At 44.4% G+C, this 72089-nt stretch overlaps 1 protein-coding gene across 1 annotated transcript; it reads left to right on the forward strand.

Annotated features, from left to right (window-relative positions):
- The first annotated feature begins 31872 nt into the window (after positions 1-31872).
- On the forward strand, positions 31873-51800 carry CGA (glycoprotein hormones, alpha polypeptide). Its single transcript, XM_063919672.1, has 3 exons — positions 31873-31972; positions 33755-33942; positions 51669-51800. The coding sequence occupies exons 1-3, from the start codon at positions 31873-31875 to the stop codon at positions 51744-51746; spliced, it is 366 nt and encodes a 121-aa protein (XP_063775742.1). The 3' UTR covers positions 51747-51800.
- Positions 51801-72089: the final 20289 nt, after the last annotated feature.

A 72089-nucleotide genomic window follows, 5' to 3' on the forward strand; every position in this document is an offset into this window, starting at 1 on the left:
GGTCATGTTGGAGGGTATGGTGTACTGTTGTGTAGGCATTTTTCAGGTGGGTCTCTGCAGCACTGTAAGCAGGAGCTGAATATCACATGAATACATGACAAAGCCATACCTCCCAACATGACCCTCTCCAGGAGGGACAAAATGCTCTGCTCCTGGACTTCCCTCTTAATCTATGATTGCCATCACCTGTGCTGAAACACCTTTCTAATCCATTAAACCAGGCATTCCCAACTATGGTCCTCAAGGCACACTAAAGGGCCCTACACATATCGCGATGCGCCGCCGAGGTGCCCGACGGCCGATACGGCCGATGAGTGACCCGGCGGCGGGGGGGGGGGGGGGCAGTGACGGGGGGAGTGAAGTTTCTTCACTCCCCCCGTCACGCGGCTGCATTGAAGTGCAGGCAAATATGGACGAGATCGTCCATATTGGCCTGCATGCACAGCCGACGGGAGACCAGCGATGAACGAGCGCGGGGACGCGCATCGTTCATCGCTGGAGTCTCCACACTGAAAGATATGAACGAGTTCTCGTTCATTTATGAACGAGATCGTTCATATCTTTCAGAAAATCGGCCAGTGTGTAGGGCCTATAACAGTGCAGGTTTTAGTGATATCCATGCTTCAGCACAGGTGACTTAATTAGTTGCTCAGTTATTTTGATTTAACCATCTGTGCTGCAGCCTGGATATCACTAAAACTTGCACTGTTAGTGTGCCTTGAGGACCGTGGTTGGGAATGCCTGCATTAACCTGTTCAACACAGGTGAGGGCAATCATAAAATTAAGAGACAAGTCCAGAAGCAGAGCATTGTGTCCCTCCTGGAGAGGGTCATGTTGGGCGGTATGTCAAAGCTGAAATACAGGTGCAGGTTAAACATTGCTGCTAAACAGGTGATAGAAATTAGGAGCATGAGTCGGGAAAAGTGCAAGAGGTGCAGTAACTAAGTGACGTCACTTCTCGTGAGTTTAACCCCAAAAATTAAACTGCCAATAATATTAAAAGTAAATCACACTGTATTTTGTTTTTAATATCATTGCTGTTTCAAATTTTGAGCTCAACCCCATGAAAAGTGGCTTGCAAAAGTTGCCACTTAGTAAATTTACCCCCAAGTCTTGGACAGGAATAGTTTAGGTTGACGTATGAAAATAACCCACTTCTGTATGTCATGATGTAAACATAGGACCCTATACAAGTTAGATCGCTAATCTTTTTAAAAAGTTTCTACGATCAAATAATTGCCGCCCAGAAATAGAGAAAGAACGTCCATTGCTGAAATTGCAAACGCATCGCAATGCGGGATGTAATCACATAACCATACACAAATACCGGAACATGGAAGAGTTTTTGCATCTGCGCCAGGCAAGGTTGTCCACAATTCAGCATATGCAAGAGGTTTTACAAACACACCTACAAAACGCCATGTTTCCTCCCCTAAACGCTGGCTTCCTGTCAATCAAAATTTGATTGCATCGAAGCACACTACATTTGCGGAAATAATTGCTAATGGTGGGGGTGCGCACACGCAATTCAAATGCTGTGCAGGCGCAGTTGTTCAATAATCAGCCAGATTGCATTTCTCAGTTTTTGCGATCCAACCTGAATATGGGGGGTCATTCCGAGTTGTTCGCTAGCTGTTTTCGTTCGCAGCGCAGCGTTTAGGCAAAAAAGCGGCACTTCTGCTCATGCGTATGCGGCACAATGCGCATGCGCGACGTACTTTCACAGCAGCCGATGCTTTTTCACACAAGGTCTAGCGAAGCTTTTCAGTCGCACTGCTGCCCGCAGAGTAATTGACAGGAAAGGGGCGTTTCTGGGAGGTAACTGACCATTTTCAGGGAGTGTGTTGAAAAACGCAGGCGTGTCAGATACAAACGCAGGCGCGCCTGGGAAAACGCAGGCGTGGCTGGCCGAACGCAGGGCATGTTCGTGACGTGAATAGTCTGAAGTGATCGCAAGCTAGGAGTATGTCTGAAGCTACTCTGAAACTGCTAAAAAATATTTTGGTACCGCTCTGCGATCCTTTCGTTTGCACTTCTGCTAAGCTAAGATACACTCCCAGAGGGCGGCGGCTTAGCATTTGCACGGCTGCTAAAAGCAGCTAGCGAGCGAACAACTCAGAATGAGGGCAATGGTCCTTAGTCCGGAAATTAGTCAAAGTCAGAAATAGGAAAATTCAGGGTAGTCTAAACAAGCCTAACAGGTGCACAGGAGATCACATAGCCAGACGTTCTGAAATCTGATTGCAGACTCAATAGTCTGGCAGCCAGTCGTATAAGGGACACTCTTATGAAGTTGCAGAATACTACCACCATCGGGTGTGGTTCATCAAATCGACAGTGTCTAGGTCGACAATGTTTAGGTCGACCACTATAGGTCGACAGTCACTAGGTCGACATGGATGAAAGGTCGACAGGGTTTCTAGGTCGACATGTGCTAGGTCGACAGGTCTAAAGGTTGACATGAGGATTTTTTTTTTTGGTGTCGTTTTCTTCGTAGAGTGACCGGGATCCCAAATTCGCTCGCCATGCTTCGGGCATGGTGCCTTCGCTCCGCTACCGCTTCGCTCGGCACACTTTACCGTTCCAATCATAGTCCACGTGGATCGTTAAGTATGAAAAAATTCAAAAAAAGAATTTTTTTTTGAAAAACTCATGTCGACCTTTAGACCTGTCGACCTAGCACATGTCGACATAGAAACCCTGTCGACCTTCCATCCATGTCAACCTAGTGACTGTCGACCTATAGTGGTCGACCTAAACATTGTCGACCTAGACACTGTCGATCTTCAGACCGGATCCCACCACCATCACCCACCTCCCCACAATCGTTCTGCGGCTTACCCTTTCCTGTCATTTATAGTTACACACAACCTGTCATTTAAAAATCATAAAAATTTATCTTACTTTTAAACCTTTTAAATCACTGCACACTATAGACAGAAAAATAAAGCACAAGTGTTTCTCCATTTGTGCCTATAAATTTAATAATTAAAAGGCGTAATTTAAAATCTGAAGATCATAGCATATATGTGCTGTAACATACAATGTGCAATTTCCATAATTTCTAAATATGCATGAACAGTGTAATAGTAGCGTAGTAGATGGTCATTAAATCTGTATAATAAATCAAGAATTTTATTTATGTTTTTACAGTGGGCCTTTATAATTAGATTTCATGATATACATTAGATTTTTAACACAGACTGACAGGCACACAGTTCACCATCATTTTTCATGTCAGATTTGTATATGGCATTTTTATTACACTTTTATGGAGTTTTTTTTCCTTTGATAAATTTGAAGGTTTGAAAATCGGCCAAAAACCAGTTGAAAATCTGCAATTTTACAAAACGGCAGCTGGATCAATCTCTCTCAGGAAGTTTCAGGAACAAATACACTTTAACATAAAACAAAATGTGGACAGAGGATTCAAAAATTAATTCTCAATTTGTTCTTGTTGATGTTAACTTGATACCACCGTACGGTAAGAGGTGCATTTAATTAATTTTAAAAACATGGAACGATTAAGTGGATACAAAAGTAATTACATCAATAGGTTTCTGTGCAGCCAACAGACGGTGAGTTGATCCCTGGCTTATCTGTAAATGTTACGTTATACATGCAACTGGTATAAAAGGGGAAATTCAAAACATCAGCAGCTACAGAAGTTCAATCTGACATCAAGATATCATTGAACCACGCTCTTATTCCCTGTACCAGACGATAAAGGTAACAACTGTATATTGCTTTTTTGGAAGGGTTATGCATTAGATATAGATGATAATGATGTAAAAAATTTGTTTCAGTATATAATAATTAGGTAGGTTTGCCATTCTAAAATGTCGATAAATATTTATGTATTATCTGAGACAAAACTAGGATTTTTGTCTCCTGGGTAAGGCAGTCATTTGCGACCCTCCCCTCCTGATTTGACATTTTTTAGTCTACAGACACCAGCACAGCAGCAGTAGAGCAAATATTGGGTGTCTGGTACAGGGTATCAAACACACATAACACCCCAGGGACACTGACCTGTTTAGTAGACAGGGAGACTGAAGGAAAGGAAGGTGAGGAGGGGACTCCTACTGCAGATGAGCTGACACAGGGCCAGATTAAGGGGGACTCGGGGCACTTAAGACAAGGGGACCCACCCCACTCCTCCAGACCTCCACATCTAGTCAGCACCACCCCCACTTTCATCCTGCCCGCCCCCACTATGGGACTGCACAGTGCAAGTACAGCAATGTGTTCTGGGACTACTCTAGGCTTTTCTATAATGGGTGCAGTGCACACAGGCCCCTGGGTCCATGGGGGACCACACCACATACCCTGAAACAATATGTTATACTTTCCCCTACGGAGTTTGACAGCCATTTCCAAGTGATTTGCGCATGCGTTCTGGAGATGTCCCTGGGAACAGGGTGCATTATGCCAGAGTTCACTTGCTGCTGGAAAGGAGGGGGCCCACAATGGAGGCACATGGGTCCCCTCATCTATTAAAACGCCCCTGCCTCTGTGTGTGTGTGTGTGTGTGTGTGTGTGTGGTGGGGGGTTGGGGGGGAGGGGGGTGAACTTGATTGTGTATATTACATATAAACCAATGGTGTATATTAGATTTCAAGTAATGGGTTAACAATGCCTGGCATTACAGCACCACATAATTGAGAGACAGCTATTTTTTAAGTTTTCTTGCAATGGAACGAAGACAACTTATACAACTTAATAACAGACATAGAAAAATAAAATCTATCATCTATCTTGTCACATAGCAATAGCAGCAGTCTCTGTAGTGTTACTTACACACTTGGACAGGACTCTGTAGGGCTCTGTTTGTGTCTCCGTCCAGCCCCGAATGCTCTCATTAGATAACAGGTTGCATCGGACCCAGACACCCAGGCAGGGAGGAGGTGAAGCTGAAATCCTGGGTCACTGGGATCCCTGGGTCCCACCCCTCTCCTATTGCTCTTCTGGTTGGGAAGCTCTGTCAGCTGCTCATGATACCTGATACTACTGTGACTCTGCACACTCGCCTGCTCGCATTCTGGCTACCTGTTTCTTCCTACTACTGCTGCACAAGAGGGAGACCCGGCAATGTCAGTATGCTCCAGCCAGGGGGCCCAACTGAAAGAGGGGGGCCCAGGGTACAGTGTCCCTTGTGCCTCCCGCTTAATCTAGCTCTAAGGTGAGATGATGCAGGGCAGACTGGAGACAGACACCCACTCCCAGTCACAGTTTGCAGGAGGCTGGCTCACTCACGGGGAGAAGGGGAAAGCAAGGGAAGAGAGGAGGAGCAGCAGAGGAAGGCAGCTCTGAATGACCAGGACTCAGGAGATCTCTCTCGTCCTTCTACACAAGTGCTGCTGCTGGCTCAGTCCTGTCTCTTTGGGGGTGATTCCGAGTTGATCGTAGCCCTTGCAGGGCTACGATCATGACCATAGACATGCGGGGGGATGCCCAGCACAGGGCTATCCCACCCCGCATGTCAGTGCCAGCCCCCCATCCCCCGCAGGTGTAGCTTTAGCGTGCTGGCCGGGAGCTACTCGTCGCGCCCCGGCCCGCAGCAGCTGCGTGTGACTCCGCCGTTCCGCCCCCTCCCCCGCCCAGCGACCGCCTCTGCCTGTCAATCTGCCCATCTGGCATGCACCAACGCACTGAGGCGCCGGCGCATGCACAGTTCTGACCCGATCGCACCGTTGCGATAAACTGCAGCGTGCGATCGGGTCAGAATGACCCCCTTTGTCTCACCCAGCGGTGACTCACTCTGCTGTGGGAGGGACTAATGCAGATCTCCGGCACACTGTGCACACAGCAGCACGTGGAAGGGAGCTGGAGGGAGGGGATGACAGGGGGGTCTTCTCTACACCCCCCATACCTGACACGGGGCATGTTGCCCCCCCCCCCCCCCCCCCCCGGTATTGTTTATGTTTGATTTTGATGTCAGTGGAAGGATAGACAGGCAGGTTAAATCCAATGTTTCCTTAAAATTATTGTACTGTGGATTTATCTAGGTTGGATGCTGATCTGCTGCCATGCATTTCATGAGAACTAGGGATGAATTGCTAAATGTATTCATGTGTTATCAGTTGATAACCATACAAGGGAAATACGTCATTCATAACCAGGGTACTGTATATAACTTGATTTTCATGCACATAAGTATTAGACGGTAGGACCTACCACTGGTACTTAATCTTAAGGGATGTGAATTGCCAAATTATAATTAGCAGCAATTACTTGACTTCATCAAACAATGCATTTTAAATAAAAAGTTAATTGTGCCAGGCATGCTCATTCTAAGCCAAACGTTATACAACTGATTTATGATAACTGAAGTGAGATACATAGTTTCACTTTGATAATACAAATATATTTCTTTTTCATCCACTAGGGGTCACTGGAGTACTCTTAGGATATGGACGGTTCCGCAGGAAACAAGGCACTGAATAAATTAAATTTGGAACTACTTCCCCCCTCCATATCCCAGAGTACCTCAGTGTTTTTTCGGTGCTCACAGAGCAACAAGGCTGTGTGGAGATATCCACACTTATTTGGATTTTTGGATTTTTTCTTCTTTTTATCTTTTCCACATCCCTTCCCCCCTTCCAATAGGTGTGGGTACGGGATAGTGGAAGCTGCTACAAGCAGCTGTGGTGTGTCGGGCCTCTCTAAAAAGAGCTCCCTCACAGACCACGTGCAGGACTACCTGCAGGAAAGGCTGGACGGATCTTACAGAAGAAGCCCCGTCACAGCCCCTCACCACAGGGTCCAGGTATGTTGGGGACGGGGCGGTCAGCTCACGCTGCTGCCCCGCTGTGTGGGGACACTGTGTGTTTAGGGCTGGATGACGATACTCTCGCCGCTTCTTGTAAGCAGGCTCCCTATATGCCCCTCCACAGTGCATGCCCACCCCCACACCACACTCACCCGGCATTTCCTCCTTCCCACCCTGACAGCAATGGTGCGAGCGCCGGCCGCCGCGTCCAGCCGGCCGCCGCCGCTTCCAGCGCCCGCCGCCTCTTCCAGCGCCCGCCGCCTCTTCCAGCGCCCGCTACCTGGTGACCGCTGAGATGCCTCCCACCGCTTCCGGAGCCGCGCCGGCCACGATCTCCATGCATGGGCCGCTGCAGCATGCTCCCCAGCTCCCGCGACCGCTTCCCGGCTTCCTCTCCAGCTACGTATGTAAGCCCGGCTCCGTGTAAAAAGAGCGATACACGGAGCACGGGGGAGGGGGGGGAAGCCCACAGCAAGGGGAGAAGTGTGCTATTAGCAGCAGCAGCGCTGCATGTGTATTAGAATAGGCTTTTAAGCCTTGTTTAACAGGATTCACTTATAATGTTTCATGGCCCTCATTCCGAGTTGATCGGTCGCAAGGCGAATTTAGCAGAGTTACACACGCTAAGCCGCCGCCTACTGGGAGTGAATCTTAGCTTCTTAAAATTGCGACCGATGTATGCGCAATATTGCGTTTACTAACTACTTAGCAGTTTCAGAGTAGCTCCAGACTTACTCTGCCTGTGCGATCATTTCAGTGCTTGTCGTTCCTGGTTGACGTCACAAACACACCCAGCGTTCGCCCAGGCACTCCCACCGTTTCTCCGGCCACTCCTGCGTTTTTTCCGGAAACGGTAGCGTTTTCAGCCACACGCCCCTGAAACGCCGTGTTTCCGCCCAGTAACACCCATTTCCTGTCAATCACATTACGATCGCCGGAGCGAAGAAAAAGCCGTGAGTAAAAATACTATCTTCATAGTAAAGTTACTTGGCGCAGTCGCAGTGCGAACATTGCGCATGCGTACTAAGCGGATTTTCACTGCGATGCGATGAAAAATACAGAGCGAACAACTCGGAATGAGGGCCCATGTGCAGACTGGTTAGCTGTCTTTTACTAACAAGATAAGCCTATCATAGGTTTGAATCCAATGCAAGCATGTTTTTATTACACTAAAGGTTTGAATACAACATAAGAATGTTTTTATTTAAATCTCTTGGATAAGTTATAAGTCTGCACTTTGTGTTATACTGTTAGCATGAGGGACATATTTAACCATGCTTCCTGTTTTTTCCTGTTGTGTTTCCAGAATTCCCTGTACCACATCTCTACTCCATTGAAGGCGCAGGGTTGTAGGGGGATTTTGGGGATCAGGTTTCATATTGCTGGCGGGCACTGCACTTGGCCAGATATATATATATAGAGACACCTTAGTGCTATTTACTGAGTCGGGCAGGTTGTCTGGTTTGTATTTTGTATGGTTTGTCTGCATAAGAGTAAAACACCAGCTAAAACTAAAAAGCAGTTTCACTGCAGGGTCTGTAACAGGATCTACCACATGTACAGTATGTTATGTGAATTTAGCTACAAATACAATTTCCACTCCGGTCGCAAAACCAGTTTCATCCCCGGACCCTCAGTGGGCTATGCTTGCAGATGTTCTGGCTGGATTGCAATCAGGAATGGCCGCCACTCGGCAAGAGCGGGAGGCGGCAAGATCAGAGTCTAGGGTGAGACCACTAGAACTACCGGAGGGGTCTCAGCCTTACCTAAAGTCCAAATCCTCTTTGGGGAGAAGGGATAATTTTCATTTGTCTTATAATTTACAATGTCTGCTAGGTTGTTTTTTGACGATTCTATGCCAGACCTCACTGCGCAGGATAAGGGTGAGCAGGGCGAGGTAGACCAGCAGTCCCCAGTAGCCTAAGGGATAAGGCACTGGCTTCCTAAGCCAGGGATTGTGGGTTCAGGTCCCATCTGGGGTGCCATTAGATGGTGACGATCTTGACAGCCCGGGCATTGATAATCTCATCAGAGCAGCGCGTCAGTCTCTGAAGTTTACCGAAACTGAGGAGTCTCTGACAAATGATGAGGTCATCTTTTTTTTTATACGACAGAGAACTCCAATGTATTTTCCTGTTTCGGAATCTCTTAATAAGATGTTGCTAGAAACACGAAAGAAAACAGCTACATGGGAGAATCCGCTATTGGTGGATTCATCTAGGTCTAAACGTACAAAGAAATTAACCATACCAGTACCAACTGCTACTATGCTTAAGGACCCTTCGGACCGTAAAATAGAATCTATGCTAAAGTCCAGGTATATAGCAGCAGGCGTGTTGCTTAAGACCTGGGTTGGTTGGCATTTGGGTAACTAAGGCGCTAAGGGTATGGATAACAGAACTCAGGTCTGCCTTATACTTCTCGCTGATCAAATCGGGGAAGCTGCGGACTATCTATGTACAGCCGCTACTGACGTCTGTCAGCTCACTTCTCGCCTTTCATCATCGCTGGTTACAGCACGACGAGCGCTCTGGCTGCGTTCTTGGCAGGCGGAGGTTAAAAAAGTTATAGAGGCGTTACCTTACGTTGGCGAGAAGTTGTTTGTTCCTGAATTGGACAAATGGATTTCTGAGGCAACGGGAGGAAAGTCTGTTTTCTTAGCATTGCCTTTAACAGTTCCTAGAAGGAGATATCCTGGACCTGCGTTCAAATCCTTTAGACCTCAGTACTTTTGCGGGTGTGGCAGAGGAAACGGCCACACCTGGTAGACGAGGTCGGGGACGTGGTTTCCAACAAATCAACACCACTCGACAGGATGCTAAGATCACCGGCAAGCCAGTGACATGACGGGCTCCTAGCCCATCTCGGATCTCCAATTGTGGGAGCACGCCTTCAGACAGTTGGCGTGGTTTCAGACGTCCACAGATGAATGGATCCGCAATTTAGTGTAAAAGGTTACAAAATAGAGTACGACTGTCTCCCGCTTTCCGGTCCCTGTACGCCAACAGGGTCACGGTTATTATTCCAGTCTGTTTGTAGTACCCAAGCTGGATGGCTCGGTCAGGCCAATATTGAACTTAAAGAGTCTCAATCAGTACGTCACTTACTACAGATTCAGGATGGAATCTCTGCGTTCAGTAATTGCAGGTCTAGAGCCACAGGAATTAATGATTGCGCTAGATCTCAAGGAGGCGTACTTACACATTCCGATTTGGCCACCTCATCAGAGGTTCTTGCGATTTGCAATTCGGCAGAACCATTACCAGTTTCAGGCTTTACCGTTGGGCCTCTCGTCAGCGCCTCGGGTATTCACCAAGGTGATGTCTGTGATGATAGCTCATCTCAGATCCCTAGGAGTGATAATAGTTCCGTACTGGGACGATTTGCTCATCAAAGCTCCGTCTCAACAAATGCTCCTTCAACAGGCGTTGCTAACATACAATGTACTGGTTCACCACGGTTGGATTGTCAACTTCAAGAAAACACATCTAATTCCGTCTCAACGACTTCAATTCCTAGGTATGATTCTCAATACGGTAAATCAAAGAATTTACCTACCAGCATTTGTGCATTAGTCTCTTAGGCACAATGGTGGCGGCTTTCAAAGCGCTTCAGTTCGGAAGATTTCACTCGCGTCCTTTTCAACTGGATGTGCTCGCACAGTGATCGGGCTCGCATCTGCAGATTCACCGCAGGGTGAGGTTGTCGCCACGGGCCAGAGTGTCTTCTACTCTGGTGGCTCAAAGTATAGAATCTAACCACAGGGAAATGGTTCTGCGCCTAGACGGCAGACGCGAGTCTCAGAGGTTGGGGAGCTGTAGTTCAAAATTATCAGCTCCAGGGTCTCTGGGCGGATTACGAAACATTGCTGACTATAAATGTCCTGGAACTCCGGGCAATTTACAATGCACTACGACAAGCAGTACACATGCTTCAGTCTCAGACTGTTCAGGTGCAGTCAGACAATGCGACGGCGGTTGCATACATCAACAAATAAGGAGGAACGAAAAGCCGCATGGCAATGCGGGTAGTAGCTCGAATCCTCAATTGGGCCGAGTATCACCAAGTGATATTGTCGGCAGTATCCGGGAGTGGACAACTGGAGGTGGATTATCTCAACCGTCGGAATTTTCATCCAGGAGAATGGGCATTAAATCCAGAAGTGTTTCACATGCTGGTCCAGAAGTGGGGTTACCCGCAGGTGGACCTGATGGCATCTCGCCACAATCATCAAACGCCCCAGTACATATCCAGAACGAGAGATCCAAAGGCAGTGGCGGTGGATGCTCTCACAATCACGTGGCAATACAGTCTCGTGTATCTGTTTCCACCGTTTCCGCTGCTCCCTCTGTTGGTAAAACGGATCAAAAGAGAGTCCGTCACAATCATACTAGTGGCGCCTCATTGGCCTCGAAGAGCTTGGTTTTCGGATCTCCGCGGTCTACTCGCAGATGATCCTTGGCCGCTCCCACTACGTCCGGACCTGTTACAACAGGGTCCGTTCCTTTAACCCGATTTAGCGGGGCTGCGTTTGACGGGGTGGCTGTTGAGACAGCCCTCTTAAAAAGAGAGGGCATTCCAGAATCGGTTATACCAACCATGTTACGAGCTAGGAAGCCGGTTACGGGCAGCTCATTATTACAGAATTTGGCGTGCCTATATAGGTTGGTGTGAAGCTCAGAAGTCTCCGACATCATCTTTCAAGTTATCCCGTCTTTTGTTATTTCTACAGATGGGGTTAGATGGAGGTCTGCGTTTATCCACACTAAAAGTGCAGGTATCTGCGTTGTCAATTTATTTTCAAAGAAGATTGGCTCTATTGCCGTCGGTACACACCTTTATGCAGGGTGTCTTCAGAGTACAGCCTCCATTCACTCCACCTACTGCGCCATGGGACTTGAATCTGGTTTTAGATTTCTTACAGTCTTTTTATTTCGAACCCTTACAACAAGTGGATATTAAGTTTCTCACTTGGAAAACAATTTTTCTCCTAGCCTTGGCTTCGGCAAGGCGTGTTTCAGATTTGGGTGCCTTGTCATGCAAGCCACTGTACTTAGTGTTTCATGATGATAGAGCGGAACTTCGGACGAATCCCGCTTTCCTACCAAAAGTAGTGTCCTCTTTTCACATCAATCAACCAATAGTAGTTCCTGTGTTAACAGGAGATTCTAGAACCTTGGAGGAGGTACGCACACTACGCGTTTATGTATCCCGAACGTCTACAGTTCGTAAGACGGATACGTTGTTTATCCTCTATGATTCGGCCAAGATGGGTTGGCCAGCTTCTAAGCAGACCTTATCCAGATGGATAAAACTGACCATACGTCAGGCTTACCTTCATGCTAGGTTACAGCCGCCCACATCAGTAACAGCTCATTCCACACGTTCTGTGGGAACGTCATGGGCAGCTGGTCGTGGAGCTTCTACGACACAGCTTTGCCGTGCGGCTATGTGGTCTTCAGTGCACACGTTGGTGCGCTTTTACAAGTTTGATACTTTTGCGGCATCAGCATCTAGCTTTGGCCGTCTAGTGTTACACGTGCCAAACAGCTCTCCCGCCCACGGGGGAAACTTTGGTATGTCCCAAGAGTACTCCAGTGACCCCTAGTGGATGAAAAAGAAAATAGGATTTTGGTACTTACCAGGTAAATCCTTTTCTTTGAATCCATAGGGGGCACTGGACTCCCACCCAGAGCAGTTTTACCTGGTTGTGGTAGGTTCAGGGAATCTTATGGTAACACACTCTCACCGACTGCTTCAAATTAGCAAGTTCTATCGGGTCGGTGTCAACTGTTAGTTGTCAGTAACGTTATGTGTCAACTTTATTGTTGTCCGTTTTGTTATATGTATCTCTCCATTGTCAACCTCTATAGCTCCTGTTCGGCTCAGTAAAAAAAACACTGACGTACTCTGGGATATGGAGGGGGGAAGTAGTTCCAAATTTAATTTATTCAGTGCCTTGTTTCCTGCGGAATCGTCCATATCCAAGAGTACTCCAGTGCCCCCTATGGATTCAAAGAAAAGGATTTACCTGGTAAGTACCAAAATCCTATTTTCACCCAGTAAACTTTGAATTTCCAATAACCAAATATGCCAATAACTTTTTTAAGTCTCTCTCTTATGCAGTGTTTTTTTAAAATTAAAAATGGTAAATGATTCGACTCCAGCTGCTCTATTTTACTACTGTCTAACTCTGACTACCACTCTGATGACTCTATTTTACTAAAGTTCGACTCCCACTCCTACTTTGACTCCGCTATTTTACTACTGAGCGACTCTGACTCTTACTCTGATTCTTCTATTTTAGTACTTTTCAACTCTGACTCCTAGGGGTATATTTACCATGCTTGCCTACGCTCCCTCATTCTGCAGGAGACTCCCTGAAATAGAAGCAATCTCCCTGACTCCCTGAATAGTCCAGCAGCTGTTACATACTTGGGGGGGGGAAATAAATCACGGATACATACATCCAAATGGGAACCTTAGTGCCATTTCCCTGCATTGGTTATAGGGCACAATGGGGTACATTTACTAAGGTGGGAGTTTTTTTAGAACTGGTGATGTTGCCTATAGCAACCAATCAGATTCAATCTATTACCTTCTAGAAGCAGCTTGATAAATGTTAAGTAGAATCTGATTGGTTGCTATGAGCAACATCACTAGTTCTAAAAAACTCCCCAATGATCCCTATGGCTACATGCATTTTAAATAAAGTTTCTCATGGCCACTTACCAGAGCCGGCCCTAGGCATAGGCAAATTAGGCAAATGCCAAGGCATTTGGTATGCCTAGGGGCACAAGCAGCTTCTGCTAATTAAAATGATATGCGGCATGCCCATATTCGGTGTCTAACTGCGGGTATATTCCTGGAAATCAATGTAATGTAGCATTTTGTATGCAGACACACACATAATATAGCATGCCACATATCATTTTAATCAGGAGAAGCTGCTTGTGCATCCTAGCCACACAGTAATGCAAATAATAATGCATTTTCCTAAAAAAAAAAAAAGCACCCGACGTAAGCAGAGCTGCCAGCTGACTCACGCCAGGCATCTCCTGCTGCATGGCGTATGGAGGCAGGATGTATGAGGACACATCTGTATCCAAGCAGAGGCAGAGGTCACATTGTTAGCGGCCATGTAAGTGCTGTGTGCGGTGGGTTGGTTGTGCAGTAGTGTTCGGCAAATGTGTAAGGGGCACTATGTGTATAAGGGCATTAATAAAGTTGACATAATGTGTAAGGCGCATTATGTTTATAAGGACATTAATAATGTGTGTCATATGTGTAAGGGGCATTACTGTGTGGTATTATGTGTATAAGTGCATTACTAATGTGTGGCATTATGTGTACAAGGTGCTCTACTGTGTGGCATAACATATAGAAAGGACACTACTGTGTAGTATAATGTAAACAAAGAGCAATATGGAGTGGTGTAATGTGAATAAGGATCAATTCAGTGTGATGTAATGTGAATAAGGAGCACTACTGTGAAGAGTAACGTTTATAAGGTAAAGTGGTACTACTTTGTGATGTAACATGAATTGGGGGCACTATTGTGTGGCCATGCCCCTTCTCAGCAAGAACACGGCCCTTTTTGGGCTGTGCGCTGAATGTGCGCACTATTCCTATTTAAAATATAGGGGGTAGGAACACCAAAATGAGGACTGCTATGGGTGAGGGGTGATGGTGCTGGGAAAGGGGTGCAGGGTCAGAGGTGCTAGGGGGCACCAGCCAAAATCTTGCCCAGGGCATCATATTGGTTAGGGCCGGCTCTACCACTTACAGTATATGGAACCTCTTGTAAAGCATAATACATGAACAAATTCTGCAAAATATAAGAGTCTTTTCTTCAACAAGTATGTCTTACTAAGTTTGGGGCCCATTTACATTTGGATGTAAGTCATTGTCATGACACGCCTCTCAGATGTAGCAGTACACGTCCGCACTGATAGGTGTTACTTTCACATCTCCCTGAAATGATTTTTCAAAAGTAGGCAAGTATGATATTTACTAAAGGTTGATTTCAACCACTGAAACCCAACATCAATTGAGATAGATTTGGATTGATTTTAATCAATGAAAATCGACATTTAGTAAATAAACCCCCTACTCTGACTCCTCTGTTATACTACTGTTCAACTCTGACACCTTCATAAATAGCAAATGTAGACGTGGTGCAGAGAGGGGTGGATATTAATTACCTGGGCTGCTGGAGGGGCCCAGTGGGACCCCATGTCTGCAGCCCCCCCCCCCCTTCCTCCCGACTATTGTGAGTTCTGCTTATGGCCTGCACTATTTTCCCAATGACATCTTCAGGAAGTTGGTGTTGCACATTGAAAGCAAAGACACTGCCACAGTGCCAGAGTCTTTGCTCTCTAGTGTTCATGTGCCATCTTCCCGAATACCACAGTGCATCAGCCTCCCCCCTGTGCACTAGGCTAATGCACTGTGTGCTCTGTGGGGATCACTGGAGATCCTGCTTTGCCGTGGTAAAGATATGTGCAATACATCTCCCCTACAGTTACTGACAGAAATTGAAGAAAAAGGGTTATGCAACTGCGCCTGAGAATGTATCACTAACAATGTCTAATTCACTGGGTCTATAAAATAACGTGACTGTATATGCCAAAAATAGAGAAGAAAATGTATTGCAATCTAATAATATACCAGAAATATCTGAATAAGCAAGAAAAGAATATAAATGAAATAAAATACAAAATATAATAAAGGAGAAAGAAAAAAACGTCTTTTTCGTGAAGAAGCAAAACACTGTTTTCTAAAGTCCAAACTTGGTGCTGCGACGGAGCGTGGCGTCCCACCTCCTCGTTTTGCACCAAGAATGAAATCACTGTCTATATCTGCATGCAGTTGTAAACATTTGATACAGTCCCAGCCTGGTAATGCTCCAACTTAGTAAATAAGTCTGTTGTGGAAAAAAGTCTGTTTGAAGCAGAATAACTTAGAAGGGATCCTTGGTTCCAGCGGCGTATACAGTGAACGGGGTACCCCTGGTGGATGAACGGGGGGAAAGGACTCAAAGGGATCGGTATGCTGATCGCTCTGGACCGGCCGCTCTTCTACCTCCGACTGTGCTGCCGGAAAGCGTCCGTTACTACAGACGCCGTCCGTCAGCCAGAACAGAGGGAAGCGGGCCTGTCTCTGTGGGGAAAGTGACACTAGCTTTCAGACCCAGCCGGGACTGTCAGCCGCGCCACTCCCCCTATACAGAGCTGTTACCTGCGTCTCCTGAGGTGCTTCCCGGCGTCCGTCTCCACTTAGTTTCACTTTCGTTCCTGTGGCTCCTGGTGCTGATTCTTCTTCCTGGTTAGAGGGTTTGCGGTCACGTGACTCCGGGCTCGACTCTGACCGCAAACCCTCTAACCAGGAAAGAGCGATCAGCATACCGATCCCTTTGAGTCCTTTCCCCCCGTTCATCCACCAGGGGTACCCCGTTCACTGTATACGCCGCTGGAACCAAGGATCCCTTCTAAGTTGTTCTGCTTCAAACAGACTTTTTTCCACAACAGACTTATTTACTAAGTTGGAGCATTACCAGGCTGGGACTGTATCAAATGTTTACAACTGCATGCAGATATAGACAGTGATTTCATTCTAGGTGCAAAACGAGGAGGTGGGACGCCACGCTCCGTCGCAGCACCAAGTTTGGACTTTAGAAAACAGTGTTTTGCTTCTTCATGAAAAATAAGTTTTTTTCTTTCTCCTTTATTATATTTTGTATTTTATTTCATTTATATTCTTTTCTTGCTTATTCAGATATTTCTGGTATATTATTAAATTGCAATACATTTTCTTCTCTATTTTTGGGATATACAGTCACGTTATTTTATAGACCAAGTGAATTAGACATTGTTAGTGATACATTCTCAGGCGCAGTTGCATAACCCTTTTTCTTCTGTCCTTGATTTGTGAGGCTGCGGGTTTAGCCTCTTCTGCAACTCTGCTGCCACCACCAATACCCATACTAGGAGAGCACAGGATACCTAAATATTGTACTGACAGAAATTGGAATGACATAGTAGATCTGCATTAACTCCCTAACCTACAACTAAGTCAACCCGAGGCTTAAGGGGGGTACTCACGGAGCGATCGCTGCTTAAAATCTAAGCAATCTGACTAGATTGCTTAGATTTTAAGCATGATCGCTCCGAGTGTACCCCCCACAGCGATATCGACGCGCAGCCCCGCACATCGCTATCGCTGGTGCTAGATTGGCCTGCATGCAGGCCAATCTATCGGGTCGCTCACTTCACCCGCTGGGTGAAATGAGCGGTCCCCCCCATCTCACCCCGCACGCTCAGCACACATCGCGCTGTGCTGAGCGGGGGGAGAGATGTATGCTGAGTGGTTCGCTCAGCACACATCTCTCCCACATCGGGCCGTGAGTACTAGTGATGTGCACCGGACATTTTTCGGGTTTTGTGTTTTGGTTTTGGATTCAGTTCCGCGGGCGTGTTTTGGATTCGGATGCGTTTTGGCAAAACCTCACCGAATTTTTTTTGTCGGATTCGGGTGTGTTTTGGATTCGGGTGTTTTTTACAAAAAACCCTAAAAAACAGCTTAAATCATTGAATTTGGGGGTCATTTTGATCCCATAGTATTATTAACCCCAATAACCATAATTTCCACTCATTTCCAGTCTATTCTGAACACCTCACACCTCACAATATTATTTTTAGTCCTAAAATTTGCACCGAGGTCGCTGGATGGCTAAGCTAAGCGACACAAGTGGCCGACACAAACACCTGGCCCATCTAGGAGTGGCACTGCAGTGTCAGGCAGGATGGCACTTCAAAAAAATAGTCCCCAAACAGCACATGATGCAAAGAAAAAAAGAGGCGCAATGAGGTAGCTGTGTGACTAAGCTAAGCGACCCAAATGGCCGACACAAACACCTGGCCCATCTAGGAGTGGCATTGCAGTGTCAGACAGGATGGCACTTCAAAAAAATAGTCCCCAAACAGCACATGACGCAAAGAAAAATTAAAGAAAAAAGAGGTGCAAGATGGAATTGTCCTTGGGCCCTCCCACCCACCCTTATGTTGCATAAACAGGACATGCACACTTTAACGAACCCATCATTTCAGCGACAGGGTCTGCCACACGACTGTGACTGAAATGACTGGTTGGTTTGGGCCCCCACCAAAAAAAGAAGCAATCAATCTCTCCTTGCACAAACTGGCTCTACAGAGGAAAGATGTCCACCTCATCATCATCCTCCGATTCCTCACCCCTTTCACTGTGTACATCCCCCTCCTCACAGATTATTAATTCGTCCCCACTGGAATCCACCATCTCAGGTCCCTGTGTACTTTCTGGAGGCAATTGCTGCTGGTGAATGTCTCCACGGAGGAATTGATTATAATTCATTTTGATGAACATCATCTTCTGCACATTTTCTGGAAGTAACCTCGTACGCCGATTGCTGACAAGGTGAGCGGCTGCACTAAACACTCTTTCGGAGTACACACTGGAGGGAGGGCAACTTAGGTAGAATAAAGCCAGTTTCTGCAAGGGCCTCCAAATTGCCTCTTTTTCCTGCCAGTATACGTACGGACTGTCTGACGTGCCTACTTGGATGCGGTCACTCATATAATCCTCCACCATTCTTTCAATGGTGAGAGAATCATATGCAGTGACAGTAGACGACATGTCAGTAATCGTTGGCAGGTCCTTCAAGCCGGACCAGATGTCAGCACTCGCTCCAGACTGCCCTGCATCACCGCCAGCGGGTGGGCTCGGAATTCTTAGCCTTTTCCTCGCACCCCCAGTTGCGGGAGAATGTGAAGGAGGAGATGTTGACGGGTCACGTTCCGCTTGACTTGACAATTTTCTCACCAGCAGGTCTTTGAACCTCTGCAGACTTGTGTCTGCCGGAAAGAGAGATCCAACGTAGGTTTTAAATCTAGGATCGAGCACGGTGGCCAAAATGTAGTGCTCTGATTTCAACAGATTGACCACCCGTGAATCCTGGTTAAGCGAATTAAGGGCTCCATCCACAAGTCCCACATGCCTAGCGGAATCGCTCTGTTTTAGCTCCTCCTTCAATGTCTCCAGCTTCTTCTGCAAAAGCCTGATGAGGGGAATGACCTGACTCAGGCTGGCAGTGTCTGAACTGACTTCACGTGTGGCAAGTTTAAAGGGTTGCAGAACCTTGCACAACGTTGAAATCATTCGCCACTGCGCTTGAGTCAGGTGCATTCCCCCTCCTTTGCCTATATCGTGGGCAGATGTATAGGCTTGAATGGCCTTTTGCTGCTCCTCCATCCTCTGAAGCATATAGAGGGTTGAATTCCACCTCGTTACCACCTCTTGCTTCAGATGATGGCAGGGCAGGTTCAGGAATGTTTGGTGGTGCTCCAGTCTTCGGCACGCGGTGGCTGAATGCCGAAAGTGGCCCGCAATTCTTCGGGCCACCGACAGCATCTCTTGCACGCCCCTGTCGTTTTTTAAATAATTCTGCACCACCAAATTCAATGTATGTGCAAAACATGGGACGTGCTGGAATTTGCCCAGATGTAATGCACGCACAATATTGCTGGCGTTGTCCGATGTCACAAATCCCCAGGAGAGTCCAATTGGGGTAAGCCATTCTGCGATGATCTTCCTCAGTTTCCGTAAGAGGTTGTCAGCTGTGTGCCTCTTCTGGAAAGCGGTGATACAAAGCGTAGCCTGCCTAGGAATGAGTTGGCGTTTGCGAGATGCTGCTACTGGTGCCGCCGCTGCTGTTCTTGCTGCGGGAGGCAATACAACTACCCAGTGGGCTGTCACAGTCATATAGTCCTGAGTCTGCCCTGCTCCACTTGTCCACATGTCCGTGGTTAAGTGGACATTGGGTACAACTGCATTTTTTAGGACACTGGTGAGTCTTTTTCTGAGGTCTGTGTACATTTTCGGTATCGCCTGCCTAGAGAAATGGAACCTAGATGGTATTTGGTACCGGGGACACAGTACCTCAATCAAGTCTCTAGTTGCCTCTGAATTAACGGTGGATACCGGAACCACGTTTCTCACCGCCCAGGCTGCCAAGGCATGAGTTCTCCGCTTTGCAGCAGGATGACTGCTGTGATATTTCATCTTCCTCGCAAAGGAATGTTGGACAGTCAATTGCTTACTGGAAGTAGTACAAGTGGTCTTCCGACTTCCCCTCTGGGATGACGATCGACTCCCAGCAGCAACAACAGCAGCGCCAGCAGCAGTAGGCGTTACATTCAAGGATGCATCGGAGGAATCCCAGGCAGGAGAGGACTCGTCAGACTTGACAGTGACATGGCCTGCAGGACTATTGGCTTTCCTGGGTAAGGAGGAAATTGACACTGAGTGAGTTGGTGGTGTGGTTTGCAGGAGCTTGGTTACAAGAGGAAGGGATTTAGTTGTCAGTGGACTCCTTCCGCTGTCACCCAAAGTTTTTGAACTTGTCACTGACTTCTGATGAATGCGGTCCAGGTGACGTATAAGGGAGGATGTTCCTAGGTGGTTAACGTCCTTACCCCTACTTATTACAGCTTGACAAAGGCAACACACGGCATGACACCTGTTGTCCGCATTTGTGTTGAAATAATTCCACACCGAAGAGCTGATTTTTTTTGTATTTTGACCAAGCATGTCAATGGCCATATTCGTCCCACGGACAACAGGTGTCTTCCCGGGTGCCTGACTTAAACAAACCACCTCACCATCAGAATCCTCCTTGTCAATTTCCTCCCCAGCGCCAGCAACACCCATATCCTCATCCTGGTGTACTTCAATAGTGACATCTTCAATTTGACTATCAGGAACTGGACTGCAGGTGCTCCTTCCAGCACTTGCAGGTGGCGTGCAAATGGTGGAAGGCGCAACCTCTTCCCGTCCAGTGTTGGGAAGGTCAGGCATCGCAACCGACACAATTGGACTCTCCTTGGGGATTTGTGATTTAGAAGAACGCACAGTTCTTTGCTGTGCTTTTGCCATCTTAACTCTTTTAAGTTTTCTAGCAGGAGGATGAGTGCTTTCATCCTCAGGTGAAGCTGAACCACTAGCCTTGAACATAGGCCAGGGCCTCAGCCGTTCCTTGCCACTCCGTGTCGTAAATGGCACATTGGCAAGTTTACGCTTCTCCTCAGACGATTTTGATTTAGATTTTTGGGTCATCTTACTGAGCTTTATTTTTTTGGATTTTACATGCTCTCTACTATGACATTGTGCATCGGCCTTGGCAGACGACGTTGATGGCATTTCAACGTCTCGGCCATGACTAGTGGCAGCAGCTTCAGCACGAGGTGGAAGTGGATCTTGATCTTTCCCTATTTTACCCTCCACATTTTTGTTCTCCATTTTTTAATGTGTGGAATTATATGCCAGTAATAGATCAACATATAATACTGGTGGTCACTGGTCAGCAAAACTCTGCACTGTACTCCTCCTATATAATACTGCTGGTCCCCAGTCCCCACAATAAAGCAGTGTGAGCACAGATATATGCAGCACACTGAGCACAGATATGGAGCGTTTTTCAGGCAGACAACGTATACTGGTGGTCACTGGTCAGCAAAACTCTGCACTGTACTCCTCCTATATAATACTGCTGGTCCCCAGTCCCCACAATAAAGCAGTGTGAGCACAGATATATGCAGCACACTGAGCACAGATATGGAGCGTTTTTCAGGCAGACAACGTATACTGGTGGTCACTGGTCAGCAAAACTCTGCACTGTACTCCTCCTATATAATACTGCTGGTCCCCAGTCCCCACAATAAAGCAGTGTGAGCACAGATATATGCAGCACACTGAGCACAGATATGGAGCGTTATTCAGGCAGACAACGTATAATACTGGTGGTCATTGGTCAGCAAAACTCTGCACTGTACTCCTCCTTTATAATACTGCTGGTCCCCAGTCCCCACAATAAAGCAGTGTGAGCACAGATATATGCAGCACATTGAGCACAGATATGGAGCGTTTGTCAGGCAGAGAACGTATAATACTGGTGGTCACTGGTCAGCAAAACTCTGCACTGTACTCCTCCTATATAATACTGGTGCTCCCCAGTCCCCACAATAAAGCAGTGTGAGCACAGATATATGCAGCACACTGAGCACAGATAAGGAGCGTTTTTTTCAGGCAGAGAACGGATAAAACTGGTGGTCACTGATCAGCAAAACTCTGCACTGTACTCCTCCTATATTAATATAAAGCTGCTCCCCAGTCCCCACAATGATATAAGCAAGCACAAATATTTGCATCAACTCAACAATGAATAAACGGAGAGGACGCCAGCCACGTCCTCTCCCTAACATTTCCAATGCACGAGTGAAAATGGCAGCGACGCGCGGCTGCTTATATAGAATCCAAATCTCGCGAGAATCCGACAGCGGGATGATGACGTTCGGTCGCGCTCGGGTTAACCGAGCCATACGGCAGAATCCGAGTATGCCTCGGACCCGTGTAAAAAGGGTGAAACCGAACCCGCTCATCACTAGTGAGTACTGGCCTTTAGATAGTTGGATTGTTTATACAGTGGCATGTATTTCACCATTACTTGATCTAATGCGGTTCTCTCTGTGATGGCTGGCCACACCCCCTCTGATGGCTAACCACCCCCTTCAGTATTGGCCCCTAACACTGAATTTAGGTGCAGCGTGTGTAGCGGGGGATATACTGGACCCATGGTCATTGTGCAGTGCATGCCTTGCACCAATTTTAGTGTCCCTGTTGTCCCAACATTAGCTTAGTGTTCCTCACCTGTCCCTGGCCTGTACTGTAACACTACCAATTTTTTTGGTGTTACTTAAGGTCCATACACACTGGGTGTTTTTGACCAGCGTGTATGAACAGCGATGATCGCTGACATCACTGGGCTGAAAAGTGCTCAGTGCATACACACTGAGTGCTTTCCCCCCCCTGCCCAGCGATGTCAGAGGGGGTGGGCGGCTTTCCATAGCAGGACGCTATGGAAAGCCGCTCACCCCGCCGTTCATCTAATGGTAACACCAGCAGATGAACGACGGCCACCAGCGATGAAGCGGGAGCGCGCATCTGCGCTCACCGCTCATCGCTTGTCCATACACACTGGGCGGCTTTGAGCTGAAAGCAACTCAACACACCAAAAGTGACCTGCTTTCAGCTCAAAATCACCCAGTGTGTATGGGCCTTTACACTCACACAGATCAGTCTGGACCAGGAACACTTCAAATTCATTTCACTATGCCACTTAAGGTGCATACACACGGATAGATTTTGACTATGAGAGATTTCCCTTGAACTGGCAGTAGGAGATTTTGACTAACTTTCCCAGCTATTTTATTTTGGCAATGGGAGATTTTGACTATCTTATTTAAATAGGGGGATGAGCGGGAAAGTGTTTGCACCAGGTAGAGCACATTATACACTTCGCGCCAGGTAGAGCACTTACACACTTTGTGCCAGATAGAGCACTTACACACTTTGCGCCAGGTAGAGCACTTATACACTTTGTGCCAGGTAGAGCACATTATAAACTTTGGGCCAGGTAGAGCACTTACATACTTTGCATCAGGTAGAGCACTTGCACACTTTGGGCCAGGTAGAGCACTTACACACTTTGCGTCTGGTAGAGCACGTACACACTGTGCATCAGGTAGAGCAGTTACACACTTTGCATCAGGTAGAGCAGTTACACACTTTGCATCAGGTAGAGCAGTTACACACTTTGCGCCTGGTAGAGCACATTATACACTTTGCGCCAGGTAGAGCACTTACACACTTCACGCCAGGTAGAGCACATTATACACTTTGTGCCAGATCAGAGCAGTCACATCTGAGACAGACAGAGAGGTACAGATACCGCCTCCAATGAACCCAAGATGCCCCATGATGCCGACCCACAGCAGCCAGGAATGAGCCAGGGACAGTGCAGCTCTCAGAAATAAAAGTAACAGTAAACCATCAGAATACCATCGATTCAAAACCATTCAATGGTGACAAACATCGGAATGCCCCCATCGAATGGTAAAACCACTAATTCTGCAAGAAAAACATAGATGGTTGGCAAACCATTGATGGTCAATGTTTGCCAACCATCAATGTTTCGCTTGCGGTGTTAGTGGTTTTTCTCTGACTCAACTAGCCAGACATATGCAGCACGTTCCCGGTAGGAGAGGAGGCGGGGCAGACTAGTGGTGATGAAGCAGATAGGCTACAGTGCAGCATCACGGCCAGAGAGGACAGGAGGAACACTGCACTACCCCCCGGCCTCCCGGAACTGACACATATGTGCGCTCAGCAGCGGGGGGACACTTGGCAGCAGGGACACACTCAGCGGCCGTAAACCACCCCCACACCCCCTCCCTTCCTGTGCGCGCGGTGGCCCTCTGTCCCCAGGGACACACTCACAGCGGCATCTCCACCCCCTCCTGACCTCATGGACCAGCAGCTTTGCAGAGGAGAACATCAGGAATTGAGCAGGTACTGGAGGTGTCCATACTCACGTTTTTATGAGTCTGGAGCTTCTGAATGCAGGGCCGTAACTACGCGTGTGCCTGGCACACAGCGCAGTTGCCCTGAGGGCGCAATGGTCAGCGGCATGTAATGAGTCAAATTGACTCATTACATGCCGCCTCTGCTGTGTGCCGTGCGCCGCGCTGGAGAGGGGAGAGTAGCGTCAGGCAGCGGTGAAGGAGGAGGAGGGAGGGGGACTGGAGCCGCAGCAGCGCTATGTAATTGGTAGTAGCGCCGCTGCAGCAGCCCCCTCTCCTTCCGTATAGGCTGCCCGGCGCTGCTGTGAATGCTGGAATGCGCTTCCTTCATCCCAGCATTCACAGCAGCCCCGGGCAGCCTATACGGAAGGAGAGGGGGCTGCTGCAGCGGTGCTACTACCAAATACATAGCGCTGCTGTGACTCTAGTCCCTCTCCCTCCTTCTCCTTCTCCGCTGCCTGCACCGAGGGAGCTGCCAGCACGAGGAGCCTGACTGCCAGCGGGGAGATGGTAAGTATCTCTCTCTCTCTATCTGCCGCAATGTGTAAAAAGGGGGACACCGTCTGCCGTAATGTGTAAAAAGGGGGACTGGCTGCCGCAATGTATAAAGAGGGGGATGCTGTCTGCCGTAATGTGTAAAAAGGGGGACGCGGTTTGCCGTAATGTGTAAAAAGGGATGCTGTCTGCCGTAATGTGTAAAAAGGGACGCTGTCTGTTGTAATGTGTAAAAAAGGGGGACACTGTCTGCCGTAATGTGTAAAAATAATAAAAGAAGATATTTATCACAGACTCTGTCTTAAAAATATCTTCTTTTAATTATTTTAATCATTATGACAGGGGAGGCACTGCCTCCCCTGACTGCACGTCCCTGAGAGGCATGCAGTGTAATGATGTAGTTCAGCGTGTAGTGGATGTAGTGTATAGTGGTGTAGTGCAGTGGATAGGGGAATGTAGTGCATTGATGAAGTGTTATGATATACGGGGTAATTCAGAGTTGATCGTAGATGTGCTAAATTTAGCACATCTACGATCATTTACTCTGACATGTGGGAGGATGCCCACCATGGGGCTAGTCCGCCCCGCATGTCAGGCCCCCCCTCCCCCGCACAAGTACAAAAGCATCACACAGCGGCAATGCTTTTGTACTTGACAAGTAGCTCCTTAGCGGCGCAGCTCCTGCGCGCTGGCAGGGAGCTGCTTGTCGCATCCCAAGTCGCAGTGGCTGTATGTGACGACATGCAGCCGTCGTGGCACGCCCCCCACACGGTCCGGGAATGCCTGCGTTGCCTGGATGCACCCCCAAAATGGCGTCTGAATGCCGCCGGCCAGCCCACTCCCGCCCAGCAAACGCCTCTGCCTGTCAATCAGGCAGAGGCCATCGCTGGGCTGAGATACCGATCGCATCTCTGGCATGCACATGCACAGTGCGGCGCATGCACAGTTCAGACCTGATCGCCTGCTGTGCGAAAGCGCACAGCTGCGATCAGGTCTGATTTAGACCCCTAGTGCAGTGATATAGTGCAATGTATGGGGGGACACAGACAGGCATGTAGAGGAACATGTTGCTGGGGGTGCATGTGATGCTTAGGGCATTTGGGGCACATAGGGGAATATTGTCCAGTAGCATCCCCTTTTTTCAAAATTTTTGATAATCTGATTATTTTAGTCTGATTATTTCAGTCTGATTATTATTATTTTATGGTGGGGTGCCAAATTACTGCCTTGCCCCAGGTGATGAAAATCCTAGTTTCGGCCCTGGTCCCATGTTCTAGTTCCACCTCTCATCCCTAACACCAGGGCGCCCTTCCCCTTTACAGAAGTGATACCTTCATTGCCTCATCCCATCAGTGGCTCTTACCCTTCCCTATCACACCAGTGACCCTTTCCACTCCCCATCACACCAGTGACCCTTTCCACTCCCCATCACACCAGTGACCCTTTCCACTCCCCATCACACCAGTGACCCTTTCCAATCCCCATCACACCAGTGACCCTTTCCACTCCCCATCACACCAGTGACCCTTTCCTCTCCCCATCACACCAGTGGTCCTTTAAGCTCCCTAGCATACTAGTGGTCCTTTAAGCTCCCTAGCATACTAGTGGCACCCTTTACACTTCCCAACACACCAGTGCTCCATTTCCTTCTGCCCAGCCTTTTCTACTCTGTGCTCCAATTTCAGCCTCCCATAACCTTAAAAGTCACCTTAGTGTTCTGTCTGCAACTTAGCTTGCAGTCGTGTACCTATAAATGTACACATAACTGCTTGGTGAGCTTTATGTATAGCACTGTATAATGTATTCCTTCGTGTAAAGCTATTACACTGTATGTTACTGAGAACTTCTGTGACCATAGTAAACAAAGGTCAATATTTTATACAGGTTAAAGACTTCTGAATGGATTTCAATTTAACCATTTAGAGTGCACTATATTATTCCTTATTATAGTGTCATTTTACCTTTTTAAGTGTGACCTATAGGAGTGGTTATATGGTATAGTAAGGTAAACACTATATAAGTATAAATACAGGTATGTTTATAATAGAATATATATGTGGTATAAGTCAGATGTAGGTAGGGATTAAATTATACATATATGAAATAAGAGAAGAGTGTATTTATTATATAGTAAAGCAGTATTGGATGGAGCCATATTAGCCTCAGCACGAGACTGTAAGAGCCTTTTGCACACCACCCTTATAGCACGAGGCATTGCTTAGTGAGGGGAGCTGCGAGGAGAGAGCGGGAAAGCTGGGGGGCTCGAGGACATATCCCCTGTGTATAAAAGGGGGAGTTTGGGGCGACAGAGGTGGTTAGGAGTGAGCCGCTGAGGGGTCTACTTCTCTCTCCTCGGTGCTGCACAGAAAGAGCTGTGCTGTAAACATAGCGGCGTCCGAGGGAGAGGAAGAGACTTACCCTTGTGGCGGAGCGCAGAGGATCGGAGCCACCGCCGCCAGAAGTCACTGGGAGCGGAGGAGAGCATCGGCCAATGGGAGCTCCGGAAGCGCGGCTGGGCGTGAGCGCATCAGAGGCACGGCTAGAGGTGACGGAGGCGTCCGAGTCCCGCTTGTCAGCCATTGGCCGTTTCCTATTCCAGGCGGGCCGAAGGAACGGCTTCAGACGGAGGCGGAACCGCCATCTCTGATGAGAGTTGTTGAGAATACCGGAGGCGGCGGCTTAGAGGTGCGGCTCAGGGAGGCGCTGACCACGACCATAGCGGCTGGAAGAGCGAGCAGAGGAGGGGCCTTTAGTCTCTAAAGCGAGGACATCGGCCAGTGAGAAGCTAGTTGAAGAAGTTAACATTAATTGAAGGTAGAGGGGATCCCTTTGTAGACTGATAACTTTAGCAGCATTACTTAATACCAATACCAGAGGAGGATCCGGAAGCTAGAGACTGGTAGACAGGAGATTACCCTGTATCAACGATAAATGAGAACGGAAGGGATTACACTTTGAGGAATAATTGAGATAGATTTACTGGAGCAAAGGATTATACTATAGTTTACAATATCCTCATAAAATACAGTTCCTTCTACTAATGATAAGTACTGTGGGGAAGCAGTGACACCTAGGGGGGATTAGTCCATATTCAGCAAAGAACAGTGCACATAGGGAGAGGATACAATTTCAAGTAAAAGTTACAAGGTTATGATTGTAGACAAGAACTGATGGATACAAATAGACTTTTACACAAAGTTCAGTGATGTAAATGGAGGGCCTCTGCATAAGATGTTTTCTTATTGGAAGTCTGTTTTCTAACAAAGAGGATATACTCAGTGATTTTGTCAGAGATAGAAAATAGTGCCGTATATCCAAGGAAATACTCGCTATATATATATATGCATATATATATTTATCATCAAACAGCATAGTACTTACCTACATCAACCGGATAAAGACCACGGGACTAAGGGGACTTTTGGGGGAGTAAGGGGTATGATTGTCTATATAGTATATTGTATTATTTATACTTTGCAGTAAAGTAATGTTATTCTTAAATGCACACTGTATGTTTATATGATTAATATACTGATTTTAGTAAATAAGCTAATATAATTATAATGTGAATTGTATTGTCACTTACCTGCAATATAAACTGGTATGAGTAATTTCCAACGGTATTATAGATGTTCTGGTAATCTGAAAAGAAAAGTATATATGTGTTCAGGGTTTTCCTAAACGTATCCCTTATTAGTCTAGACCGCATCCCTGCCTAGAGTAAAAGTTTAGGTGGAGGCACTGTTAATAATTAATAACACTATATTTATAGCCTGTAGTTTGGGTTATATGAGATGTACAATACCCACAGTTAAGTGGTGGGTAAATCCAAGATATTATTAAATGCTAGTAACCTCAAGTAAATTAAGGGTATAGTCATAATAAAGGTTAAAAAAAAAGGGTTACATAAGAAATGTGGGGTCATCATTGAATGCCAGGGCCGGGCTGGCCATCTAGTTCTTTTTGCAAATCCCAGAACAAATGTTAGAATGTGACGAGCTAATGTGAAAAAATGGCCCCAGCACAGGGGTGAAGAAAACTTAAGCAGCAAAAGTGTTGTAGGGTTTTACATTTCTCTTATAGAGTACAGATTACTAAATGGGCAGACATACTGCAGATGCAATTTAGCTGACTAGGGGGGTAATTCAGATCTGATTGCTGGGCTGCGTTTTTGCTGCCCTGCGATCAGATAGTCGCCACCTACAGGAGGAGGGGAAATGCACTGTGCAAGTGTGCGTTACTTCTTTTGCAGAGCTGCACAAAAATCAATTTGTGCAGTCTCTGCGCAGCCCAGGACTTAGGGGGAGATTTACTAAGCAGTGATAAATGTGGAGAAGTGAGCCAGTGGAGAAGTTGCCCATGGCAACCAATCAGCATTGATGTAACATTTATAATTTGCATACTATAACAGTATACAGAGAAATACAGGAACTTCTCCACTCGCTCACTTCTCCACTTTTATCACTGCTTAGTACATATCCTCCTTACTCTTCCTGTGTGATGGAATCCTGCTGATTGTGGCCGGAGCTGACGTCAGACACCTTCCCTTCAAACGCTTGGACCCACCTGCATTTTTCTGGACACTCCTGGAAAATGGTCAGTTGCCACCCACAAGCGGCCTCTTCCTGTCAATCTCCTTGCGCATGCCCGTGTGTTCAGATTTTTTGCACCATGCCATCGTTAGGCACCGATGCCTGTTGCTGATGTGCGACGCGGTGGCGCAGTGCAGCTTTGACGTATGCGCCGTTCAGATCTGGTTTTTGTGAAAACGCACAGCAGCGATCAGATCTGAATTACCCCCAAGTTATTAACACAGAACAAATAAGACATTTTTTTTTACATTTTAGCTTCTGTGCATAAACTACTGTAGCTCTAAAAGAAAGCTATAAACAGAATCAGGTCTTTATTTTCTATATTAAAGGTAATTAATGATTGGGCTTTCCGAAAAATAAAATTGTCCTGGATTTTGACCTTTGTATGACAATCTTGAAAACTCTCTTCAGAATAAACACTAGGAAGATTTGCCAGAATAGAAGAAACTATTAAATCAAGTTAACTATACTTTCTTCTTCCACTAGGTGGCAGCCATTCCTTTACGCAAAATAAAAATAAAACAAAAATTGTTTTTGCAACATTACAATCAGATAAATAACTGCTACAGACAGAAATTTTTACAGATGTTGACGAATGTCTAATTTCTACGTAAGATTGGTATAAAATGTCTGCTGAAACTGACGTGCTCTCTGGAATAATTCAATGGATATTATTTACTTACGAAATGCAGATGGACTTCCATAGCAACCTTTACAAAAGTTACTTTTATTGAAACTTACTAATTTTAAACCTATAACATCTAATAACGTTCATGGAGGAGGCTGTGAAAGAATACAAGTTTGGAAATGAAATGCAGATTTGCCAAAATAATTATAAAAATCACAATTGATTAGTGATTTACAGATTGATTTACAAACTTCCCAAAAAAGTAACCAGATATTCCAAAGTCACAGCAATCACCAAACTCTCTGTTTTTCAGAATTATAATAAATAAAAGTGAGAACCATTGAGGGATTAAACTAGCAAATTGCTGTGAAATTTGATTCTCAAGATTTGTTCTCCACTCCAAATAATTGTGCAGCATTCCCCCTGCCCTTCAATCCTCTATCATCACCAGGATCAGATAGCCTGGATAAGAATCAACCCCAGGCAGGGGCTTTAAAAGACTGTGTGTGCTTCTACCAGAGACTACCAGCCCTGTGCTAAAAAGTGCTGAGTATCTTGCAGATTCCACAATCTGGGTACTGCTGGTCAATAATCATATTGGCTGTGGCTACCAATTAGAATTGGTAGCACTGTAGACTAGTAGGTATATTTACTAAAGGTCGATTTTGATCGATTTCAGATTGATTAAGATCGATCTCAATCGATGTTGCACTTCTAGGCCTAAAACACACATTAACTTACATTTAGAAATTAATATTAAAAAAAATCATCTGTTAGCAAATGTGTGTTTTAATCCTATAAACCCAACATCGATTAATATCGATTATAACAGATCTGAAATCGGTCATAATTGACCTTTAGTAAATATACCCCTATGTAGCTAACTGATTGGATGCTGCTCTGAGCTACTGCCCATTGCAATAGAGGATCATTTTGACATCTACATTCTATTATCTTTGTGTACAATTTTGTTGTCGACATATTCAGCAAACAACCATACATGTATAACTGTGTCTATCTATCTATCTATCTATCTATCTATCTATCTATCTATCTATCTATCTATCTATCCAGAAAATAGCACTCATCCCAATGCATTGTATTAGCCCAAGTGCCTGCCACAACCTGAGTGTTATATATAAACAGAGGTGGCAATGAAGGAAATGTTAAAAAAAAAACAACAACAACCCCAGAATATATACTTGTCACCATATGACTTAGTGGTGAAAAGTATTTACTCTATTTTTTTAAATACAGCCCCTTGATATCTGCCTCTATATTTATATGACAAAAATGTGTTATAATTATCTATGTACAATATTTCAGGTCAGTGATATTGATCTAACAGGGGCATTATGAAAGTGACATTTGTTCTTCAAATTTCATATACTAACATATATTTATTTCTCCTTTGGAGATGTCCTATAACAAACAGTTGGGCTGAGTATTTATAATTGCTCAAATGATGACCAAATAATGTTAAGCCAATGAAATATAGGAATGAAATACATTTTTCATGTTTTAGTATTATGTTTTCACATTTTATACTATTGCATTGTAAGCTTGGGAGTCATTCCCTTCCATTTTTTTATTGTATTGCTTAAATCAAAGCACCAAGGAAAGATGGACAACTCAGTGGGGGATATTCAATTGTTTGAAAAGTCGGTTGGGTGTCTGTTTGTTCCTGTCTAATAGATAGGAAAAAACAGACATCCAACTGACTTTTCAAACAATTGAATTTCCCCCAGTGTGTATTTTGTACAGGTAATCAGATTGATTTTTAACAGGATAAGTAATCATAAATTCCAATAATATTGTTACTGTATTGGATTGCTGTAGCCAGATGTTACACTATACTATCCTATAGTATACATCTCTTTAAAATGGAAATGTATTTTCTTATTTGTCTTTTGTTGTATTACAGGAACACTATGGATTGTTATGGGAAATACATAGCAGTTGTTCTGGTCTTTGTCTCAGTCTGTATGCATGTCCTTCATGCATTCCCTGAAGATAATATTCTGGCTTCAGGTAATGAAGTATATTCTATCATCTGTCTACATTGTCACATTAATTATGTGACAACTCTGAGTTAATAGTACCAATATACCCAAAAAATAGGTAAAACATTAGTCTGTAGTAACATTCCTTTGTACTGCAACAGCACCATGTAAAAGTAAGCTATTACTGTACCTCCCACTCTATTACTGGCAGCTGAAGCTCCCCTCCCTCCTTGCCCTGCATCTATAAGACAGACTTCTAATGGGCTATAACCCAATGGTTCTCAAACTGTAACCCGCCGGCATACTTGCAGGGGTGCCTTGGATTGGTGATCCAGGACCAACTCAAATTATTTATGGGGAATGTAATAGATAAAAACCAGTGCTTATGGCTTCCAATCATAATATAATTGGACAAACAGAAGCAAATCTTGTTCCTCATCACACAACTGAACCTAAGGATGACATATGAACACAATTCACTTAATTTAATATTTTTTTCAAAATGTCTCAATAGTAAACATTTGTCCCAGGGGTGCCATGAAAAAAGTTCTGATACTCTAGGGCGCCGTGATTCAAAAAAGTTTGGGAACCACCGGGCTAAGCCTATCTATGACACAAAATAAAAATTGACTGCAGGTATTTGAAGCCAACCAACCGATTTTGGCAACACAGTTTAGATTTGAGGGGACTGTCAAGCTGTTCCACATTTTGTACTTTTGCCCCACATTGTTGGAGGACAGGAGGTATTTGCCCTGCCGAATGTAATGGCGCCTGAGGTGCCAGCCGATCTCGGACATTTTTTTCAAGGGGCAATCACTGGTTTTGCCTTGTAAGTGATTGTCCCTTTAAAAAAACGTGCAAGATCGGCTGGCATCTCACACCTCCGGTGATCTCGGACGTCATTACATCTGGCCAATGTTGTTTTCCTGCTGGGCCATGCAGTGCCTTGTCCACACAAACTATGACACAGTCACACCTGCAGCCAAGCCCCTGACCCTATTTCAAATCTATCTATGGTGGTCATTCCGAGTTGTTCGCTCGGTAATTTTCTTCGCAGCGATTTTCCGCTAATTGCGCATGCACAATGTTCACACTGCGACTGCGCCAAGTAAATTTGCTGTGCAGTTAGGAATTTTACTCACGCCATTACGAGGTTTTTTCTTTGTTCTGGTGATCGTAATGTGATTGACAGGAAGTGAGTGTTTCTGGGCGGAAACTGGCCATTTTATGGGAGTGTGTGAAAAAACGCTGCCGTTTCTGGGAAAAACGCGGGAGTGGCTGGAGAAACGGGGGAGTGTCTGGGCGAACGCTGGGTGTGTTTGTGACGTCAAACCAGGAACGAAACTGACTGAACTGATCGCAGTTGCCGAGTAAGTGTGGAGCTACTCAGAAACTGCTAAGAAGTGTCTATTCGCAATTCTGCTAATCTTTCGTTTGCAATTTTACTATGCTAAGATTCACTCCCAGTAGGCGGCGGCTTAGCGTGTGCAAAGCTGCTAAAAGCAGCTTGCGAGCGAACAACTCGGAATGAGGGCCAATGTTGTTTCTTTTGCTAATCTATATATCTTCACATTATGCAGGCTATACCATGCCTTGTAAGTGATTGCCCATTTAAAAAAGCATCTGAGATCATCCAGCCAATCTCGGACTCCATTACATCCCGCCGAATATTTGTTAAAAAACAAACAAAAACATTTTAGTTATTTCATGTATATCATTCAGATCAGTAATGTGTAGTCTGTATATGTATTTATGGCAAATATAAGCTTTACTTGCTGTATAAATAAATGCCATGTATTTCTGTACACAGGTTGTCCCGAGTGCAGACTGAAGGAAAATACAGTTTTTTCAAAGATGGGAAAAGGGCCAATTTTTCAGTGCAGTGGGTGCTGCTTTTCTAGGGCATACCCTACACCAATGAGATCAAAGAAAACAATGCTGGTGCCTAAGAACATTACATCTGAAGCTAAATGCTGTGTGGCAAAAACACAATACAGGGTAAGGTGTAGTATTACATAGAAGTGCAATATCTAATTGTACAGTGCCATGGTCATGTTTTATACGGTACAGATTTAAAATAGTAATGTGATATTTTTTTAAAAGTTCTAAAACCTAGTGTAAAAGAGATGTAGGAAGAGTCTACCAGATGGTTAAATACTTTCAAGGGTGCTGATCTTTAGCACCAAAATATGTCAAAAGGGAAAACATCACTGTGCATGGAAATAATAGTCCCCTTCCTATACTGCTGATATTGGGTAAGACAGAGATCAGTATCCTCATGCAAACATCCAATATTCCTGCCAGGCTTTTGTACAGTCTGCAGTTTCCTGCACTTCAGAGATGCCTAAATCTGCTCCATATCCCTTCCATGGAGACGTTGCTGAATGACCAGCATTTCTTCAGTAGGCATGGACTTGCTTTATCAGATATAATATGATTCTAAAATCAAAGTAGACAAGTAGCATATATATTGCTGAGGTTCCATTGTGTAGCATGAGGTTTGATTTCTTACCTCATAAAAATGCTACATCCTGCGCTGAACAACAGCAGCAACTTAGTAACCACTGTAACAGTTCTGGTCACAAGCACAGAGTCCAATCGTATCATCTCAGCCTTGCTCTTCTTTGGTTCCTGATCTTGTTCCTATTCAAGGACCTCTGTAGAAACACAGAAGGGCCATAGCTAAAGGGACTAGTTCCTGCCATAAAACATGACTTAATAACCATTGTCCAGAAGGAAGCTCGATCTACACAATCTAGGCCAAGCCATCTTCCATTTTTCTTCCCGAACGGTGTTGTGTTGGTGCAGATCCTATTTTCCTCACCTGATTATTCCTGCTTGTCCTGTTGGAGGAATATCCATATTCTTCATCTAATCCTAACTGTATCCTACATGTAATGATTACATGAGATCCTACTACTATATCTTCCTCTCCTGGTTCTGGGCAATTCCATGTCTTATCTACCGCTTCGTATTGACTCTGTCAGTAGTACTGTCTTCTTTACCTAGATTGACATAGTCTGGTGACTACTGCAGGCAGATCCAATGCCGTTTGTATTCCTAAATTAATATTAGTCAGCCTCCGCTATGAGCGTTGGTAATGGTTTGGGGGGACAATGTTTATTTGCTTATTTATCCTTAAAATGATTAAGATAAAAGCAGATGGCATGTCTGGAGATTAGAATAGGCCACATATATTACGTTTGTATAGACTTATTGTTGCTTCACCAGGCTAAAGGGGTCTGAACTTCAATATGAATGTGGTATACTCAGCAAAACCAAGTGAAATTTGATGCGCGACAGTTATGTACTGTCTTTCCATGTTGTCTTTTTGTTGGGTGTGCTGATTACACATAGGGTTTCCCCTTAAAGTAATGGGCAATTACTGAGGGAATTGTTCATCGTCAGAGGAGGATTTTAAATGAGAAACCTAACACTCTTTGATCTCGCATAGCGGTGATGAGAAATGTGGACACTCGCCACTTGTAGATGCTCTCCACACTTCAGTGTGGCATGATGATTCAACATTCTACACACACAACATACACATGCAAATCCTTATGCGTCTGTGCATCATTTGTGTAGTGAGGATTCAGAAGCAGTTGCCCTGTTATCAAAAAATCCTACGTGTTAGTATCGGAATCCCAGCAGCCACTATGCCGACAGCCAGAATGCCAACAGCGGCATCCCAATAGTCAAAATCCAATGGATCCCGATAAGTATTTTAACCCTAACACACCCATCCCACAGCCTACCCCTAACCGTCCCTCCCTTACCCGCAGCTTAACCCTCCCCCTAGTGCCTAACCCCAAACCCAGTAGTTACCATCGAGATCCATTGGGATTCTAATTGTCGAGATTCTCCTGTGGGGATTCTCACTGTCGGGATCCCTACTGCCAGGAACCTGACTGTATCCCATGGAGATTACCCTGTCTTCAGTCAGAAGTACCCACATGAGGCAATAGTTTTTTAGACCTCTAGGCTTTGTTGAAAATGTATATCTTCAGTCTAATAATATATGTATACAGTATCTTCAGTCTAAACATGACTTGGATTGGTTTGCTCATGTCTCCCAACGTTCCTGATTTAGGACAGTCCTGAAGCAGTTATGTATGTCCCGCTTGCTAAGATGAATTGTGGCAAACACCAGTAATGAAATGGTCATTTTTGGGTTAGAAACGGAGTCTTGGCCACCCCCACCTCTTGTTCCCTAGCACTCCTAGTGCTGTACATCCCTAGGCACACCCCAAATCTTATGTATCAGTACAGTGCTGCCTTTGTGAAGAAAACAATAGTTGTATGTGTCAGTGAACATATGTATCTTGTTTCCTATGTGGTGGAATGACGCAGGGCCTGATTCAGAGGAGGATGCAGCAGCACATGCGGCAGCATCTATTGGCAGCAGCATCTATTGGTGGATGCTACAAACTCTACCCTTGTATACATCCCTGTCAGAGGCGTAACAAGGGTAGGGTGAGTGGGGCACGTGCCCTGGGCACCTTGGCAGGCCCAGGAGAGGGGGCGCCGCCGCTGGCCAGGGCATCATGCCCCACTCGCCCCCATCACGCCGAAATGTGAGGGGAGGAGAGCGCAGCGTCTCTCCCTCCCCTCACCGCTGCCAGAGCACTAACAGCGCTGCCAGCAGCGCTGCTTGTGTCCGGTCTCCGGCGTTAGCTAATCAGAGCTTGCGGACCGGCTCCAGATTGGCTGCCGGTCCGCGAGTTCTGATTGGCTGGCGAACCGGCGCCACACAGCCGCCGGAGACCGGGAGCGGTGAGGGGAAGGAGAGGCGCTGCGCTGCGCTCTCCTCCCCTCACAGACACAACAGCAGGTGAGTGACCGGGGGTGCGCACAGTGGAGCATGTATCTGGCACAGTGGGGCATGTATCTGGCACAGTGGGGCATGTATCTGGCACAGTGGGGCACAGTGGGGCATGTATCTGGCACAGTGGGCACAGTGGGGCATGTATCTGGCACAGTAAGGCATGTATCTGGCACAGTGGGGCACAGTGGGGCATGTATCTGGCACAGTGGGGCACAGTGGGGCATGTATCTGGCACAGTGGGGCAATGTATCTGGCACAGTGGGGCAATGTATCTGGCACAGTGGGGCAATGTATCTGGCACAGTGGGGCAATGTATCTGGCACAGTGGGGCAATGTAACTGGCACTGAGGGGCAATGTATCTGGCACAGTGGGGCATGTATCTGGCACTGTGGGGCAATGTATCTGGCACAGTGGGGCACAGTGGGGCATGTATCTGGCACAGTGGGGCAATGTATCTGGCACAGTGGGGCGATGTATCTGGCACTGTGGGGCAATGTAACTGGCATTGTGGGGCAATTTAACTGGCACAGTGGGGCATGTATCTGGCACTGTGGGGCATGTATCTGGCACTGTGGGGCATGTATCTGGCACTGTGGGGCATTGTATCTGGCACTGTGGGGCAATGTAACTGGCACTGTGGGCCATTTTCAGTGGCCACACCCCTTCTGGTGCGTGGCCACACCCCTTCTGGTGTGTGACCACACCAATTTTTTCGTCACGCGCACCTTCGGCGCGCGCACATGCTTCTTTTGCTGTTTTTTTTTTATTTTTTTGGGGGGCGCCATTTTCCATCTTGCCCTGGGCTCCAAAAACCGTAGTTACGCCTCTGATCCCTGTGTCTTAATGGGTTGGGTAGGCTTTACCGGTGGCTGGGATCCCGGCGATCAGCATCAAAACGCCGGCTGTAGAATGCCGATAGGGTGGGCGAGTGGAACGAAGCCCCTTGCAAGCTCGCTGCGCTCGCATGCCGACTGTTAGGATTTTTAGTGGGCAGGATGTAGGTGAAGGTATTGTGACCAGCAGTCTCCTGACCACTGGTCACATAACTACATTCCATCTGTATGTGCAAGGACTGAGACACCAACTTTTAGTGTCTGTGTACACAATAATACTAACTGGTGCATCCTAGAACGCCATTATCAGGCGCATTATCAAAACTTGCACTAGCACTAACACTACGGCAATTATAGTTTTTTTTTCATATATGTCATCCTATGTAAGCATTCGGGTGTATAATCAACCACTTCACTGCCATGCCCACAACAATCCCATAACACGCCCACTGAATGGACCATTTTTGCTTGCATCTCTAGCCACCTCCCAGTCACTGTCTAGAAATGCCCATCACTTTTCCACCATATTTCTGATACCGTTCATGTCAAATGCAATAGTTCCATTGTGCATTCACTGTGTAATGTATGTTCCATAGTCGCAGTTGCAAAAAATCATTCAACTACGTTATAACAGCGGCATTGCAGATTGCATATGGCTCTGAATCAGGCACACAAAGACTTGATTTTAAACGTTCCTACTGTATGTTCTAAGGTATAGTTTGTCATCTTTGTTGAAAGAAGAGTTTGAAAGAATACTTATGGAAGGATAACACATTCATTGCCAAAACGCATAAGACAAATAAAGCTTGGAAAGTGCACATAATAAATTTTGCCTACAGTTAGTTATTGTCAGTTCTTATTAGTGATGAGTGGGTTCGGTTCGTCGGAATCCGAACCCCCCCGAACTTCACCCTTTTTACACAGTACCGAGGCAGATTCGATACTTCCCGCCTTGCTCGATTAACCCGAGCGCGCCCGAACGTCAACATCCCGATGTCGGATTCTCGCGAGGTTTGTATTCTATATAAAGCCGCGCGTCGTCGCCATTTTTCACTCGTGCATTGGAAATGATAGTGAGAGGACGTGGCTGGTGTCCTCTCACTTTGTTTCAGGGGGCTGCAGTGCAAATATCTTTATTCTGGGGACCAGCAGTATTATAGGAGGAGTACAGTGCAGAGTTTTGCTGACCAGTGACCACCAGTATTATACGTTGTCTGCCTGAAAAACGCTCCATATCTGTGCTCAGTGTGCTGCATATATCTGTGCTCACACTGCTTTATTGTGGGGACTGGGGACCAGCAGTATTATATAGGAGGAGTACAGTGCAGAGTTTTGCTGACCAGTGACCACCAGTATACGTTGTCTGCCTGAAAAACGCTCCATACCTGTGCTCAGTGTGCTGCATATATCTGTGCTCACACTGCTTTATTGTGGGGACTGGGGACCAGCAGTATTATATAGGAGGAGTACAGTGCAGAGTTTTGCTGACCAGTGACCACCAGTATTATACGTTCTCTGCCTGACAAACGCTCCATATCTGTGCTCAATGTGCTGCATATATCTGTGCTCACACTGCTTTATTGTGGGGACTGGGGACCAGCAGTATTATAAAGGAGGAGTACAGTGCAGAGTTTTGCTGACCAATGACCACCAGTATTATACGTTGTCTGCCTGAATAACGCTCCATATCTGTGCTCAGTGTGCTGCATATATCTGTGCTCACACTGCTTTATTGTGGGGACTGGGGACCAGCAGTATTATATAGGAGGAGTACAGTGCAGAGTTTTGCTGACCAGTGACCACCAGTATACGTTGTCTGCCTGAAAAACGCTCCATATCTGTGCTCAGTGTGCTGCATATATCTGTGCTCACACTGCTTTATTGTGGGGACTGGGGACCAGCAGTATTATATAGGAGGAGTACAGTGCAGAGTTTTGCTGACCAGTGACCACCAGTATTATATGTTGATCTATTACTGGCATATAATTCCACACATTAAAAAATGGAGAACAAAAATGTGGAGGGTAAAATAGGGAAAGATCAAGATCCACTTCCACCTCGTGCTGAAGCTGCTGCCACTAGTCATGGCCGAGACGTTGAAATGCCATCAACGTCGTCTGCCAAGGCCGATGCACAATGTCATAGTAGAGAGCATGTAAAATCCAAAAAAATAAAGCTCAGTAAGATGACCCAAAAATCTAAATCAAAATCGTCTGAGGAGAAGCGTAAACTTGCCAATGTGCCATTTACGACACGGAGTGGCAAGGAACGGCTGAGGCCCTGGCCTATGTTCAAGGCTAGTGGTTCAGCTTCACCTGAGGATGGAAGCACTCATCCTCCTGCTAGAAAACTTAAAAGAGTTAAGATGGCAAAAGAACAGCAAAGAACTGTGCGTTCTTCTAAATCACAAATCCCCAAGGAGAGTCCAATTGTGTCGGTTGCGATGCCTGACCTTCCCAACACTGGACGGGAAGAGGTTGCGCCTTACACCATTTGACGCCCCCTGCAAGTGCTGGAAGGAGCACCCGCAGTCCAGTTCCTGATAGTCAAATTGAAGATGTCACTGTTGAAGTACACCAGGATGAGGATATGGGAGTTGCTGGCACTGGGGAGGAAATTGACAAGGAGGATTCTGATGGTGAGGTGGTTTGTTTAAGTCAGGCACCCGGGGAGACACCTTTTGTCCGTGGGACGAATATGGCCATTGACATGCCTGGTAAAAATACAAAAAAAATCACCTCTTCGGTGTGGAATTATTTCAACAGAAATGCGGACAACTGGTGTCAAGCCGTGTGTTGCCTTTGTCAAGCTGTAATAAGTAGGGGTAAGGACGTTAACCACCTAGGAACATCCTCCCTTATACGTCACCTGGACCGCATTCATCAAAAGTCATTGACAAGTTCAAAAACTTTGGATGACAGCGGAAGCAGTCCACTGACCACTAAATCCCTTCCTCTTGTAACCAAGCTCCTGCAAACCACACCACCAACTCCCTCAGTGTCAATTTCCTCCTTAGACAGGAAAGCCAATAGTCCTGCAGGCCATGTCACTGTCAAGTCTGACGAGTGCTCTCCTGCCTGGGATTCCTCTGATGCATCCTTGAGTGTAACGCCTACTGCTGCTGGCGCTGCTGTTGTTGCTGCTGGGAGTCGATCGTCATCCCAGAGGGGAAGTCGGAAGACCACTTGTACTACTTCCAGTAAGCAATTGACTGTCCAACAGTCCTTTGCGAGGAAGATGAAATATCACAGCAGTCATCCTGCTGCAAAGCGGATAACTCAGGCCTTGGCAGCCTGGGTGGTGATAAACGTGTTTCCGGTATCCACCGTTAATTCACAGGCAACTAGAGACTTGATTGAGGTACTGTGTCCCCGGTACCAAATACCATCTAGGTTCCATTTCTCTAGGCAGGCGATACCCAAAATGTACACAGACGTCAGAAAATGAGTCACCAGTGTCCTAAAAAATGCAGTTGTACCCAATGTCCACTTAACCACGGACATGTGGACAAGTGGAGCAGGGCAGACTCAGGATTATATGACTGCGACAGCCCACTGGGTAGATGTATTGCCTCCCGCAGCAAGAACAGTAGCGGCGGCACAAGTAGCAGCATCTCGCAAACGCCAACTCGTTCCTAGGCAGGCTACGCTTTGTATCACCGCTTTCCAGAAGAGGCACACAGCTGACAACCTCTTACGGAAACAGAGGAACATCATCGCAGAATGGCTTACCCCAATTGGAAGAGGAGGTTTCACATCTTGCCTCTGTAGAGCCAGTTTGTGCAAGGAGAGATTGATTGCTTGTTTTTTGGTGGGGGCCCAAACCAACCAGTCATTTCAGTCACAGTCGTGTGGCAGACACTGTCGCTGAAATGATGGGTTCGTTAAAGTGTGCATGTCCTGTTTATACAACATAAGGGTGGGTGGGAGGGCCCAAGGACAATTCCATCTTGCACCTCTTTTTTCTTTAATTTTTCTTTGCATCATGTGCTGTTTGGGGACTATTTTTTTGAAGTGCCATCCTGCCTGACACTGCTGTGCCACTCCTAGATGGGCCAGGTGTTTGTGTCGGCCACTTGTGATGCTTAGCTTAGCCATCCAGCGACCTTGGTGCACCTCTTTTTTTCTTTGCATCATGTGCTGTTTGGGGACTATTTTTTAAATCTGCCATCCTGTCTGACACTGCAGTGCCACTCCTAGATGGGCCAGTTGTTTGTGTCGGCCACTTGGGTCGCTTAGCTTAGCCATCCAGCGACCTTGGTGCACCTCTTTTTTTCTTTGCATCATGTGCTGTTTGTGGACTATTTTTTAAATCTGCCATCCTGTCTGACACTGCAGTGCCACTCCTAGATGGGCCAGGTGTTTGTGTCGGCCACTTGGGTCGCTTAGCTTAGTCATCCAGCGACCTCGGTGCAAATTTTAGGACTAAAAATAATATTGTGAGGTGTGAGGTGTTCAGAATAGACTGAAAATGAGTGTAAATTATGGTTATTGAGGTTAATAATACTATGGGATCAAAATGACCCCCAAATTCTATGATTTAAAATTGTTTTTGAGGGTTTGTTGTAAAAAAAACACCCGAATCCAAAACACACCCGAATCCGACAAAAATTTTTCAGGGAGGTTTTGCCAAAATGCGTCCGAATCCAAAACACGGCCACGGAACCGAATCCAAAACCAAAACACAAAACCCGAAAAATTTCCGGTGCACATCACTAGTTCTTATATATTGCCGAATCCATGTAAGGTACAGTTAAATAAAGCTAAATAGATCTTATTAATCAAAAACGTTATGAAGATTCATCCAATGCATGTTTTTGGTACACAAATCCTTTACTAAACCTTGATGTATATTTAATAGGGTGCAAGAAGCCAGAGGTGCTGGATTTTTGCAAGAATAGCCATATTTTTAAAGCAGCAATCATTTACAAGGCAAAACCAGGTTGGTTTACATTGTAAATGTTTGCCGCTTTTAAAACATGTGCAGTCTCACACAACTCCCGCACCTCCAGCTTCTCACATCCTATTACATTTACCCCCTAGTGTCTGACAGCTACATGCGATGAAGCTGAATGGGGATCTCTTATAATTAGCTTTTGATTTGAATAAAAAATTTAAAATGTCATATTTAACTTAACACTTGTACCGATTAGTCTGATATGATTTATCAAGCATGTACTGATGGTAATAAAGACTATAGTACTGTATATTACATATAAGGACTACTATCCTGTAATAACTCTACTATCTATAATAACTTGAGAGTATGTTGAGATATTTTGAAAGGGAGACTTGAGCCGATAGCTAATACCCCTTATATACTAAAACAGATGTAACATCAATTACTGTTATTGTAGCTTGTTATTTTTGGGTTGCATGGACAGATGGGAGAACACAGGCAACAAAGAAGAAAATTCTGAAAGTAGGAGAAACAGACAAGAGGATACATGTAATAGTCTGTGAACTGCAGGCATTGAGAGATACCACCAACGGGGTAATCATTTCACTGGCAAAAGCAACCTGATCCCTTTTAAATGATTGCTACTTGAAAATGTTGGCCCAACTCTGAAGTCGCCAATGCCTGCAATTCTCAGGCTATTACATTAACCCCAAGGGGTGATAGAGATAGAAAGCAGGGCCTTAAGGCTGCAGACAGAAATAGAGGGTGAGAATATGATGGTGTAAGAGAAGTGTACTTTCTGACTTACCATATGACAGAAAAGGCTGCTACTCAGCACTAAGCTGTGTTATTTGGATATGCAGAGTTTTATGGTGAAAAAGTGGCAAACAAGGATTGTCTGCACACCCTATGGTTGTCTTCCATACTATTCTGTAGTTCATGAAGCAAAGTAATGTGAGTAGGTGGAAGGACTATTCCACAGGAACAGCATTAAAGATATTATACCAGTGATATCAATATGCTCGTCAGCCACAGGCTGGGCTTGTTTGTAAAGTGTCACTACACATCTTCCTCTGGTATCACTGTAATATGCCTGAGGAGAAGCATATTACAAAGAAGTAAGTAGATGTGGGAACACATAAGCATACCAGAGGAGTCTGTGTCTGTTTTCATTGTTGCATGATGCAGATGCAGTCATTCTAAGGCAACAGGCAGTGTGTGCCCACATCCCCACAGCCTACAAATACCAGCCCAAATCACTGAATTTTATACCAGCCTGAAGGGCACATGTCCCCCTGCCACGCAGACCATCCCAACTCTAGAGTAGAGATGCAGTTGACATTATTAGTAGTTACTCTATATGTAGAGAATATAATATTATTGTTGTGATAATTAGTAACTAGAACATTTGCATTTCAATTTAAAATGAATCTCCATATTTGTTTTCCCTACTTTAAAAATCAAATTGGAATCTTCTTTTCTGCAGTAACGCAAGAGGAAATGTGATTTCAGTAATATGGATTGATTACCTTAGATAGAAAAATTGTCCGCACTGTTGCCCTGATTCAATTATTTAGTGTATAAGATATGGGAAGGTGCGCTTAATGTATCATAATTGTAAAACAAAAACAGGAAAAGGGATTCAAAGAGGCACTCAAGTCTAAAAGAAAAATGTATTCAAAATTAACTGAATATCAAAATGAAAATAGTGGTTGTAGTGGTCCACCGGTGTTGCAAAGGAATAGCAAAATATATAAAAAAAAAAAAAAACAGTATAGAAATATCTACTGGTGTGGAATTGAAAAGAAAAGAAAAAGTGATTTAATATAAGTTTAGTGGGACCTAAATACTGTACTGGGTATTTCTATTTTATTTTATTTAAGTAAAGATAACATTTCACTGGAGTTTATTCAGTTAGTAGTGGGGTGTATCTCATGGCTAATCTTTGGCTAATTTATGTGTGACATGGGGAATGGCTATTCAATTAGCCTTTTCCCAGTGCTGGAAACTCACTAATTGCATGTAAACTATGGAAACAATGGGGTTTCCCTAAGTGTTAACCCCCCAATGGTGCCTTTTTCTTTGCAGACTTTTTCCTTGCAGCTCCTGAAGCTGCAAGGAAAAGTACACCTTCAAGGATTAACACGCGGGTTAATCAGGGACGTGCGGTGAGGTAAATGGCTCAGGAGGCACTGGCTAGTACAAGAGACAATTTCACACAATATACGAACCAAAGGGTTCATGTGGGCATTATGTACAGATGCAGCAGAATATACTGCTGGAAATTTGGTGAGTTTTGATGAGAGATGTGGTGAAAAGTAGTGCCTCACCTGCCATAGAATTTTTTTTTATCCAGAGCTTTGACTATAAAAATGATTAGAATAATGTAAAGAAGATATTTCTAATATAGGCCCTCATTCCGAGTTGATCGCTCGCAAGGCGATTTTAACAGAGTTGCTCACGCTAAGCCACCGCCTACTGGGAGTGTATCTTAGCATCTTAAAATTGCGAACGATGTATTCGCAATATTGCGATTACAAACTACTTAGCAGTTTCAGAGTAGCTCCACACTTACTCGGCATCTGCGATCAGTTCAGTGCTTGTCGTTCCTGGTTTGACGTCACAAACACACCCAGCGTTCGCCCAGACACTCCCCCGTTTCCCTGGCCACTCCTGCGTTTTTTCCAGAAACGGTAGCGTTTTTTCCCGCACGCCCATAAAACGGCCTGTTTCCGCCCAGTAACACCCATTTCCTGTCAATCACACTACGATCGCCGGAGCGATGAAAAAGCCGTGAGTAAAAATACTATCTCCATTGTAAAATTACTTGGCGCAGTCGCAGTGCGAATATTGCGCATGCGTACTAAGCGGAATTTCACTGCGATGCGATGAAAAATACCGAGCGAACGACTCGGAATGAGGGCCATAGTCTTTGTATTTTTCATATACTTTACATAATCAAAACTCTGGCATATACGTTAGCATGACTGGAAAGGCTCTGCCTCACTCCACCGCACGTCAGTGGGGTTAATCTCCTCTAATTGAATTGAATCGGTGTGGTAATTAGGTTCAAGGTAGAGGCCGCTGCTAATTAAATGTGCCTCTAAATGTAATCAAAATGCTAGTCCAGTGGCAGAAAGATAAAGTGGTGTCTAGATCAGACTGTCTCCTTATGCATTCTGTGCTCTAGCTATTGTAACTATTAAGTACTGTATCACTTCTAGTGAAAGTGGATAACTTGTTACATTGTATCAAATAGTATCTCATTATACTATGAACCAGTTTATCCAATAGTGCAAATGGTGGCCAACCTGTGGCTCTTGAGCCTCATGTGGCTCTTTCTTTATTCAAATGTGGCTCCCGACACTCGAAGTCACGTGACCACAACAGATCTGGAAACTGCTGCACGCCAGACAGGCAGCAGCAGCACTACGGAGACTGAGAACTGAGAGAGCCAGATACTAGAGGTGAAACACCCACTGGCAAACAGAGGACACATAAGGGGCTGCTGCAATGGCACGAGGTGTATTTTCGGAGGGGCTGTAGTGACACATGAGGGTCCTGGCAGGAGTGACACAGGAGAGTGCTGGCAGGAGTGAATCATGGGGGAGCTGGCTGTAGTGACATACTGTAGGAGTGTGCTAGCAGGAGTGACACATGAGGTAGCTGGCTGAAGTGACACAGTAGGGTATGTGGAAGTGGCTCTTTAAATGTATTTTATGTTGGATTTGACTTTAAAAATGTATTTTATGTGGATCTGGCTTTTTAAATGTATTTTATACCAAAGGCGTGGCCTAGCAGGCACAAGGCCACACCCCATTTTTGCATGTGCGCCTGTGGTTTGATGCCGGCTCTTTGACATGCCTAACAAGATTTTTTTGCTCTTTGTGTCTGACTGGTTGGCCACCCCTGCAATAGTGCCTTTAAAAGAATTGTTAGAAGATTTGGTGATTAAAACATATATACAGAATTAATATCTCCAGATCTGTCTGGCTCAAAAACTTGTATACCGCTATAAATAAAGCTTTTATTATTATTATTATTATTATTATTATTATTATTAGGGAATTACATCCCCAATAGGCTTGACTAGGATTGTGGTTAGATTTAATCTCCAGCTAAATGTTAGCTTTCCGTAAATAAGATGGAATAGAATTGATCACCTTGACTAGTGTAATAGAGTTGCCTCATTAATGACTAAAGCTGGTCAAATATTGCATGATAATGCAGCTGACCAGGCAAATGGATGAGGGGAGGAACAGGTGGTGGAGCGCCTTCACACACTGCATGATGTATGGAGGTCATCTCGTTTCACAGTATGAAGGTGGCTGAAAGATGATTGGATGGATCAGACAAGTTTGATAAGCAAACAAGTCAGACTGTTTTTCAGTAGTTTGCAGGCTGTAAATAATTATTGATCAGGTGCTTACAATGAACAACTACAGTTAAAAAAAACAGTCTCTTGGTCGGCAGACTTGCACGATTATAACACAGTGAATGGCCAGATTTAAATTCTAATCATCTGGAAGGTAAATATGCAAGCAAAAAATCAGAAGCTGCTGATAGCTTCATCATTGCACAACATACTTGCCTACCTGACCCTCTCCATGAGGGAGAAAATGCTCTGTTCCTGGACTTTCCTGGTAATGTATGATTGCCATCACCTGTGGTGAAACACCTTTCTTATCAATCAACTAGCTCACCACAGGTGATGGCAATCATACGTTACCAGGAAAGTCCAGGAACAGAGCATTTTCTCCCTCATGGAGAGGGTCAGGTAGGCAAGTATGTTGCACAGTCATAAGCCCCATACACACGGGGAGATGTGTTCTGAGCGATCTAGCACAAACTGCTCAGCACACATCTCTCCCCCCGCTCAGCACACATCTCTCCCCCCGCTCAGCACACAGCGCGTTGTGTGCTGAGCGGAGGGGGGGGGGGGGGGGGGGGGGGGGCAGTAGGACGAGCGATCTAACTAGATTTGGCATGCAGGCATGTCAAATCTAGAGTCAGCGATAACGATGCCTGGGGCCATGCATCGCTATCGCTATGGGCATACACACGGAGAGATACGTGCTTAATTTCTAAGCAATCTAGTCAGACTGCTTAGAATTTAAGCATGGATCTCTACGTGTGTACACCCTATACAGTACATAAAAGAGACATACTCCCTATCTGGTGTATCTTGGTTTGAATTAATGATTTATTATAATGCAATTACTTAATCAGTGTCCTAAATCTATGCTCACCTGTTCCTGACATAATGGGATGCAGGTCAACCATATGCAAAAATAGGCGTATGTTTTGTTTCTATATATACACAGTGCCTGGTTCTGATATTGAAGTAAAGCCCAAAAAGATAAAAAAATAACTGTGCACCTTGGCAAAACCATGTTGTACTGCAGATGGGGCAGATGTAACATGCAGAGATATGTATTTGGGCGGGGTATGTCGGAACTGAAATCTAAATTGTAGTGTCAAAATAAAGCTGTCTAACATTTGCTGGCTACACACAAAAGCAGCCATTATTTACCCTGTATAGATTTTTTTTATGTATTTGCTACCCTTGCATTGCAACATGGTGTGTTCCAGATACAAAGGGGGTCATTCCGAGTTGATCGCACGCTGCCGATTTTTGCAGCGCAGAGATCAGGTTGCTACTGCGTATGCATATGCATTGCAATGCGCACACACGTCTTACGGGTACAAACAGCATTGTTGCTGTGCAATGCTTCCAGCGACGATTCCATTCGCACAGCCGTTCGCAAGGAGATTGACAGAAAGAGGGTGTTTATGGATGTCAACTGACCGTTTTCTGGGAGTGGTAGGGAAAACGCAGGCGTGTCCAGGTGTTTGCAGGGCGGGTGTCTAACATCAATTCCGGGACCGAACAGGCTAAAGTGATCGCAAGGGCTGAGTAAGTTCAGACCTACCCTGAAACTGCAAAAAACTTTTTCGTCCCACTCAGCTGCACATGCGATCGCACACTTGCAAAGCGAAAATACACTCCCCCGTGGACGGCGACTATGCGTTTGCACGGCTGCAAAAAGTAGCTAGTGAGCGATCAACTCGGAATGAGGCCCAAAGTTACTTGCTTTTTTTTGCTTAACTTCCTAAACAGAACCAGAGTGCGGAAATGCATATTTAACTCAAAGCAGATTGTGCTTTATGTAATAAATAAATAAATAAATAAATAAATAAATAGTGCTCATTCGTATTTGAACTTAGCACCAGACTTGTCTTGTTGCTTCCAATTGTATAGTTCTATTATAATGTATAGCAAACATCTGTTTACTTTCATGTAACCTGGTCAAGGCTGATTAGTGTTTATGTATTACATTCAAGGTAAACCAATCATTCTGCTCCCTTAGCCGTAAAGCAAAAAGGTGCTCAATAATACAAAGTGACAGGTGCATATTCTGGGTTGCATGAAGCATAAGGCACAATGGGCATTTGCCTGGGGGCAGCTGAAAGGGGGCTCTTTGCTTATCCACCATGTTTTTTGTTATATGCAAAGAATATGAACATAAAGCACAAGAAAAACTTGCTGAACTATGTTACATCAGAGGACAGAATGAGTTGTTTACTATTATCTGTTTAGTGACAGGTCTGCCAACTCTATTGAATTATATTTTTAAAACAAGTATGGCTAATGGATTAGCAGTCTTGGTTGATCAAATGTTGTTTACCTATAGGCTATAATCAGATTAATCCAGCCATGTGCTTTTGAAATGTAAACTAAGGGTGGGTACACCCCTACCGTGGGTGTGATCCAGCAATGCGATATAACAAAACATTGCACATACTATAGGATCAGCTGCATGTGATTGCACCGCGTTGGCCATGGAACAATCCCATTAGATGTGCAGCACATCCAATGGGGTGATTCACTGAATGATGGCTAGGAACTAGGAATCTGGGTACACACTTGTGTATATGATGTGTACAATATATTGCTCCGACATGGATCACATAGTGTATACCCATCTTAAGACAAATATTATCTCGCTATACATTAACTGATCACTGATAATGACACTGATTCATAAAGGCAAAAATCACAATTGTACCTGCTTTCTAGCAATTTCCTTCTAACAAAGCAGCTGCCTGAGACCACTACATCATAATCTGCCTATTCCAGGACACCTGTCTCTAGTGCAATGTATGAAAGTGCTGCCCTGAACAGCGGGCATGTGTCCATTTTTATTATAACATTATGCTATGTCTTTGTTTATTATGCTTTTAATAAAGTGCTGGAACACATCATCAAGGTCACAATCAGGGAGTACAGCTGTTACTAATGTACCATGTCCCGGTCCAGCCGCAGAAGTGTGCTAATGTTATTGCCTATGAACTGCTTCTTATTCACAGGCATGTGTCTGAGACTGAGTAGCAGTGCTGGATTACCAAATACGCAGAGTAGGCACTGTCCTGTGGGCCTCACGCCTTTTAGGGGCCCCGTGACAACAGAACAAAATAATACTGATTTGAAAGAAAATTACAATCAAGCTTTCTCAAATTGTTTCCAAATGATAGAAAAAAAATGAATAAACTCAAAGAAATGAAAACTTTACATTAAAAACGCTATAGAGAAAATACTGTATTATTGTACTATACCCATTAGCAACTTAAAGTATATAAACCATAGACATCAGATTCACATTACAGTTTCCTGATTGTAGACTAGTTTGGAACTATGAAAAACATATTAGGAGATAATTTGTGAGGGCCCACCATGAGATTATGACTGCCTAGGAGCCTCCACAGGGTTTATTCCTGCACTGATATATATATATATATATATATATATATATATCAGACTGCTCCCTTCCCAGCCACGGTCAGTGCCCGATACCCTGCTGTTGTGTGGGAGGTAATGCAGGAGGATATGTGCACCTTCAGTTACTTACTCCTTTACTCATATTTAACGCACACATTTCTCAGTAGTGTCATAATATCAGACATTTGTCAGATTTAATGTCATATATATAACATTGTTGGACCTCTGCATCCAACAGGTCGGAGACCAGGGGGAGGATAAGGGGGGCCCTGTATATTTTATCTGTACCTGGCCCACATTTACTGATGGTAGCCCTACTTATCATTATACCATGGCACAGGTGGTGGCCAAATGTTCTATTCCTAAATTTGTTAATTAGTGTATATATATATATATATATATATATATACAATATGTGTACTAGAGCGTTCAATATGTTTCATTTAAACATATGATAAACAAGGATTTGTTATCTTGTTGCAGCAAAACATATGTGGAATTTAATATGTAAAGCTGCTCGAAGTTTCCACTGCGATGAATGCAAAATTTACTGATATAGAACACAAAACATTAAAAATAATGCAACCAAAGTTGAATGTATAGAACATGTATGGTTTACTATTGGTATGATGATTTTTATTATTATTATAATATCTATCTACATTCAGTTAAAGAGTCTATGCTGCACTCTTCATTGTTTTTGATAGTGCTGCCTAACTTGATACGGGAGGACATGTTTTTTTCTCATGTTAAGACTTAAGAGGTCCATGTTTTCAACAGTGGGTAATGGTAATATGCTTTATAGGGACTGGGTCTTACTGAGGAATTAAAACAGATCACAGCATGACTTTGGGGTCTATTGCTAAGCTTTAGAGAGAGATAAAGTGGAGGGAGATAAAGTACCAGCCAACCAGCTCCTGTCATTTTCAATCACAGTCTGTCACTTGGCAGTTAGGAGCTGGTTGGTTGGTACTTTATGTCTATCAACTTTATTTCTCTTCAAGGCTTAGTAAATAGACCCCTTAATCCCAAAATATACAGTATTTGGTGGCCACTCTAGAGCGCAGTGTGTGATGAGAGCCAGGAAAGTGATGTAGTGGGATATTTTTGTGTAGGCCCTTATTTTACTATTACTACACAGGTATTCTTTCAGGGTTTATATTTTATTATTCTAAAAACAGCTGATTAATTGGTACTTTATGGCTCTCCAGTTTATTTCTCTCCAAGGATTGATAAATTTCCCCCTATATCTGAAAATAAACAATTTGCCCAATATCAATATTGTTTCTATGAAATATCAGGCCTTAGCCCTTAGTAGTGTGATTTTGCCATCTGTAATCTGTTACTGTTTTGCTAACATTTGTATCACAATTGAATATTTTACAGGTAACTTTAAAGGATACTGTGAAGATTGAAAATCATACAGCATGTCATTGCAGTACATGCCTCTACCACAAATCCTAAATGTCAAACATTATCTTATGTGTCAATCGAATTTTATTCAGCTATCCTGTTTTTTTTTTTTAATCAAACATGTTCCTTAGCCTAACATGTCTGAACATCAGTTCATTTTTCCTTCCTATAATGTCATTATTTAAAAATACAATAATACAATGATAAATTATTTTCTGTACACACCCACACACACGCACATTTTTAATTTAGATTTAATGTTTGACACAGAAGTTGTAACATTAAATCATGCTTTCCAAATGAATCACTATAAAAGCAATATATATTATATATTATTTTGCTCTCATCATTTGCAAACTATCATATAATAGGAAAGAACGGCGTAACACACTGGTCTTTTTCTGAAGGGGCACCACACCAAGCATTGGGATTTAGACACTGAGAAACGTTTTAGTTTAATCAGAGGTTCTTTAGTAGACAGAGGGTGGCATGTCATTTGTGGTTTTACCCGTGCATACAATCTCACTCCGTCATCATTCTAGTATAAATAGATGAATATTTTTGGCTCAGCTTTATTAATTTAGGATTTAATCATTTAGGATTTGTATGCAAGGGGGGCCGCTGGGGAACACTGTCAGCTATCAGCAATAATGTAGATAACCAGCATTTCCAGCACAGTAAAATGTAACAAACTATTACCATTTTGAGAACACATTTACAACACATACTAGGTATCACTTTCAAATTCAAGAACTAAGAATGTCAAGAACTACGAATCAAAGAAAAAAATGTGTGCTTGCGTCTATAATGTAATGCTCAGAATCTAGACCACAGATATGCTCTTCCTAAAGCTACATAAAAATGAATATGTTTCATTATAGTTTCCCTTTATTTTATCTCCACATCCTTGACTACTATACACCAAGATTCAATTAAAATTTATAGTAATGTTCTAATTTGAGGAGCAAAGAAAAACTAATTTACATTTTAGTAGGCCTTTTTTATACATTGATCAATTAGAGTTTTATGTATTTACATCTTATAACTTGTTATTGTCATCAACATTAAATAAAGGACTAGATTGTTTAAGACACAACATATTCCAGGCATACCATGGCAGTAATACCAAACCAGTCATACTACTTCAGATGTGAATACAACCAAGCCTTCATTCGCATTTATTGAAGATATCTATCAAGAAGATCAGAAAAGATGACTTCAGAAAGAACGTACTATGCTTGGCTTATAGTCAACAGCAACAAATATGTTTATTGGTTGATAATGTAATAACCAACCATGCAAAACAGTTTCTTTTAACTCTTTTTGAATGATATGCTAAATTATATTTCTAAATTTAAAGCTGAATAAATCCTAAGAACGCATTAAGAATAATTCATTTGAAATGTTTATTTATTGAACATGTCTTTGAATTCTATATGTTCCAAGTTATACTCCAATGCATATATTAGATTTTCTCTTTAATTTTATTAACTTGTTTAATAAAACAGCGGATCTTGTAAAATGTAATCTGCAATATGTTTTAAGTAAAATGTTTGGTGTTTTATAGTTTTGCTATGTGCACAGCATTAAAAAGTTAGATACTTGGAATCGTGTGGTACAAGATAATAATATATAGTCACATTAATGTGCAGTATACTGAACTTGTATGACACAATTGCTACCCATTATCTCATTCAACAATTAAGTCGGTTGCAAGTGCAACATGAGACTCTCAGTCCTATTGGAAAGTAGTAATATTCTAGGGGGGCAATTCAATTGTTATAGGTGCCGATATAATTAATGGGTGCCAGACAGAGCAATTCAATTTCTTCTCTCCACCTCAGGAGATGGCGAGAAGAAATGTGTCCCCCTGTGGCACTCGTGTCCAAATGGAGCAACAATTGAATTGTCCATGGGATGTGTAAGGGGCACTACTAAGGTGGGCATAATGTGTAAGGGGCAATACAACTGAGCTTTTCTCATGAGTACTCCAGGGTTGCCAAAGTATATGTTTGCTTACCAAACAATTTGGCCTCGGGCCAGCCCTGACCCCAGTCCAACATTATGGAGAGGTGCAAATTCAATGGACATCTGGATTGAAAATGATTGAAAATATGACCGATGTTGCAGAGACAGATTCTCCTGTACTTTCTAGTATCAATATCAATTAGTATTGCCCTCCATAAACTTTCCACAGAGCAGTAGGATAAGGCACAGAATTTCCTGATGGGTTAAACACACCTTTGCAAGCACACACAAGCCTCTTTTACATATGTATCATCTCATGGCAAACAGTGTAATTTTGTATTATAATATCTAATATAATGCTTGGGTCATCTGGGATACAAGCAGGCAGGTCATGTGCTTAGTCCTTGTTATTATTACATGACACATCAACAGTTGTGTCAATGTCACAAATAGTAAGAAGCATGCTTGGCCCGTTCCCTGTGTGTTACCAAGTCATCATATGGTATTGCTTTCAGATTTACCCATACAAAAAAGACTTATCTTATTATATACCTAAATGAATAAGGAGTAAAACACCAACATGAAGACAAAGATAAAATATCTATGTTGCCAGTCTTGTATGTGTGTGTGTGTGTGTGTTTGTGTGTGTTTGTGTGTGTGTTTGTGTGTGTTTGTGTGTGTGTGTGTGTGTGTGTGTGAGTAGAGGCAGATCTGATCCTAGACTAATGACCCAGACACCACTACGATACAGGCAACTAGCGGCTAATCTCTTGAACATATTGTTGGCCTTGGAGTTAAATACATTGCGATATGAGAGAGCTGCAGTTATCCGGTCCCAAACTGATAGTTATGTTGCCTTTGGAGATTAGGGGCTTTATTTATAAAGTGGAGGTTTTTCCAAGCCTCTGCATCTGGGTGGTTTTGAGGTGAAAATTTAAAGTGGCACTAACATTAAATGTAAAGTATTCCAAACTCCATCTGAAATGGGCCATAATCAGATCCCAACATTTTATGAGGTTAGGTTATACATCAACTTCTCCAGGTGGAGTGAATGATGTAAATGAGATCCCTGAGACAGAAATGACATGGTACCTGAGTCCCTTTAATCAGTAAGGAGACTTGAGTCCTTTAATGTGCTATCACTTAAAGTATGGTTTGATTATGTTACATAAACAGGCTTTACTTGTCTGATCTGCAAACAATCCAGATAATGGGAGATAGCGAGAACTACTTACAACATACCTGTGGAATTTTCCACTTTTCTGAATCCCTGAGTCCACTGGTTGGCCCAAGATATGGAGGCAAGTAACGTAGAACAGGTGTTAGAAGTAGTAGACCAGGAGCAATCATTATGACTCCATAAAATCAATGAATTGGCCATGGCCAGATTCTTCACACCTGCAGCAGACAGTCCATGGGCCAACTAATTTTGTGTATGGCAACCCATTTGAAATCTTGAGACGCTTAACAATCATTCTAATTACATTTACTGCTAGCAGAGCATTGATACTTCTAATTACTAAATTTCTATCAATTTTGCCCTTAAAAGTTTTGCTTAACATAAAAATGAGTTGAATGATAAATATATAGTCATGATTGTCTATAGCAAAAATATGGTCTTTCTACAGTATACTGATATAGGTTTAGTTTAAGACAATAATCAAAACAATGAAGCTAAACATAAATTCATTAGAGTAAGCTCAATAAGTACAATCAATGACAGATAGAGTAAACATAATGTGTGATATTAATAAAAGGTGGCACAATACCCAGGAAAGTATTGAACTGGAACTGTAGTGCAATATCCATTTCATTATGTAATCTAGCAAATGCCATTATCAGATTGGATATACCATTTGTCAGACTCAAACAAGCTTGTTATGTGTACTATGTGTTAAGCCATGAGGAATGAATGATGAGGTACAAGTTATGATAGATTAATGACAAATGATATGTGACGAATTAAGAGTGATGTTTAATGACAATGTGTCATGGGCAAAAGATAATTGGCATGGAAAATGTGATGATAATGTATTAGAAATAACAAGTTATGATTGAGAATAAAAAGTGATGTCTGATTAAACATCACCATCTTCAAAGTGGGCAGCTTGCTACTGATAGCTCCATCACATAAAATGCATTCCCTGTGGTTTATAATTCAGCAGTGAGCAATGTTATAGAAATGTTATAGACAAAGTAAGAGTAGGTCTTAACTCAAAACTGATTTGCACATAGGGGGTCATTCCGAGTTGTTCGCTCGCAAGCGGATTTTAGCAGATTTGCTCATGCTAAGCCGCCGCCTACTGGGAGTGAATCTTAGCATCTTAAAATAGCGAACGATGTAATCGCAATATTGCGATTACACACCTCGTAGCAGTTTCTGAGTAGCTCCAGACTTACTCGGCATCTGCGATCATTTCAGTGCTTGTCGTTCCTGGTTTGACGTCACAAACACACCCAGCGTTCGCCCAGACACTCCTCCGTTTCTCCGGCCACTCCCGCGTTTTTTCCGGAAACGGTAGCGTTTTTTCCCACACGCCCATAAAACAGCCTGTTTCCGCCCAGTAACACCCATTTCCTGTCAATCACATTACGATCGCCAGAACGACGATGAAAAAGCCGTGAGTAAAATTCCTAACTGCATAGCAAATTTACTTGGCGCAGTCGCAGTGCGGACATTGCGCATACGCATTAAGCGGAAAATCGCTGCGATGCGAAGATTTTTAACGAGCGAACAACTCAGAATGACCCCCATTGTCAAGGAATTTCCAAGGGGGAATATCTATCTATCTACAATTCCAGAGTGAACTAGTACATAATTATAAGGAATTATATCCTACTTTAAATTAAATGGCCATCAATAGAACACATTTCTTGATGATGGATGGAAATTTTTGTTATGTGCAAAGTCCTTCTAAAATTGTCAATTAGTGTTGGGTAGGAAGGAATTCATAAATGAATTTAGTGGACTACAACCAATACAGGAGAGATGTTATAGAAGCCTCCATCTACCCTATTAAGGTGTGAGCTTAGGGAAGAATCCTCTCTGGATTGGACAGTGGACTTTGAACTGATAAAACCCTACATGTTTCACCCCATGGACATCCTAAGGGGTAGGTATCAAAAAACATCTAAAAGGTGAGTACAGGATAAATTCTGTCCAATACAACTTTGTCCAACACATGGATATTTACCTCCAAAATTATAGATGGACCCTATTTTTTTTTTCAAACTATTTTTATTGCAATCTCACATCGTACAGGGTAAGTAAGCAGCATTTCGAGACATGAAAAAGAGTATATAGTTAACAATGTACAACATAAAATATATTATACAAAATCCTCCTAACAGGAGACAGGGAGTCACATATTATTCAGTCTCATATAATCCCAGGTAGAGATCCAAACATATTTTCAAACTTTTCCTCTTATATTAACTTTTATACCCTTCCAAGAAAGGGAACATGTGTATAACTAGTGATATCAGGGAATTTATAGTGTGTTTTAATTATCAAAGCGGAGCAGATTATAGATGAAACGGGATGGATCAAATATCGATTCTCCACTAGTAAAAATAGGTTATCCCAAAAAAAATCCCTAAACTTATATAAAATACCTAAAACATAAGAAAATAAACCAACATGTAATGCCTACTATGGGACACGGGTCGTCGATCCATCCACAGCGCAATCTTCCCAAATCGGGGGTCTATATTTCCAATCAACCCGGTATACAATTGAATATAGAAGGGAGTGGAGAAGGGTCCAGAGAAGTAGAGAGAGGGTAAGTTAGATGTTTAAGGGGTTAGGGTGGTCTATAGCGTGGAGGAGGTACCATGAGGTAGATTGAAAGCATTTGTCAATGGCCTGTTTAGTATGTAAGGGGAGTGTCAAAATGCAAGTGTTCCAACATTGGAACAAGGCAGGGGTGAGCCTCTCCTTATGAATAGAGGTCTCCAGCCAGTCCATGGTGAATAGAAAAAATAATCTAGAGGTCACCATCGAGATATTAGGAGGTATGTTGTGAATCCACTGTTGCAGGATTGCCTTCCTGCCAGCTGCTGATAGTATCATAAGCAGTTTTTTATTAGCCCTGGGGATGTCAGGTTGGTCAGTCAAACACCCGAACAGTGCCCAGGAGGTAGTGCAACTAAAGGATATGCCTAAGGACGTGGTTCCATAGTGATGTACCTCATGCCAAAACTGTGACACCAGAGCGCAATCCCAGAAGCAATGGAAGAGGTCGGCCCCCTCCATTAGGCATTTGGTGCATTTACTGTCTTCTGAGATGCCCATCATAGATCGGCGTTTAGGTGAGATGTATGCCCTATGGAGCATTTTATAGGCCATTTCTTGGTAAGAGCTTACAGGAATAAGCTTTAAGGTCAATTGAAAGTGATTTAAGAGGGATTCAGGGGTGACCTTTGGGATGTGGGAGGACCATTGGGACAGCTCCGGAAGGTCCGTGTCTGGGATAAGTTCAAGACGGATACGTGAATAAATGGTTGATATGGAGTAGCAGGTCGATTGGATTAGTGTGTCTAGAGAGTTAAGAAAGTCGATCCCTGTCAGTTTAGATAGTACAGTTTTAAGATAGTGTATTGCTTGGAAATAGGCAAATTCGTGGAGAGGAAGCAGGCCGTATTTCTCTCGCGCCTCCATGAAAGACAGCGGGGCGCGGGAGGAGTTAAGCAGGTTGCGTAGGTTGCGGATGCCAAGAGAGTGCCAGGTAGTGAAAGGTTGTAGAGCTCCCCCCTCCTGAAACTCTAGGTTGCCGATAAGGGGCAGTGAAAGTGAGTATAAATATTGAAGTTTGAGAGATTTCCTTGCCATTTTCCACGCCTGTATTATGGGGAGTAGTAGTAAATTAGTGGTAATATGTAAGGCCAATTTGGAGGGCTTGGCATGGAGAAGATAACTGAGGGATAGGGGGGCACATAGTTGAGAATCTAGACTAGAATCTGTGTAATAATTATTGTTTCCAAGCCAATCCATAGCAATGCGTAAGAGGCACGCAAGATTGTATTGCTTAATATCAGGTAGATTGATTCCCCCTCTAGGCACCGTCTGGGATAATTTTTTCATGCTAATCCTTGGGCGTTTACCAGCCCAGATGTATTTGGAGATAGAGGCGTTCAGAGAAGATAGGTCTGATTTAGATAATAATAGGGGGGTCATCTGTAAAACATAGAGGAGCTTTGGGAAGCTGGCCATCTTAAATAAGTTACATCTCCCTAGCATATTAAGGGGGAGGGATTGCCAGAGGCCAAGTTCGGTTCTAATCTTATGCAGGACTGGGGTGATATTAAGCCTATATAGGTGGCAGGGCTGAGCAGGGAGTGCAACGCCTAGAAAGGTAATATGTGTATTCGCCCATTTAAAGGGAAAGGTGGTCCCCCAACCCAGTCTCGCCTGTCCATATATGGCCAACGCCTCTGACTTACTATAATTGATGGTAAACCCTGCGAAAGAGGAGAAACGATCAGTCATGGCAATTAGCTGCGGGATTGTACGGTGAGGATCTGACATAAAAAGGAGGAGGTCGTCTGCGAATGCCACCACCTTTAATTCCTGTGTTCCCACAGCAATGCCCTTATAGTTCTTGTGTGACAGAATATGGCGTATAAGGAGTTCCAGTGCCAAATCAAAAAGGAGGGGAGATAAGGGGCATCCTTGCCTAGTGCCTCTTTCCAACGTGAAGAATGAAGATGTCACATTATTGACTAAGACCAGCGCCACTGGGTTGGTATATAAGGTCTGCACCAAGTTGCAAAACGCTGTGCCAAACCCCTGGTGGGTGAGCACTCGAGATAGGTGAGGCCAGGCAATTTTATCAAATGCCTTCTCTGCGTCTAAATTTATAATGATGTTATTTTTGGCCTGGCTAAGGCGGGTGTAAGATATCGCAGTTAGGGCCGCCCGCACTCCCCGTGTGGATTGTCTACCTTTGACGAATCCCATCTGTGCGGGTGAGATGAGATGGGGTAAGTATGCTTGCAACCTGTTAGCTATGATTTTAGTCAAGATTTTAAAATCTTGATTGAGGAGTGAGATGGGGCGGTATGACCCAACCTGAGTAGGATCTTTACCAGGTTTTGCTAGCACTATGAGTTTGGCTTCATTAAAACGAAGGGGAGTCTCCCCTGTTGTTAGTATATGGTTATATAATCGTGTTAATATGGGGAGTATGTCGGCATCTAGCACCTTATAAAATTCAGCGCTGAAACCGTCAGGGCCAGGGCTCTTTCCATTGGGGAGGGACTTAATGGTGGCCCGCACCTCCTCCTCAGTTATGGGAGCATCCAACGATTCCCTCTCTACTAACTCCAGCTTCGGTAACTGCGCCTCATCTAGGAATAATTGACCATCAGTTGCATTATCAACGTCGGCAGTATATAGGGACTTATAGAAGCGCATAAAAGCCGAGCAGATGTCAGTGGGATCAGAAAGAACACCTCCAGAGCTGTGCAACGAGTCAACCCATGTTTTGTTTCGGGGCCCCCTAACCAGGTTGGCCAGGAGCTTACCGGGTTTATTCCCCCACCTATGAAACCTGTTCCTGCCGTAGTCGTAGCTGATCTGGGCCTGTTCGGTGAGAAAGGTATCATAGATTTGTTTTGCCATGAGGTACGCCTCCTTATGGGTAGGGCTATCGCTTTGTTTGTATGTGCGATATGCAAGTGTGAGAGCCGCACTAAGTTCCTGTAATTTTATGTTAAATTTCTTGCGCTTAGAATTGACATAGGAGATGATATGGCCACGAAGGACTGCTTTAGAGGCTCCCCAAAGAAGTGGAGTGTTAGATTCTTGATCTAGGTTGTCAGTAGTATAATTCTGCCAGGTGTGTTTAAGATGTAATAAGAAATCCTCTGAGCGTGTGAGATATGCTGGGAATCTCCAACATTTAGATATGTTCTGGGGTAGGGATAGGTGTAGGGACAAGGTAATGGGGGCGTGTTCCGAAATAATGATGTCTTTAATTGAGGTGTGGGTAACTTTAGAAAAGAGGTGTTTGGATAAAAATAGATAGTCAATGCGAGAGTGAGTAGAATGTGGGTGTGAATAGAAAGAATAATCTCATTGAAGGGGGTTATGTAGACGCCAGGGGTCTAATAGGGTGAGTTGAGAACAAAAAGAGGAAAGCAGAGTAGAGGAGGGCCCGGGTCTTTTGGTACTTATCCCCGACCAATCCATGGATGGATCAACGACCGTGTTGAAGTCTCCCCCTAGGATTAAGTTCTGGCCACCCCAGGATAAAACTCTTTGAAGAATATCTGCAAAAAAGAGATTGTTAGATCCAGTAGGTGCATATACGTTTAGAAAGGTATATATCACATTGTCAATCGAAACATCTAGAAATATAAATCTGCCCTCGGGGTCGATATATTTTTTAAGGATGGAGAATTGGAGATTCTTATGAAAGAGGATGGCCACACCTCTGGTTTTATTGGTGTAAAGGAGCAGATACGCATTGGCCAATCCAAGGGGCTCTCAATGACATAGGGGAGTTATGCTCCCAGTGCGTTTCTTGTAGGAACACTACTTGAGGGGACAAGCGAGAGAGATGAGCAACTACCTTCTTGCGTTTAATGGGGCTATTTAGACCCTCCACATTCCAAGAAACTATATTAAAATCTAAAAGTGGGGTTGTCACCGGGGTTGAGGTCTGAGAAACAGCGTGGTCAGCCATGCTATCCTACCCCCGTAGATGGAGAATAGAATATCAAGATCGTATAGGTGAAACGGTGCCCCCCCCCCAGTCCCAATGAGCAAGGAGGGGCCAACCTATGGAGGATCGAGACACATTATCCCAGCAGGCAAAACAAACAGACACACAAACATACAAAAATATCAAACTAACAGATAGGAAACAATGGGAGGCAAAGCCTCCAGCATGCGTGAATAGCATGCCTTAATCATATCCCGAACACTGTGTGACCTACAGATGAAAGCAGTTGTAAAAATAGGCAAACTTTAAGTAAGGGTGGACAGTCAAGTGTCAGGGTGTGCAAAATGGGCCTTTGCCGCCATCGGATCGTCAAAAAAGCATGGTTTTCCATTGACAAAGACCCGAAGACGGGCAGGGTATAACAATGAGAACTTGACGTTGTCTTCAAACAGTCGTTTGCATATCGGAGCGAACTCTCTGCGCTTGTTGGCGACATGAGTGGAGAAGTCCTGGAAGATAAGCAACCTTTCTCCCTTATAGAGGAGGTTCTCTGACTTTCGGTAGTGGTCCAAGAGCTTAGCTTTATCCGCGTAGTTTAGAATCCGTAGGATAACAGGCCTAGGGCGTCCCGCGGATTCTCTGCGTTCAGGGCCAATCCTGTGTGCCCTTTCAATGGCTAATGGTGAGCCCTGAAGATCCATACCTAATTTGTCGGGTAGCCAGTTGGATAGAAGGTCTAGCAGTGCGTGGCCTCTCACCGATTCCGGGATGCCCACCACCCGCAGGTTATTTCGACGGCTCCGATTCTCCAAGTCATCGAGTTTTTCAGTGAGGCCTTTAATTTCTGTGGTTTGGGTCTTTATGGTAGACTGTGCGGCTTGTAGATCGTCTTCCAATGTTGAGACCCTCTGCTCGACTTCATCTAAAGGTAACTGTGGTGAGTCAGCTGGGCTAAGGTGGAATTGATGGCTTCTTTGATGCCCGCCAGTTTTTCGTCTAGGAGAGGTCCAAGAACCGCAGCGATGTCAGTGGGTTTCATTTTAGGCTGTTTGGTAGTTGAAGCGCTAGTACGTTTTCTTTGGGATCGAGATCGGGTGGTGGAGCAATCGGAGTCAGAAGAATTTCTGCGGGACGTGTCTTCGCGTGCGCCTGAAATAGGACCAGTCGAGGACATTGGGGTGGATACCAGGAACTTTTCCATATGAGGTCGCTAGAATTAGATATGTAGAGTAGAAGCAATGTAGGGCGCAGTGAGTAGTTTAATGAGGGTCACATCAGCGTCGGGAAGGTACTGGAAAGTTACATTGCTATGAAGATAGCAGGCATGTCAGGATGTTGCGGATCAGGGTTGCCAGTAGCAACGTGTTAGAGGTGTCAGAGTGTGGCACCGCAGAATATCACCGCGGCGTGATGTATATGTCAAAAGGCTCGGGGTGAGGTAGCGGGAGCCAGGCATCCACCGCTATGAGTCTGCAACTTTCAGGCACGGCAGGTGGCGGTCGGGCTGATAAAGTATCACACCTGTTGTTGCAAGGCGCAATATAATGGTTCCTCTCCAGCCGCCGAACAGGAGATATGAGAATAGGTGAAACTATGGGATTAGCTGTACAGTGGCTGTGAGTTGTCTAATCTAGAAGTCGCCACAAGAGGGAGCTTGAGTCACAGCTATCACCAGCCATGAAATGAAGACTGTGCCAATCGCAAGATGGCCACCACTTGTCAGTGGACACTGTGCCAGTCGCAAGATGGCCGCCACTTGTCAGTGAGGCCTGGTCCTTCTGGAGGTCCCCCGGCCGCCAGTCCCCATCAGCGAGGGGGGAGATCTTTCATGTGGGGGGATATGTGAGGCGGGGGTCAGAAGGCAGGTGTCCGGTGAAGCCAGGGATCAGTGAGGCCTGATCCAGGTTCCGGGCGGCGCCAACCGCAAGATGGCTGCCGGCCGCCAGCCACACGCGACCCGGCCTCCACCTCCCGCAGGCCGCTCGTTCCCCGGTCTCCTGCGGGGGTCAGCGCTCGATGGGTAGGCTGTTAGGTGCCAGGGGGTGCCACTCAGGTGGGGGAGGGAGTCCGTAGGGTCGCCGTACCGGGTCCGATGGATCGACGGGTCCGCTTCAAAATCGAGGCCCCGGCTTCTGAGGCGGAGGTAGGCCGCAATCCGCAGGGGGCAACGCAGGGCCCCCCCGATTCCGCAGCTTCGACCTCCGGGTGTAGGGTAGTGTAGCAGGGTTGAGGGGATTGTATTCCTGCAGATGGGCCCTCAAATCCAGGTCAGGGATGGGTATGTTAGGTTTAGCTGGCCGGAGCTCCACAGGAACCCGACCTCCCCTGATGCCAGCTAGGCCGGCCCCCAGATGGACCCTATTTTTATTAATTCATTTAGGGAGATTTGATGACTCTTTAACTACAGCTGGGAGGGCGTATCAGGCACAATCACAGAAATGCCTCTCCAGGAAATCTGCAGATACTGTATAGCAAATTCATAATGTTCTTCATCCCTGTTGCTGATTGAAAGAATTTGTTCATGGACTGTGCCTGGACAAATAAGGACTTAAAGTGATGAATACAGAAGAACAGTAATAAGTATTCTCCTTTAAAGATCACTGTAACCCAAGTGGACATAAAATAAATTATATATGCACCAGAAAACTGAATCCACACTAGATCATGCTAGAAAATGTTAGAAAACAATTACTGACTGACCAACATCTAAGTTGTTATTGTTATCAGTTCTACATATTGTAGCATTGTGCTGGTGGTGCTCCCGGGATTTAAGTACTGAAACTTATATTGTGGGTTTGCGAGAAAGCAAAAAAACCCCCCACAAATATATTTTTCTGGCACTTGTTGTAACTAAATTACAATATAATTATTAAGTAATAAAACATAACTTTTAATGAATAATACTCCTAAAAAAGATTCTCAAGATTTATAATAGTGTATACAGGTTGAGTCTCCCTTATCCAAATGCTTGGGACCAGAGGTATTTTGGATATGGGATTTTTCCGTATTTTGGAATAATTGCATACCATAATGAGATATCATGGTGATGGGACCTAAATCTAAGCACAGAATGCATTTATGTTACATATACACCTTATACACACAGCCTGAAGGTCATTTTAGACAATATTTTTTTATAACTTTGTGCATTAAACAAAGTGTGTGTACATTCACACAATTCATTTATGTTTCATATACACCTTATACACACAGCCTGAAGGTCATTTAATACAATATTTTTAATAACTTTGTGTATTAAACAAAGTTTGTGTAGATTGAGCCATCAGAAAACAAAGGTTTCACTATCTCACTCTCACTCAAAAAAGTCCGTATTTCGGAATATTCCGTATTTTGGAATATTTGGATATGGGATACTCAACCTGTATACATTCAATGAACAATAAAATCGTATGAAATAAAAAATCTGGTCTAAAATGGTTTGTATTGTGTGTATAATAAAATATATTATACTAAAAGAAATTATGTTGATATAAAGGGCAGAGAACCAGCTTCAAAAATAAAAACAAATATATTTGTTTCATACATCTGCACCACAGACTTTGATTTGTTTAAAACTAATGTAAGAGTGATTTTAGGAATAATTGTATGTGATTTACATGGCATTTGTTGTAAGCTAACTTGTGTAAATAGAGGTATAAGCAGACACAGTTGCACACTTTCCTGTATAGTCGAGTAATAATTTTATTGGCAATATACTGATATGTTGATATGTTGACACTGGGTAAACTAAGCAAATATAATTGGTTAGGTCATTGTTCTCTTTTATAAGTTCTATATAAAAATACTGTACAAATAGAGTAAGACTAATTATAACAGCTTTAACACTCACAATGTTGTTTGCTATTTTGGAAAGGTGGATCAAAAACATGGATCAAATTAAGGTCAAATTTGTTTTGACATTATTAAAATTGATTCATTCATTTTTCTTGAACCATTAAACTAACTAAAGTTAATATGGTTGCAGACAACAGAAAGAATGGACAAAATACAACAATAACATGCATGAAAATCATTCACTGGTATTCAACTCTACTGAAAAAGCACTGTGTCATTTCCTGGCAGGGACCAATTGGACTGTAATTGAATAAAGGAGAGTGCATCCATCAAAACCATCTAACTAATCAACTAAATATTTCTGTTCTCTCTGCTACAAATAAAACCAACCACTAAAACCAAAGGGATGGGAGGAAGGGTTTTCCAGTAGGAGAGAGGCTATAACTAATACCCCTGTCACATCAAAGCCCCAGCTCTGACCCGTGTCCAACCTTGGATACCGAACATGTGTCAGAGCCAGGGTTTAAAATTGCTTACCCATTTCACACTGATTGGATAGTGCTGGGTCATTGCCATTATACAGGATTCCTGGAGATGTCATATCCACCAATCATGTATGACCTGGGTCTGCCTTTCATACTGCAGCTGGCCCGGGATGGACTCGGGATGCATGACCCAGGTTGACCCTTTCACATTAAGCCAGGACCCAAGTTGCATTGACTTTCCCGGCAATGACCCAGATCAGAGGTTCTGTGGGAAAGGCATATAAGTGAAAGGCACTTACCGTATATACTCGAGTATAAGCCAAGTTTTTCAGCACATTTTTTTGGCTGAAAAAGCCCCCCCCTCGGCTCCTGTGTCCCTCCTGCGTCTCCGGCGGGTCTATTAAATGAAGTACCCGCTCGTGAGCCCTGATTGGCTCACGAACTGGCACTTCATTTAACAGACCCGCCGGAGACGCAGGAGGGACACAGGAGAGGCGCGCGCTGTGCCTTCCGTGTCCCTCCTTCACAAAACAACGGGGGAGCGGAAGTTGTACCTGGCACTGGGGGAGCATATTTGGCACTTGGGGGGGGAGGCATATGTGGCACCGAGGGGGCATATTGGCACTGGGTGGTATATGTGTACCTAGCACTGGGGTATATGTGTACCTGGCACTGGGGGGCATATTTGGCACTGGGGGCATGTGTGTACCTGGCACTGTGGGGGAATATCTGGCACTGGGAGCATGGCCCTAGCAACAAGCTTTGAAACCATCATTTCCCACCCTAGGCTTATACTCGAGTCAATAAGTTTTCCCAGTTTTTTGTGGTAAAATTAGGTGCCTCGGCTTATATTCGGGTCGACTTATACTCGAGTATATATGGTATATAAAAATCTAAACATTACACTAGGTACAGTACCTTATAGGCTATAACCAAATCAATGTAAAACACACTCTATGAAAAAGAAAGGTGAAGCGTTTAAAAAAACTCCTAACTACTTAACTGATGATTTATTTTCCCACAAAACCACTCAGAAGTTTTTTTTTATTACTTAATGAGTATTTTTAATAAAAATAATAAAATATTTTATTTAAAAAAATATATTTCTAGGGGGTGATTTGCACCACCCAAGTCCATAGGCTCTCATTAAAAAATAACTACCCACCCCCATTGGCAATGTACCTCCCAGGGTCTAAATTCTAATAATAGTACCCTCTACATCCCCTGAGTAGCATAAAAATATCAATGATTTATAAACCACCTCCCCAGGAAAAAGACCCCTTTTTTATTTTACCCCCCCCCCCCAGCATCATTTAAATATTTACTTTTCTCTCCCCCCTCCCCTACCACCACTTCTTATAGTCCCCACCCTGTGGGTTACCCCCCATGGGCATATACTACCCCCTACCCCATGCAGAGCTCAGCGGAACGTGTCAGGGGGGACTGATGATCAGCACTACTGCAGCTGATCTCTGCACACACACAGAAATCAGCCAAATTGTGCTGGCCACATTGTTATTCCCTGGCACATTCACTCCAGAATGCTGGCTGCATGGCATTCTGGGGTGCAGTTCTGGCAGTGATGTCTGCAATCAGAGACCACCATGTCACTGCCAGGTCTGGGGAACACAGTGAGGGTATAAAATGGTGGGAGATGCGTACTGTGGGGGCAGCGCAGATCATTGGCAGCACGTCGCACTGGCCAGGTAGTGTACTCCCGGCTCCGGTTGCATCACGTGACCAAGCCAGGCAAGGGGTTAAAGGGTCATTGCTCCTCCAATTTGGGGTTTAAACTGGCTCATGCATAATAAAAGTGCACTTCCCTTCTTTGTGGTATTTATACATACATACACACACTGTCGTATCTATAATGGGTGCAAGGTGTGTGGTGCTGGGGGGCCTACACACTTCACACCCTGCACCAATTTAAATATACTTACTGCTCCATCGGCCAAGCTAAGGCTGCAGAGCTGCAATCGAAGTCAATACAATACAGCAGCATTCCCATAAAATACATACATCTGCTATGGTGCCATCCAAGGTAACCGCAGAAGACCCAATACAAATGAACATATGGGCAGCACTCACATAAATCCCAATTCAATAGCAGTATAATAGATCAACATTTCAAAGTTTAAGTCACTTAGTCTAGATGACTCTATGTTGATTTATAAATATATATATATATATATATATATATATATAATATAAAATGTATATATATAAAAAACTATATATAAAATATATTTGTGAGTACCTGACTTAATGTTACGATTCCTGTACTCCAGACTGGAGAAGATCTTATGGCAGAGATCTGAGTACAGGAATGAAATACAGGTTGTGGGAGCTGGAGAGCCTAGTAACCCCTGGCGCCCTAACTCCGTTGTCTCGCCCGTGTTATCAGAAATCCCCTGCGAGACTATGGTTGCTTGAGCCCATGGCAGCCGCGTTCGAAGGGCGGATTATGTCTGCCCAACCCCGATGCCCCCGCAGGTCTTAATGGGAGACAAGGGGAAGTCCGAGACAGGGTGATAACAAGGGGCCCTCTGACTAAGCAACCAAGCCAGGGGTTACAAGCTAACTAAACTAAATCAAAAGGTATGTGCGGACTAGCCGCCAGGGAAAAGGACAACCAAAGATCCACGGATCCGACACTCCTATCCGGCACCGCTGGACACCAGAGTGGATCTTGTGGAAGCGGAATCCTCCGCAAAGCTCCAGAACTCAAAATAAACACAATAATAAATAGTAGCGGACAAGCTGCAACACACGGCTGCGCCGCGACTCACGAACGCCACCAGATGTTAAAGGTGCTCGATCAGACTCCAGGAACAGATGGTAACTTCCGAGTACAGGATCACTGAGAACAGGAACAAACGAACAGACCGGGACTGGGAACTCTCTCTGCAGCAGAATCAGGCAAACAGGAAGCTATCACCGGCGTCTGTGAGGAGTCCTGGGAGTGCTTTTAACAGAGAGTCTTCCAATCAGCTGTTTGGAGGCTGATTGGATTAAATGCCATGCAGCTGACAAGCTGCATGGCCAGGAAAACAGATGAGTGATAATTACAACATGCCGTGCAGCTGCATGCTACACAGCCAGGAAACCAGTGATGATATAAACTTAGACCCAGCAACGGGGAACACGATCCGACAGTGGCGTCCCCGTTGCTAGGCGCCGGCCGCACTGACGAGCGGACCCTCGGCGCCTAACAGTACCCCCCCCTTGAGGAGGGGTCAAGGAACCCCTAAATCCGGGTTTCTGAGGAAATTCTTGAAAAAATGCCCTTTTGAGCCTTGGGGCATGAAGGTCCTCATCTAGGACCCACGACCTTTCCTCAGGACCATAACCTCTCCAATGCACCAAAAAATAAAGCCGACCCCGGGACAACTTGGAATCGAGAACCTTCTCAACCACGAACTCCTGCTGACCCTGTACATTAACTGGTGATCTCCCCTGAGGTTTTTTACGAGGAAATCTGCTAGATGAAACATATGGTTTGAGCAAAGAGCAATGGAAGGTATTTCCGATCCGTAACGTTTTTGGTAGCTGTAACCGGAAAGCAACTGGATTGACTTTTTTGATAATGAGAAATGGTCCAATAAATCTAGGACCCAATCTGGCTGAGGTTTGTCGAAGTTTGATATTGCGAGTCGACAGCCACACCCTGTCTCCTACTCTAAAAGTGCACGGCCGCCGGAACCTGTCCGAAAAATCTTTTTCCCTGAAAGCTGCTTTTCTGAGAGCTATGTGCACTTTTTTCCAAATAAGTTTAAGATGAGAGGTCAGGGCCAGAGAGGAGACAGAGGAATGTTGGAAAAATGAATTAGCTCTGGGGTGGAAACCAAAAACTGCAAAAAATGGAGACACATTGGTGGAGGAATGACAGGCATTATTATAAGCAAACTCTGCCAATGGAAGAAACTCAGACCAGTCATTTTGGAGTTTGGCCGAGTACAAACGCAAATATTGTTTTAAGGATTGGTTCACTCGCTCAGTCTGTCCATTTGATTGTGGATGATAACCGGAGGTTAATGATAATTTCATTTTTAACGAAGCACAAAAAGACTTCCAAAACTGTGCAATGAATTGTGGACCCCTGTCAGAAACAATATCAGTGGGTAACCCATGGAGTCTGAAAACATGACGGAGGAACAAGACTGCCAATCCCTGGGCAGATGGCAATCGGGGAAGACCAATAAAATGAGCCATCTTACTAAAACGGTCCACTACCACCCATATGACTGTGCATCCAGCTGACAGAGGGAGATCCACCACAAAATCCATGGAGATATGCGACCATGGTCTAAGGGGAACATTCAATGGCATAAGTTGACCAATAGGCAAAGAACGGGGAACTTTATGCTGTGCACAGACCTGACACGAAACAACAAACTCTTTAATGTCTTTAGAAAGACCAGGCCACCACACTGAGCGGGATACCAATTCAAAAGTTTTAGCGACTCCCAGATGCCCTGCAACTTTGCTATCATGAAATTCCTCCAAAACAGTTGCTCTCAAAAACTCAGGAACAAAAAGACGGCCAGCAGGAGTATTTCCCGGAGCTTGATGTTGAAGCAGCTTCAATTGAGAAAAAACATCCTGTGTGAGACCTGCCTGAATGACTGAAGGCGGAAGTATGAGAGTAACCGGACTGTTGTCTTGAACGGGAAGAAAACTGCGTGAGAGGGCATCTGCCTTGGTATTCTTGGAACCAGGTCTGAAGGTGATAATGAATTTGAAACGAGTGAAAAATAAAGCCCAACGAGCCTGTCGGGCATTCAGTCGCTTAGCTGATTCAATGTATTGAAGATTTTTGTGATCCGTCAAAACAGAAATGGTATGGGTCGCTCCTTCAAGCCAATGTCTCCACTCCTCAAAAGCCCATTTAATAGCCAGCAACTCCCGATTACCAACATCGTAGTTGGATTCAGCAGATGAGAATTTCCTGGACATAAAGGCACAAGGATGTAACTCAAGGGAATCTGGATCCTTCTGAGAAAGGATAGCCCCTACACCAACCTCCGAGGCATCTACCTCAACGATGAAAGGCAATTCTGGGTTGGGATGTCTAAGGACAGGGGCTGAGACAAAGGCTTGTTTCAAGGCCTGAAAAGATACTTTAGCTTCACATGACCAATTGGTAGGATCTGCTCCCTTCTTAGTGAGTGCCACAATGGGAGCAACTATGTCAGAGAAAGAGTGAATAAACCTTCTATAGTAGTTTGCAAACCCTAAAAAGCGCTGAATTGCTTTTAAGTTGGTGGGTTGCGCCCAACTCAGGATGGCTTGGAGCTTCTTAGGTTCCATTCGGAATCCCCGAGGGGAAATAATGTACCCTAAAAAGGATACCTCCGTGACGTGAAATTCACACTTCTCCGGTTTGGCATACAAGTGATTTTCACGTAATTTCTTAAGTACCTGACGCACCTGGGTAACATGTTGCTCTACAGAGTCAGAATAAATCAAAATGTCGTCTAAATAGACCACAACGAATCTTCCCAGAAACTCACGGAGCACATCATTAATGAGATCCTGAAAGACTGCCGGAGCGTTAGATAGGCCGAATGGCATGACCAGATACTCATAGTGACCTGATTGAGTACTGAATGCCGTTTTCCACTCATCCCCTGATCTGATTCTAATGAGATTATATGCTCCTCTCAGGTCAATCTTAGAAAAAATAACAGCCGAACGTAGCTGATCAAAGAGGACAGAGATCAGAGGCAGAGGGTAAGTATTCTTTACTGAGATTTTATTCAGGGCTCGAAAGTCAATGCAGGGTCTGAGGGAACCATCCTTCTTCTCTACGAAGAAAAAACCTGCACTTAAAGGGGATTTAGATGGCCTGATAAACCCTTTCTCAAGACTTTCTTTCACATACTCATTCATGGCCACAGTTTCAGGACCAGACAATGCATATAACCTTCCTTTAGGCAACGTGGCACCAGGAATTAACTCAATGGTACAATCATAAGGCCTATGGGGAGGCAAAATATCCGCATTGCCCTTGGAAAACACATCCAAAAAATCTTGGTATTCTCCAGGAATATGTGCGGACCTGGCAGCAGCTACTCGGATAGGAAGTGTAATACATTCTTTATCACAGATGGTACTCCATTGTAGGATCTCCCCAGACTGCCAATCTATGATGGGATTATGAAAGGCCAGCCAAGGGTGACCCAGAACCACAGGAACTGCTGGACAATGGGTAAGAAAAAACTCAATCTTTTCAGAATGTAGAGCTCCCACCGAGAGCAAAACAGGAGGTGTACATAGAGAAATAACCCCATTGGATAAGGGACTCCCATCTAAACCATGCATGGTGATACACCTACTTAAGGTTAACTGAGGAATACCTAAGGCCTTGGCCCATGTTAAGTCCATAAAGTTTCCTGCAGCTCCACTGTCCACAAAAGCAGAGACCGAGGAACAGAGGCTGTCATAAGAAACTTTAGCAGGAACCAATAGTGAATTAT

This window comes from Pseudophryne corroboree, chromosome 4, assembly GCF_028390025.1.
Source record: "Pseudophryne corroboree isolate aPseCor3 chromosome 4, aPseCor3.hap2, whole genome shotgun sequence".
Taxonomy (NCBI): domain Eukaryota; kingdom Metazoa; phylum Chordata; class Amphibia; order Anura; family Myobatrachidae; genus Pseudophryne; species Pseudophryne corroboree.

What these genes read in the sequence shown, in the direction of transcription:
- CGA (XM_063919672.1), top strand. Translation starts at nt 31,873, where the DNA reads ATGGATTGTTATGGGAAATACATAGCAGTTGTTCTGGTCTTTGTCTCA. An exon ending in AGATAATATTCTGGCTTCAG is followed by an intron (nt 31,973 to 33,754) that starts GTAATGAAGTAT and finishes TTCTGTACACAG; the next exon opens with GTTGTCCCGAGTGCAGACTG. An exon ending in TGGCAAAAACACAATACAGG is followed by an intron (nt 33,943 to 51,668) that starts GTAAGGTGTAGT and finishes AATATTTTACAG; the next exon opens with GTAACTTTAAAGGATACTGT.